The sequence below is a fragment of the Ornithorhynchus anatinus genome, chromosome 16, assembly GCF_004115215.2.
Source record: "Ornithorhynchus anatinus isolate Pmale09 chromosome 16, mOrnAna1.pri.v4, whole genome shotgun sequence".
Lineage (NCBI taxonomy): Eukaryota > Metazoa > Chordata > Mammalia > Monotremata > Ornithorhynchidae > Ornithorhynchus > Ornithorhynchus anatinus.
The window spans coordinates 2,467,720-2,538,907 of NC_041743.1; positions in this window are offsets into that span (position 1 = coordinate 2,467,720).

Genomic DNA, 71,188 nt, shown 5'->3' on the forward strand with positions numbered 1-71,188 from the left:
CCTTTTTCTCATCTCCTTCTCCCCCTCTCCTCTCTCCCTTGTCTCTCCTCTCTTCCCTTTCTCTTCCCCTCTTTCTCCCGCTCTCCCCCTTCTCCCTCTCCCCTTCTCCCATCTCTCCCCTCACTCTCCTCCTCTCTTCCCCGCTGCTCCTCTCCCCCTCTCCTCCCCTCTTCTGTCCCCAAATTCTCTCTCCCCTTCTCCCCCTCGCTTCTCTCTCCCCTTCTCCCCCTCTCTTCTCTTCCCTCTCTTCTCTCTCCCTTTCTCCTCTCTCTTCTCTCCCCTCTGTCCCCTTCTCCCCCTCTCTTCACTTCTCTCTCCCTTTCTCCCCCCCCCCGTCTTCTATCCCCTTTTCTCCCCTCTTCTGTCTCCCCTTCTCCCCACCTCTTCTCTCTCTTCCCTCTCCCTTTCTCCCCCTCTCTTCTCCTCTCTCCCCTTCTTTTCCCTCTCCCTTTCTCCTCCTCTTCTCTCTCCCTTTCTCCCCCTCTTCTCCCCTCCGTCTCCTCTCTCCTCTCTCCCGTTCTGTCTCCCTTCTTCCCCTTCTCTTCTCTCCCCTCTCTCTTCTCCCCTTCTCCCCTCTTCTTCTCTCCCCTCTCTTCTCTCTCCCCTTCCCTCTCCCTTCTCTTCCCTCCCCCCTTTCTCTCCTCTCCTCTTCCTCTCTCTCTCCTCCCCGTTTCCCCTCGCCCATCCCCTGTCCCGGGCGCGGGCCCGCAGGGCACCGCTCTGTGGGTGACTGGGCGCAAAGGGGTCCGGGCCGGGGGCCGGGAGACCTCGGGCGAGTCCCTTCTCTGGGCCTCGGTTTCCTCATCCGTACCGTGGGCGCTCGAGCCCCGCCCTCCCTCACTCTGGGACCGTGAGCCCCGGGCCGGACAGGGCTCGCGTCCAGCCTGATCGCTGGATGTCTAGCACCCGGCGAGGAAGCACTTAGCAGACACCCCAAAATAATTGTCCTGATTTTTGGTGGGGGAGGGTCCCCCATCGGAGGAGGCCGTGGGGCCGCCCTTCTCCATAGCCCAGAGAAGTTGGCCCTCCGTCCCTCCTCCCTCCTCCTCCGGCTCCCCCCACGGCCCCCCCGCTCCGGGCCGAGCGGGCCTCGGACCCCGCTCGCCCCGTGCCCGGGGAAGACTTAGCTGGTCCTCGTCGTGAGCCCCGGGGATGGGCGACGGGCAGCGATTCGAAGGAGGGGCGATGAACCCACGGAGAAGGGAAGCCCGGATGTCTCCGTGTCGGGTCTCGGCCGCCCTGGGAGAAATCCTCCCACTCCTCCAGTGAGGCAGTCGATCGTATTCACTGAGCGCTCACCGTGGGGAGGGCGCTGTACTGAGCGCTTGGGAGAGCACGGTAGAAGAATAAACAGACGCGTCCCCCGTCCACAACGAACTGACAGTCCGACTTGCCCGTCCCTCCGGAAAGCCGGGATATAAGCGAGTCCAAACCCCAAAGCCACGGGCTCCGACGATGGTTTGGGGCGTATCCGCCACGAGAGGCAGGGTGGACCGGTGGGTAGAGCCCGGGCCTGGGAGCCAGAAGACCCGGGTTCTCATCTCGGCTCCTCCCCTTCTCCGCTGTGTGACCTCGGGTGCGTCGCTCCGCTTCCCCGGGCCTCTGTTCCCTCGTCTGGAAGATGGGGTTTCAACGCCCGTCGTCCCTCCTACTTAGACGGCGAGCTCCACGCGGGATCCAAGTAGATCTTGGATCTACTCCAGCGCTTAGTACAGTGCTTGGCACCTAGTAAGCGCTTAACGGATGCCGCAGTTATACTGACCAGAGGAGGTCGTGGCAGAGGACCAAGGAAAACCGGGGAGGAGGGGGACAGCTGGGATTCGGGGTGGGGGATCCTAAGAAGAGGGGACTCACCTTGTGGACGGGGAATGTGAATACCAACTCTGTTTATAGTGTCCTCTCCCAAGCGCTTAGTACAGAGCTCTGCACGCAGGAAGTGCTCAATAAATACCCTTTAAAAAAAAATATCAAATGCTTACTCTGCCAGGCACTGTCCTAAGCACTGGGGTAGATTCAAGTTATAATAATAATAATAATGTTGGTATTTGTTAAGCGCTTACTACGTGCCGAGCACTGTTCTAAGCGCTGGGGTAGACACAGGGGAATCGGGTTGTCCCACGTGGGGCTCACAGTCTTCATCCCCATTTTACAGATGAGGGAACTGAGGCACAGAGAAGTTAAGTGACTCGCCCACAGTCACACAGCTGACAAGGGGCAGAGCTGGGATTCGAACTCATGAGCCCTGACTCCAAAGCCCGTGCTCTTTCCACTGAGCCACGCTGCTTCTCGAGGGCTTCACGTAGGGCTCACAGTCTTACTCCTCATTTTAAAGCTGAGGGAACCGAGGCCCAGAGAAGTGACTTGACCAAGGTCACCCGGCAGACACACGGAGCCGGGATTAGAACCCAGGTCCCTCTGCCTCCCAGGGCCGGGCTCTCGCCGCTAGGCCGCCGCCGCTTCTCCCGATTGATCGACGGATCGAAGCTTCCAAATTCCAAAAAGCTTCTGCTCTTTGGTGACCTTTCCTGGAACCCGGTGTCCTTTGAAAAGTTTGCCTCCTTTTGACATCTCTGCAATTTTTTCCCTCTTCTAACTGCCGCTCTCCCTCTGCAGATAAGAATCCCTCAAACCTTGCTCTGAGCTGGAATAATGAGCTCAGAAAGAAAAGATCGCTTCCATCTTTCTACATTAGAAAAAAAAAAAAGGAATAAAACGAGCCCAAGCCCAGCAGTTCAACAAATATTACTCGTGTCGTCGGCGGAAAGAAAGGGGGACGTGTGAATTTTTCTAAAAAAGGGGAAGGGGAAACACAAAAAGCGTTGTTAGCGTATCAGAAAAATTAATCTACATAGAAGAGCGTAAGAGCTTGCAATTCAGAAAGCCAAGAATTGGGACAGCCCAGCAGAGGATAATTTTGTAGCCAGTTAATTTAATTGCATAAATCATTCCTTTGTTAGCAATAAAGAGATATAATTAAAACGAGATTGCTTCTAGCTTCTATTCTCTAGAAAGTAAAGGAATTGATTTGGGATCAAGCGCCATTCAGCCAATTACATTCACCTTTTTAGAAAAGCAAAAATTATTCTGCCGTAATGGCGTTGGTGGGTTTAATTAATTCTAGATCTTCTGGAAGATCTTCAAGGGATCGTGGCTCCGGCCCTCGCCTGTCCACCGGAAGTCCGCGCCCGCGAGCCAGCTGGTTTTTAACCCACGGGTCAGAATTTATTTCCGTCCCTCTCCCCCTCTAGACCGGAAGCTCGTTGTGGGCGGAGAATTCATTCAGTCGTATTCACTCATTCAATCGTATCTGTTGAGCGCTTACTGTGTGTGCACAGCACTGTACTGAACGCTTGGAAAGTCCAGTTCGGCAACAGAGAGAGACAACCCCGACCCAGCAACGGGCTCACAGTCGGGAAGTGGGGAGACGGACAACAAAACACAGCAAGTGGGCGTTGATAGCATCATTATAGATCGAATTATAGGTCTGTATGAAGAAAATAAATAGAAAAATAAGTACTTATATACCCAAACGCTGTGGGGAGGGGGGTAGAGTGGAGGGAGGGAGAAGGGGGAAAGGGGGGCTCAGTCGGGGAAGGCCTCCTGGAGGAGGTGGGCTTGAAAGTAGGGCTTTGAAGGGGGGAAGAGAGTTCGTTTGGGGGACGTGAGGAGGGAGGGCGTTCCGGGCCAGAGGTGGGACGTGGTCCAGGGGTCGACGACGGGACAGGCGACGAGGAGGCCCAAGTGAGGAGGTGAGCGGCACCCGAGGAGCGGAGCGTGCGGGCCGGAGGAGGAGAGAAGGGAGGTGAGCGAGGAGGGGGCGAGGGGACGGACGGCTCGGAAGCCAAAAGTGAGGAGTTTTTGCTTGATACTAAATCTCCGCACGCAGTAAGCGCTCGATACGTACGATTGAATGAATGAATGAAACCCTGGGGGAGACCGCAAGGCCATGGGGGTCAGACTCGGTCCTTTCCTCACGGCCTCGAAAACCCATTTTACAGATGAGGACGCGGACGCCCGGAGAAGTGAATGCCTTTGGAGAATCCAGTGGAGTTGGAAACCACGGGCCCTGCCCTCCGGGGGCTTCCGGCCTACTGGGTGCAGAGCACCGGGCTGAGCGCCGGGGAGAGTCCAACAGAGTGAGTAGACACAGTCTCTGCCCTCCGGCAGCTTCCGGTCTCCAGGGGTTCCCCGTTCTCCCTCCTCTCCGCCGAACCATCCATCCCTTTTCCCAGCACCGGCGGGAAAGGCCCGGTGTCTCTCCCGACTCCGTCGCCCAGGACTGGGGCGCTCCAAAGACCCTCCCCCCGGCGACCATCCACGTTTGGGGGGCGAGGGGGAGACGACCCCCCGATTTATCGCTGCCGATCACCGGCGCGCCCCCGGAGCTTCGGGCTCTCCTTCTGGCGGGCGCTAATTTCTAATAAGTCTCCCGGCGGAGAGCAATTACTGGCGAGAGGGTAACCTCCGTTAATGGTGCTTATCACACTCCATCATATATCCTTTGTCGGCGGGAGCGTTTTGACAAGCCGAGGGTTAATTAAAACCGGGAAGACAATAAAATACACCTAATCAAACATTACAGGTACAGAAATCAATTAGCAGATTTATAGTACGTCCAAGGCCCCGGTAATGGGCGAAATTCAAAGAAACCGCCAACGCCATCTCTGGGAGACGATGTAATTAAATTTCTAATCGAAACTATTCTTCGACGGGGCCGTAGACGGTTCCAGAGGGTTGGGGGGAGGTTCTGGGGGGTTCCGGCGGGGAGCGGGTTGGAGATGGAGAAGACCCTCCAGGTCGCTCCACTGGGTTAGCGGAGGCTCTCTCGGCCGGGACGTAGCTTGGCCCGGTGGGTGGAGGCCGGGCCTGGGAGTCAGAAGGACCTGGGTTCTAATCCCGGCTGTGCCGCTCGTCTGCCGGGTGACCTCGGTCGAGTCGCTCCACTTCTCTGGGCCTCGGTTCCCTCATCCGCAAACTGGGGACGGGGGACCGTCACCCCCACAGGGGACGGAGATCGGGTCCAACCCGACCTGCGTGGATCCACTCGGGCGTCTAGTACAGTGGCGAGCGCTTAACGAATACCACAATTCTTCTTCTTCTACAAGCTCCACGTGAGCGATCCATCGTTCGGCGGTATTCATCGAGCGCCTACTACGTGCAGAGCACTGTACTAAGCGCTGAGGGGAGTCCAATACAAGAGCATCAGCCATATTCCCTGCCTCCAGCCAAACCCCGGGGCACGATCCGGGCTCGAATCAACCCGCACCGGCTAGGATCTGCAGCCTGAGCCCCAGGCGAGGGAGTCGGGGGGTCCCGGGGGTCCCCCGTCTTTTGTTTGGAGGGGCTACGCTGTAGAGGACGCCCCGCAGGGGGGCACTGTTCTCCTGGAAATGAAGGTCGCCCTCTTCCACCCCTTTTTTCCCATTTCTTCCCCCTTTTAAATGACATTTACCAAGCGCTTCCCATGTTCCGGGCACTGTACTAAGCGCTGGGGTTGCTGGAAGCTAATCAGCTTAGACACAGTCCCACGTGGGTCTCACTCTCCATCCCCTTAATTTTCCAGATGAGGCAACTGAGACCCAGAGAAGTGAGGTGACTTGCCCAAAGTCAAGTGGCAGGGCCGGGATTAGAACCCACGGCTTCCGACTCCCAAGCCCGGGGCTCCTGCCACTAGGCCACGCTGCTTCTTCACGGCTCAGGGTAAACGTGGCCCGATTTGTGGACTCATATCAAATAAATAGAATTCGGAGTCTAAATTGTAAGTGGACTATCAATAGATTTCCTTACCTGTCCCCTGGTGTTGGCCCCTTTGGTTTCCCTCTTCCGCCACTTCCTCCCACTCTCCAGGAGAGTTGCCCCCTCCCACCCAGGCTCTTTCCACTGGGGAGGAGGGGAGGAAGAGGAGGAGGAGGAGGAAAGAAGAGGTGGGGAGGGGGAGGAGAAGGGAAGAGGGAGAAGGAGGAGGAGAAGGGGGAGGAAGAGGTGGAGGGGGAAGAGTAGAAGGGGAGGAGGAAGAGGGTGGGGGGAGGAGGGGGGAAGAGGAAGAGGAGAAGGGTGGGAGGGGAAGGAGAAGGGGGAAGAGGAGAAGGAAGGAGGGAGAGAAGGGGGAAGAGGAGAAGAGGGATAGGGGAAGAGAGAAGAGGAGGAGGGGAAGGAGGAGAAGGTGGGAAGAGAGAAGAGGAGGAGGGGAAGGAGGAGGAGGCGAAGGAGGAGGAGGCGAAGGAGGAGGAGGGGAAGGAGGAGTCGAGGAAGAGGAGAAGGAAGAGAAGCAGGAGGGGGAGGATAAGAAAGGGGTAGAGGAAAAGGAGGAGGAGAGAAGAGGAAGAGGAGAAGGAGAGGGAGGGGAGAAGAGGAAGAGGTAGGAGGAAGAGAAGAGGAAGAGGAGGAGGAGGAGGAGGAGGAGGGGGGAAGATGAATGGGAGGAGGTGGGGGGAGGAGAGAAGGGAGGAAGAGGAGGAGGGGGGAGAAGAAGGGGGGAGAAAGAGGAAGAGGGGGATGAGGAGGGAGAGGAGAGGATGGAGAGGAAAGGAAGCCCCGAGTTGCATTGAAATGTAAATTCCTTGCCATGATTAAGCCCCCAGAGGGCAGCTTTTCCCAAGTCCTTTGTTCCTGGGAGTCAGAATGTGAAATCGGGAAGAATAAATAAGCAGGCAGAGATAGCTATTAGCCCCACAAAGAGCACTGGGGCTTCTGCTGGCAAAACGCCCTCCGACAACCTTCTCCCCTTTTATCTGGCAGACTGGGGCCCGAGGCTATTCGAAGCGGCCTACGGCGTTTAATTAATTGGGATCGGGATTGTCGCTTCTTCTTTGGGGGTGAGATCTGAGCCTCCCGTGATAACCCAGCCAAGTCCCAGATTCTGCTTTGGATTCCTCCTGAGCCCTGATTTTCTCCCATAGATGCCAATTCGCCAGACCATTATTTTCCATCTTCCCCTCTGGACTGTCAGCTCGTCGTGGGCGGGGAATGCGTCTCAGTCTATCGTTCTACCGTCCTCTCCCTAATAATAGTAGTAGGCGCTCACTATGTGCCAGGCACTGTGCTAAGCGCCGATCGTGTTGGACGCGGTCCCCGTCCCGCTCACGGTCTTCATCCCCATTTTACAGATGAGGTAAGTGAGGCAGGGAGAAGTGAAGTGGCTTGCCCCAGGTCACACAGCAGACAAGTGGCCGAGGCGGGATTAGAACCCACGACCTTCCGACTCCCAGGCCCGGGCTCCACCCACTACTCCACTGCGCAGAGTAGGAACTCAATAGATGAGATTGAATAAATGATTGAATGAAGGAGAGGTCAGTATTTCAAGGCCCTGCTCCCTCCTTCCATCTGCATTTAGGGGCCCGGTCGCCATCTTCTCTGGGGGGATTTGCTAACCCTCAGTGGCCAAAGTGAGCTAATAATAGTGATTTTTTTTAACGGTATTCTTTAAGCGCTTACCATGTGCCGGGCACCGGCGTGGATACGAGCAAATCGGGTTGGATGCGGTCCCCGTCCCACATAGGGCTCACAGTCTTAAAAAGTCCCCTTTTTCCAGACGAGGGGACGGAGGGCCAGGGAGGTGAAGTGACTCGTCCAAGGTCACCGAGAGGACGCGAGGCGGAGCCCGGATGAGAATCCAGGTCCTTCTGACTCCCAGGCTCGAGTCGTAGCCTCTAGGCCGCCCCGTTTCGGCTCCAGAGAGCCCTCGGTTAGCGTCACTCCAGAGGCTTCTGGGTAAGGTGGTCAGACCGCCCTACCTTTCCTCTGCTGCCCGGATGAGGTTAATGATGATGTTGGTATTTGCGAAGCGCTTGCTATGTGCAGAGCACTGTTCTAAGCGCTGGGGTGGATACGGGCTCGGCGGGTCGTCCCCCGTGAGGCTCCCAGTCTTCATCCCCCTTTCCCAGATGAGGTCACTGAGGCCCAGAGAAGTGAAGTGACCTGCCCACAGTCACGCGGCTGACAGGTGGCCGGGCTAGAGGCTCGGCCCAGTTCGATCAGCTCGAGAGCGGGCGTCTGTAGCTTGAAGCGGAGCGGCCTGGTGGGTAGAGCCCAGGCCTGGGAATGAGAAGGATCTGGGTTCTAATCCCGGCTCCGCCACTTGTCTGCTGTGGGACCTTGGGCGACTCACTTCACTTCTCTGAGCTCCCTCCCCTGTCAAATGGGGATGAAGATTGCCAGCCCCACGTGGGACGGGGACTGTGCCCGATCTCATTAGCCCCCCCCCCCCCCCAGCGCTTAGTGCAGTGTTCACTGTAAGCGCTTAACAAATACCATAAAAACACGAAGGAAATACAAAAAAACCCCAATGATTGATTGACTGAGGTAAAAGCTGGCCAAGTCTGGTTGGTCTGTATGACTCAGACCTCTTTAAAAAAAGATGCAGAGACACATTCACATTTTCATCCTGAAGGCGGTCTTTGATCTCTCTCCCGAGTGAGGCTAATATAGTTTCAGCCTCAACAATATTCAGGATTTTATCTTGGCCACGGCAAGGAGATTTTCTTCGGATTTTCTGGCTGCAAATCCTGACGTTATCTTTTTTTTTTTTTGGGTAGGAAACCTAAATGCCAGTTCTTAGCTAGAAAACCGCTCTCTTTTAATAATAGTTGCGGTATTTATTTTAGCCAAGCACTCTACTGGGGGCAAGAGGAGATAATAATGATGGTATTTGTTCATTCATTCCTTCAATCGTATTTATTGAGCGCTTACTATGCGCACAGCCCCGTGCTAAGCGCTTACTACGCGGCAAGCACTGCTCCACATACAGGGGTGGGTACTAATAGAACTGATCCAGTTGGACGCAGTCCCCGTCCCCCATGGGGCTCCCCATCTTCATCCCCATTTTACAGATGAGGGAACTGAGGCCCAGAGAAGCGAAGTGACTTGCCCGAGGTCACACGGCGAGCAAGTGGCGGAGCCGGGATTAGAACCCGCGTCCTTCGGACTTGCAGGCCGGGCCTTTACCGACTAGGCCGTCCTCCTTCCCAGTCAGTCAATCAATCATATTTATTGAGTGTTTACTGTGTGCAGAGCACTGTACTAAGTCTCTATCTGTTGCCGACTTGTTCATTCCAAGCGCTTAGTACAGTGCTCTGCACATAGTAAGCGCTCAATAAATACTATTGAATGAATGAATGAACACTTGGAAGAGTACACCGTAAAGGGGAAGAGTGATCGTCTAAGGAACGAGTAATTCAGCTCGGACAAGGTCCCCGTCCCATGTGAGGTTCACAGCCTAAGCCCGGGGAAGGGAACTCGTATTAAATCTCCATTTTACAGATGAGGAAACTGAGGACCAGAGAATGATAACTGTGGTGTTGGGCACTTACTAAGTACCAAGAACTGTACTAAGCGCTGGGGGTAATACAAGATGATCAGGTGGACACGTCTCAGGAATTAAGGAGGAAAGGGAGACCCGGAGAGAGAGGGGTCGGAAGAAGAAGAGTTAACGGTTAATAATAATGTTGGTATTTGTTAAGCGCTTACTGTGTGCAGAGCACCGTTCTAAGCGCTGGGGCAGATACAGGGTCATCGGGTCGTCCCACGTGGGGCTCGCGGTCTTCATCCCCGTTTGACAGATGAGGCCACTGAGGCGCAGAGAAGTGAAGTGACTTGCCCACAGTCACACAGCTGCCAAGGGACAGAGCCGGGATTCGAATCCATGATCTCCGACTCCAAGCCCGGGCTCTTGCCACTGAGCCACACTGTTAATCCAGAGTATTGAGCGCTTACCATGTGCAGAGCGCTGTCGTAAGAGCTTGGGAGAGTTTGGTACGGCAGAGTTGGTAGCCACGTTCCCTAATCACAGAGCGCTTACGGTCTAAATATATTATAAACGGCTTTTTCACTCATATTAACGTCCGTCTCCCCCTCGAGACTGTAAACTCGTGATGGCCAGGGGATATGTCCGCTAATTCTGTTGTATCGGACTCTCCCAAGCGTTTAGTACAGTGCCCTCCTCCTAATGAATGCTTAATCGATCGATTGATAGAAAGGGAAGGGGAGGAGACCCAATACGGTTATACTGTCCGCTCCTAAGCGTTCAATAACCCAGTAATAATAATGTTGGTATCTGTTAAGCGCTTACTATGTGCAGAGCACCGTTCTAAGCGCTGGGGTAGATACAGCGTCATCGGGTTTGTCCCCCGTGAGGCTCACAGTTAATCCCCATTTTACAGATGAGGGAACTGAGGCCCAGAGAAGTGAAGTGACTCGCCCACAGTCACCCAGCTGACAAGGGGCAAGGCCGGGAATCGAACCCATGACCTCTGACTCCCAAGCCCGGGCTCTTCCCACTGAGCCGCGAGTAGATGCCACTGATAGATTATTTAGGGTCTACGGTGGATTTTTCCATATTAGAACTATGGGCAGGGAAGGCATCTGTTGATTGTTGTACCGACCTCTCCCAAGCGCTTAGTACGGCGCTCTGGCACCCAGTAAGTGCTCAATAAATGCAAAAGAATAAAATCAGCTCCGAGGGGCCCCTCCCTCTCTCAGTTCCGTTAGAAAAATCGCATTTTGTCCCCATCTTTGGCATTTCTAGAGCGGGGAGGAATGTGGGGTTGGGGAGGGGAAACCTCTGCTTCTTAAACCCAAGGCAGATTTAACACCCGTCTCTCTTCGCCGCACCCCCATTTTGGAGAAGAGCAGGAGGGAGCCGAGATAACGCGGCGCGCTACGAAAGAAAGGCATTTCTCCTCTCCTTCAACCGCAGCTGCTAATAGCTAAAACAGAGGCACTTTGTGGATGTGATTTTCCGCTGCATCTCACAGAATCTCCCACCCTCACCCCCGCACGCACCCCCTCCCCTCTCTAACAACAACGGCAAAGAAAACCACCCCACCTTTCTGGTTTATTTGCATTTCTTGATTTTTTTTTTCAGTAAAGGATGCTTCCTAGATGCCGGTAAACGGGAGCCCCTTAAGATCCCGAGCGACCCTCCTCCGAAGGTTCTCTATTACCCAATTTAAACCCACAATAGCGAGATGGATAATGTAGGACCCCGCGAAGCTGTTTGTTAAAAAGCAAATTGTACCCGCTACGAAGCGCAGAGCGATCCCCCGGCCCCGGTTAACCGCTTTTAGCAAATTGATTCTGACTCACGCGTTTTGAAAATGAAAATGGAAATGCTTTTGACTGGTTTTTCTCTTTCATAAGTTTGGATTCTGAGAGGGGAGGGGAGGGATGCCCTATAGGGTCCTCTGGGGGCTTGCGGGGTGGGTGGGTCATAGGACGGAAGCGAGGGGAGTAAATAATAATAATAATAATTTGGGGCGTCTGCTAAGGGTTTACTTTGTATCAGGCACTGTACTGAACGCTGGGGTAGATGCAAGATGATCAGGTTGGACACAGTCCCTGTCCTACTGGCAATCCCCATTTTAAGCACTTAGTACAGTGCTTTGCACCCAGTAAGCCCTCGGTAAATGCGATTGAATGAAAGAATGAATTTTGCGGAAGAGGAAACCGAGGCACAGAGAAGTGAAATGATTTGCCCCAGGTGGCCCGGCGGACAAGAGGCAGAGCAAGGATTGGAACCCAGGTCCTTCTGACTCCCAGGCCCGCACTCTGTCCGCTGGGAAACGGCACAGCAGTCGTGTGGCCTGGTGGAAAGAGCTCGGGCCTGCTGTGTGACCCTGGGCAAGTCGCTTCATTTCTCTGGGCCTCAGTTCCCTCATCTGCAAAATGGGGATTCAGAAACAGTTCTCCCTCCTACTTAAATTGTGAGCCCCATGTGGGACGGGACTGCGTCCAACTTGATCATCTTGTACCCCGACTCTGCCCCTTGTCAGCTGGGTGACTGTGGGCAAGTCACTTCACTTCTCCGTGCCTCAGTTACCTCATCTGTAAAATGGGGATGAAGACTGTGAGCCTCACGTGGGACAACCTGATGACCCCGTATCTCCCCCAGCGCTTAGAACAGTGCTCTGCCCGTAGTAAGCGCTTAACAAATACCAACATTATTATTATTATCTACCCCAGGGTTTAGCACAGTGTTTGGCCCACGGTACGCACTTAACGAGCGCCAAAATGATCACAATCATTACGAGAATTAAAGAGCCGGATCTTTTGAGTCCGGTCAGCTGGTCAGCCGGCCAGCCAGGCCGCGCACCTGGGAAAGAACCCGTTTCTGGGACCCAGGAATCCTGGAATCCAGTCCTGGTCCTGAACCTTTGTGATCGCGAATCCGGAAATCGGGATTTGGGAGGGAGAGAGGGGACAAGGCCCTGTGACCAACTGACCACATTCCCACGATACCAAGTTGCCAGGAGCGGGGGGGGGGGGGGATCCGCTTCAGGTCCTGGGTTCAAAACACGCCCAAGGATAATCCTTCCCCGGGGGTCGTGTCCGCACACGGACCTCATCCTCGCTGGATGCCCCTCCAGGGCCGGGAACACCGTATCCCGCTCCGGTCGGACTCTCCCCGGTGCTCAGCGCAGCGTTCGGCGCTCAGCCCGCCCTCAGAAAACCACCCACCGGTAGCCCGGCTTGTGCGCTCAGAAACTACCGTCGATCGATGGGTCGGTTAATCGATTGCCCGGCGCGGGCGGAAGATGCCGTCGATCGAATAGCGAATCGGTTGGCGCGGTTGGAAAAATGTCATCGATGGATGGATTGCGTGATTGACGGGTGCCGTTGGAAGATAGGACGGATCGATTGATCGGGTGATTGACGGGTTCGGTCGGAAATTACCATCGATCGATGGATTATGCGATTGACCGGTGCGGTCGGAAAAAAGCGTCGATCGATCGATTAAGTGAGTGATGGTGCGGTTAGAAAATCCCACCGATGGATGAAATGGGGGAGCGCCGTGGCCTAAGTGGAAAGAGCCTGGGCCTCGGAGTCGGAGGACTTGGGTTCTCATCCTGCCTGCTGGGTGACCTTGGGCGAGTCACCTTTCATCTCTGGGCCTCGGTTTCCTCATCTGTAAAGTGGGGATTCAATACCTGTTCTCCCTCCTCCTTAGACTGTGAGCCCCTTGCGGGACAGGGACTGTGTCTGCTCTGATTGTATCTACCGCAGCACTCAGTACGGCGCTTAGCACATAGTAGGTGCTTAACAAATGCCATAATTTTATTATTATTATATTTGGTTAAGTGCTGGGGTAGAGACAGTCCCTGTCCCACACAGGGCTCGCACTCTTCATCCCCATTTGACAGATGAGGGAACTGAGGTCCGTCGGAGTGAAGTGACTCGTCCAAGGTCACCCAACGGACAAGTGACAGAGCCGGGACGAAAAGCCAGCTCCTTCTGACTCCCAGGCTCGAGTTCTAGCCACCAGGCCCAGCTCCTTCTCTATTACTATTACTACTATTAATATGAATGAAATAACTGCAAAGAGATGGTAGTACCTTATCCCTATTCTCCCAGGAAGAGGGAGAAATAATAATAATAATAATTACGGTGCTCGTTAAGGGCTTACTCCGTTCCAAGCTCTCGTCTCAGTGCTGAGGGAGATACGATTTAATCAGGTTGGACGCAGTCCCCGTCCCCCGTGGGGCCGACGCTCTCAATCCCCATTTGCCAGATGAGGTCACTGAGGCCCAGACAAGTGAAGGTGCCGAGCAGACAAGCGGCGGAGCCGGGATTAGAACCCAGATCCTTCCGACTCCCGGGCCCGGGCTGTAGACACTGAGCCACGCTGCTTCGACGCCGAAATCTTCTCCGGACCCGGCCTCTTCCGGGGGACAGGGGTGGGAGGCTGCGGAAGGCCGGGGTCAAGGGAGGACCGGGGAGCGGGGGGACGTCCAGTGGGGGCGGCGGGAGGACTGGGGAAATTAAAACCGCAATAAGGCACCAGCGGGGTGTGAGTGTCCCTCTGCAATAAGAGAAAGTGCCCCTCTGGGTCACAGGTCAGAGGTCAGGGTTCGGCCCGGGGAAATGAGGATCGTCAGGGGGTGGAGGGCCGGGAGCGGGTGGCAGGCGGCACGGCAGGCTGACGGATTAGGCCGGCCCGACGGCAGGGGCGGGGAGTCGGTCTCCGAAGCCGGGGCTCCCGGGGCCGGGGAAGGGAAGACGTTTTTTTCCCGGGAAGTTTCGGGCCCGGCCAAGTGCCGTTGGGAACGGAGGGAGAGAGTCGAGAGGGCGGGGAGTCATCTGTAAAATGGGGATTCCGATTACGGTATCTGTTAAGTCCTTACTATATACCAGGCACTGTTCTAAGCGCCGAAACCGGTAGAGGCGGGAGAGAAAGAGGGGGGAGAGAGAGAGAGGGACAGATGGGAGAGAAGGAGGGGAGAGAGAGACTGAGGCGGGAGAGAGAGAGATTGAGGCAGGAGAGAAGGAGATAGGAGAGAGGCTGAGATAGGAGAAGAGAGATGGGGGAAGACAGAGACAGAGACAGGAGAGGGGAGAGAGGAGACAGAGACGGGAGAGGAGAAAGGAGAGACTGAGACAGGAGAGAAGGAGAGTTGAGAGAGGCTAAGAAAGGAGGGGAGAGGAGAGAGACTGAGTCAAGAAGGGAAGGGAGAGGAGAAAGAGACTGAGAGGAGGGAGAGGTAAGGATACAGATACAGAGAGAGGCAGAACAAAAAGGAGGAAGAGAAAGAGGAGAGAAGGAGACAGTCTGGGAAGGCGAGAGGAAGGCTCAGAAGAGAAGGAGAGCGGGGAGAGACTGAGAAGAGGAGGAGAGGAGAGAGAGGGGAAAGGACTGGGAAGAAAAGAGGAGGAGGAAAAAACTGGGAAGAGGAGGAGAGGAGAAAGGGAGAGAGACTGGAGAGAGGAGGAGAGAGAGACGGAAGAGGAGAGGAGGAGAGAGCGGGAATGAGACTGGGAAGAGAAGAAGAGACACAGAAAGGGTGAGAGTCTGAGAAGAAGGGGGAGAGGAGAGAGGAAGGCTCAGAAGAGAAGGGGGGGAGAGACTGAGAAGAGGAGGAGAGGGGAAGGGACTGGGAAGAAAAGAGAAGAGAGGGAAAGAGACTGGGAAGAGGAGGAGAGAAGGAGAAAGGGAGACATCCTGAGAAGAGGAGGAGAGAAGGACAGAGGAAAAGAGACTGGGAAGAGGAGGAGAGAGCAAGAAAGGGAGAGGGACTGGAGAGAGGAGGAGAGAAGGACAGAGGAAAAGAGACTGGGAAGAGGAGGAGAGAGGGAAAAAGGGAGAGAGACTGGAAAGAGGAGAGAGGGAGAAAGGGAGGGAGACTGGAGAGAGGAGGAGAGAGGGAGAAAGGGAGAGAGACTGGAGAGAGGGGAGAGATTGGGAAAGAGGAGGGAAGGAGAGAGTGGGAATGAGACTGGGAAGAGGAGAAGAGACAGAGAAAGGGAGAGAGTCTGGGAAGAAGGGGAGAGGAGAGAGGAAGGCTCAGAAGAGAAGGAGAGAGGGGGAGAGACTGAGAAGAGGAGAAAGAGGGGAAGGGACTGGCAGAGAAGAGGAGAGGGAGAAAGGGAGAGAGACTGGGAAGAGGAGAGAAGGTGAGATGGCAGGACAAAAGGGAGGAAGAGAAAGAGGAGGGAGGGAGAGAGTCTGGGAAGAAGCGGGGAGAAGGAGAGAGAGGGAATGAGACCGAGAAGGGGAGAGAGACTGGGGAGAGGAGGAGAGGAGGAGAGAGACTTGGAAGAGAAGGAGAGAAACCGGAAAGAGGAGGACAACCTGGAAAGAGGAGAGATTCCCAGTAGTCCGGAAAGGTGGGTCTCTGAGAACCCCCTCCCAAGGGCTCGTCCCCAAAGCAATCAAGGGAAGAGGCAGAGGGGAGGCCGGAGGTGAGGCCGGGCACCGTGACCCCCCGCCGCTTTGGCTAATAACTCCAGAGAGTGCCAGCCCCTTCCCCTCAGAGCCCTCCCGTCTGGCTGCGGCCCGGCCTGTCAGGCCTCGGTATTTATGGCGACTTCCTTCCCGCTCCCCGGAGACGTGACCGGGTCTCCCCCGGCCCCCGTCGACCGACCCCGCTCATAACTTCCCCCCGCCGGCCCCCGGCTCCGGCTCTCCGGATTCTAATAACGGGGCCACAAAGGCTTATTTTAAGGAAGAGGGAGAGAACAGATTTCCCCGGAGGGAAGATTTAAGTAATACCCACCATTTCGGACCATATGGTGAATTCCATCGAAAATAAATTGCCTTTCATAAGCATTTCAGTACGTTGACAAGGTGCTAATTTCTCTGGACACCATTCCTCGAGGAGACTCCGGCAGACAAATGATTTAAGGGAGGTGGGCTTCCCTCTCCTCGAGGTTCTGACGAGTCCCTTTTTTTCCGACACAGGATCGGCCCGTTTATCGTGTCCGTTTATTGTTCCGTTGGACTCTCCCGAGCGCTCAGTACAGTGCTCTGCACGCGGTGAGCGCTCCATAAAGACGACCGAATGAGGGGATGAACTCGAGAGGGGGCGTCATGGCCTGCGTTCATGTCAGCTACTTCTTCCTGTGGCCTTTTCCTTCCCGCTTTGAGGAATAATAATAATGATAATAATAATGTTGGTATTCGTTAAGCGCTTGCTATGTGCCGAGCACTGTTCTAAGCGCTGGGGTAGACAGAGGGGAATCAGGTTGTCCCACGCGGGGCTCGCAGTCCTAATCCCCATTTTACAGATGAGGGACCTGAGGCACCGAGAGGTTAAGTGACTTCCCCAAAGTCACCCAGCTGACAAGTGGCCGAGCCGGGATTCGAACCCGTGACCTCGGACTCCAAAGCCCGGGCTCTTTCCACTGAGCCACGCTGCTTCTCAAACTGATCTAGGCCCACACATGCCACGCACACAAACACACGCTCGAGGAAGAGCACGGAGTGGATAGAGCCTGGGCCTGGGAATCAGGAGGTCCTGGGTTCTAACGCTTTGGCCAGTGCTTGGCACACGGTAAGCGCTTAACAAGTACCCTAATTGTCATTACTTCTCTGTGCCTCAGTTACCTCATTTGTAAAAAATGGGGATTAAGAGTGTGTCCAGCCTGATTAACTTGTATCCACCCCAGTGCTTAGAACGACGCTCGGCCCACAGGAAGCACTCAACAAGTACTATTAAAAATGTCGGTATTTGTTAAGCGCTTACTACGTGCAGAGCACTGTCCTAAGCGCTGGGGTAGACACGGGGAGTCAGGTTGTCCCACGTGGGGCTCACAGTCTTAATCCCCATTTTACAGATGAGGGGACTGAGGCCCAGAGAAGTGAAGTGACTTGCCCACAGTCACCCAGCTGACAAGTGGCACAGCTGAGATTCGAACTCACGACCTCTGACTCCAGAGCCCGCGCTCTTTTTCCACGGAGCCATGCTGCTTATTATTATTATGATTATCATCCCCACCGTCGAGGAGTTTCCGAGCTAGTGGGGAGGCGGATATTAAAAGAAATTAGAGGAAGCGGTAGCGTAAGACGATTTATTCAGAAGCTCTCTGGGGGCTGAGGTATCACTTGGGGGCCGAAGTGACTTTCCCTTCGGGAAAGGGAGGGGAGAAGGGAATGGGGAAAAGAGAGGTTAATCGGGGAGGGCTTCCCGGAGGAGATGTAAGCTCGTTATGAGCGGCGAACCCGCCTGCTAATTCTGTCCTACCGCCCCGTCCCAAACGTTCAGCCCGGTGCTCCGCGCACAGAAAGCTCTCGACGGATGCCCCTCATCGATTTATCGCTCCCATTTGCACCCGCCCTCTCCAGCATTCGTTCATCCATTCGGTCGTATTTACGGAGCGCTTCCTGGGGGCGGAGCACTGTCCTAAGCGCTTGGGAGAGGACGACGCGGCAATAAACGGACGCATTCCCCGACCACAAAGAGCTGACAGCCCAGAGCGTTTTGTGCGGGCCCAAGCGGTCAATCAGTAAGCGCTATTTAATAGTAATAGTGGTGGTATTTGTTAAGCGCTTACTAGGTGCCGAGCACTGTTCTAAGCGCTGGGGTAGACACAGGGGAATCGGGTCGTCCCACGTGGGGCTCACGGTCTTCATCCCCATTTTCCAGATGAGGTCACTGAGGCACGGAGAAGTGAAGTGACTTGCCCACGGTCACCCAGCCGACAAGTGGCCGAGCCGGGATTCGAACCCGTGACCTCGGACTCCAAAGCCCGGGCTCTTTCCACTGAGCCACGCTGCTTCTCACTGATGGGGCGCTTAGACTGTCTCCCCACTCTGCTGTATTGTCCTCTCCCAAGTGCTTAGTTCAGGGCTCTGCACATAGTAAGCGCTCAAGAGATACCACCGATCGAGCGCTTGATCGATACGATGTCAGTTATTATTATTATAACGATGACGAGATGCCAGTTCTCCCCACCCCACCCCAGGGAGGTCTCTGATCTTCTCTCTGCCACCCCGTCTCTCTTGGTGTCTCTGCCTGTCTCTGCCTTTCTCTCCCTTTCTCACTCCATCATCGTATCGACCGAGCGCCTAGTGAGTGCAGAGCACTGTTCTAAGCGCTTGGGAGAGGAGCCTGTAAGGAGTTTTCAGACGCTTTCCCTGTCCACGACGAGGCTACAGGTCTCTCATTCTTATTATTCGCCTATTCATTCATTCAATCCTACTTACTGAGCGCTTCCCGGGGGCAGAGCACTGTCCTAAGCGCTTGGAAAGTACAACTGAGCAGTAAAGAGGGACAATCCCTGCCCACGCCGGGCTTAAGTCTGGAAGGGGGGAGACGGGCATCAAAACAAGTCAACGGGCGTCAATATAAATAAATAGAATTATAGATCTATACACATCAAAGCAAGTAAACAGGCATCGCTATGAATAGATAGAATTATAGATCAATAATTAGACTTATAGATATATACACATCAAAACAAGTAAATAGGCATCGATATAAATAGAGAGAATTATAGATACGCACATATATACACAAATGCTGCGGGGCAGGAGAGGGGATAGAGCAAAGGGAGCGAGTCAGGGCTATGCGGACTGAGCGCTTCACAGATACGATTGTTATCATTATATTAGAATAATAATAATAATAGGGTTTACTGTGGGCTAAACACTGAGGTAGATTCAATACAATTACAGTTCGATACCCTTGAGCAACACCTTGGCCGGGGTTCTAATCTTGGCTCCGTGTAACCTTGGGCACGTGGTTTAGTGGCAAGAACCCAGGCTTAGGAGTCAGAGGTCGTGGGTTCCGATCCCGACCCCGCCACTGGTCTGCGGTGTGACTTCGGGCACGTCACTTCACTTCTCTGGATCTCACTTAGCTCATCCGAAAAACGGGGATTAAGACCGTGAGCCCCACGTGGGACAACCTGATGACCTCGTTTCCACCCCAGCGCTTACAGTAGTGCTCGGCACATAGGAAGCGCTTAATAAATGTCATCGCCGTTATCGTTATTATTTCACTTCACTGGGCCTCGGCTATCTCATCTGTAAAATGGGGATTAAGACTGTGAGCCCCATGTGGGACAGGAACTCAGTCCAACCTGATTATCTTGTATCTACCCCAGTGCTTAGTACACAGGAAGTACACAGGAAGTGCTCAACAAATACCATTTTTTAAAAAAATCGGACGCAGTCCCCGTCCCGCATCCTATTTATTGAGCGCTTACTGACCGTGGGAGAGGACGATACGACAGAGTTGATAGACACATTTCCTCCCTACAACAAGTTTCCAGTCTAGAAGACTGTGGAGAAGCAGCGTGGTTCAACGGAAAGAGGCCGGGCTTGGGGGTCAGAGGCCGTGGGTTCTAATTCCGGCCCTGCCTCTTATCTGCTGCGTGACCTTGGGCAAGTCGCTTCGCTTCTCGGCGCCTCAGCGACCTCATCTGTGAAACGGGGATGAAGACCGGGAGCCCCACGTGGGACGACCTGATGACCTTGGATCTCCCCCAGCGCTCAGAACGGTGCTCGGCACCCAGTAAGCGCTTAACGGATACCATTACCGAGGGGAGAGGGAGACCGGAGATCGAAAGTCCGTTTTACAGACGAGTCCCAAAGCAGAGAGGAGCGAAGTGCCTTGCCCGGAGTCACCCGGCGGGCACGTGGCGGAGCCGGGACGAGAACCCAAGTCCTCCTGACTTCCAGTCCGGCGCTCTTTCCCCTCTCTCGGCCTCTCTCGACGTCTCGCGCTCCGGGCACCGTCTCTGTTTCCGACATTTCCTCTCCGGGCCTCCGCTCCTGCCTTTCCGGCTCCGCCGGACGTTGTCTCCGGCACCGTCTCTGCCTCACGCCACCCCGCCTCCGCCTCTCCCACTGCCCCCCGCCGCTCTGACGCTATCTCTCTGTCTCCCTGACACTATCTCTTTCCTCTCTGACACCGTCTCTCTGTCCCCGACCCGGTTCCCCCCCCCCGCCCCCCGCCGAGACCGACGCCCGGCCTCCCCCGACAGCATCCCCTCACGTCCTCCGGGCCGAGAAGGCCCCGAAACCCGCCCCGGGCCCCGGGTCCGGCCCGCCCGGTCACCCCCGCCGTCCCCCTCCGGGTCGGGCAGCCTCCGGGGGGCGGGGGGCGGCGGGAGGGGGAGAAACCAGAAAAGCGGGGCACCGGAGATAAAAGGATATAATGAAAATGTAAAGGCAAAACTTTATACCAGCCCTCGCCTGACAGAGGGAAGATTGATATCCCACGATGCTTTGTCTTGATGAGACAATGAAAAATAACCACCACAGCAGCTGTGTCAATATCAGACTTGGTAATGCACCACTAGCAGTGAGTTTTATTTAATCCCCTTTGCTTTAAGATGATAGCGGTTGTTACTTTTCTGAGCCTGTCTGTCAGCGCCCGGCCCGGCAATATCCCTCCGTAGCTTCGCGACCGGGTTTCATTTATTTTAAAATACCATTTCACACACTGCTGACTTTTAACAGTGTTTTGTGTGAGTTTGTGAGATTGAATAGTGACAGAAACAACACTTTTTATGAGAATACAGAATATTAAAAACAGGCCCGATATATACAGATGGCAGTTTTCACTACAGCTTGTTTCTTTCTTTCCCCTCGGTTCTGTTTCGGGTCTTTCCCACTGAATGCATTTGTACTGACACCATAAATGTCACTTTCGCTGACTGCCTCTTGGCATTTTATTTAAATGGAATCCGGCTCCTCCGGGCCGCCGGGCGGAATTTCCCATGCTCCCTTGCGGAAAGCCGCATCCTCCTCTTCCCTGGGACGGAGCGCCGGGGGTTCGGAGGAGGGGGTCGGCGGGAGGTGGGGCGGGAAGAGGATGGAGGGATTGGGGGGGGGGGGCTCTCCTTGGATTCCTGGCCCCCTCTGGGAAAGAGGAGCTTAGTACGGGGCCCGGCACATAGTAAGCGCTCAACAGATATCATAATCACTATTATTATTACGAGCACGCTTGGGAACCGGAAGGCCCGAAGCTCTCTGGGGACCGGGATGGCGGAAAAGCAGCGAGGCTCGGTGGCTAGAGCCCGGCCCCGCGTGTCGGAAGGACCCGGGTTCCAGTCCCGGCCCCGCCTCTTGCCTGCTGGGTGGCCTTGGGAGTCAGTGCTTGGGAGCCAGAGGTCATGGGTTCCAATCCCGGCTCTGCCACTTGGCGGCTGTGTGACTGTGGGCAGGTCACTTCACTTCTCTGGGTCTCAGTTCCCTCATCTGTAAAATGGGGATGAAGACTGTGAGCCTCACGTGGGACCACCCGATGACCCCGTATCTCCCCCAGCGCTTAGAACAGTGCTCTGCACATAGTAAGCGCTTAACAAATACCGACATTATCATTATTATTATTATTACTTCTCTGGGCCTCAGTTCCTTCAGATGTAAAATGGGGATTAAGACCGTGAGCCCCGTGTGGGCCAGGGACTGTGTCCAACCCGATTACCTTGTATCTACCCCAGTGCGTAGTACAGCGCCTGGCACCCAGTAAGCACTCATTAAATACCACAACCTTCATCATCACCGACATTATCTACCAACTCCGTTGTACTGTCCTCTCCCAGTCAGTCAGTGGTATTTACTGAGCGCTTGGGAGAGGTCGATACAGAGAATAAGCAGACACGTTCCCTGCCCGTAATGAGTCGGCAGAGTGCTCAGTACAGGGCTCTGCACACAGTAGACTGAAAGGTCCTCCATTCATTCCAACATATTTATTGAACCCTTATTGTGTGCGGAGCACTGGATTAATAGCTTGGGAGAGTACATACGACGATAGACGCATTCCCTGACCACAGTGAGCTTACATTCCCTGTGGGCGGGGATCATTTCTACCAATTTAATTGTGTTGTCCTCTACCGAGTGTTTAGTACAGTGCTCTGCGCACAGTAGACTGGAACCTCCTCGAGGACAGAGATTGCGTCTCTATTGTACTCTGCCCCGTACCTAGTACAGGGCTCTGCGTACCGTAGACGATAATAATAATAATAATAAATAATTATGGTGTTTGTTAAGCGCTTACTTTGTGCCCAGCACTGTTCTAAGCACTGGGGTAGATACAAGGGAATCGGGTCCCTGCCCCACGTGGGGCTCACGTTCTCAATCCCCACTTTACAACTGAGGTAACCGAGGCCCGGAGAAGTTAAGCGACTTGCCCGAGGTCACACCGCAGACGAATGGCGGAGTCAGGATTAGAACTCATGACTTTCCGAGTCCCAAGCCCGCGCTCTTGCCATTACGCCACACCGTCCGTGCCTACCAACTGTCGTGCTCTCCGGAACGGTCGGTCCAGTGCGGGGCACAGAGTAGACTCCTCGAGGGCGGGGGTCCCGTCTACCGAATCTAATGTGCTCTCCCGACTGCTCAGGACAGTGCTCGGCTTAGAGAAAGTGCTCTTGTCCTACTCCCGCCCCGGGTGTTCTTGAGGGCGGCAGAAAACCAGACATTTATTTATTCCGTAGCCCTCACCTGGCTTCAAGGGCATCTTTATACACAGAACTCAAGGCGCAATTTGGATTTTAACATCAAACTCCCTGAATTATTTCTCAGCCACCTGCCCCCGGGGAGACCGGAGAGACTATATTTCATCCGGCTCTCCTAGCGGAAAGCTGACGGACGAAGACCCAAAACAAGTCATAACGATGGCATTTGGTTAAGCGCTTACTCCGCGTCGAGCACTGATCTAAGCGTTGGGATAGATCCGGGTTAATCAGATTGCCCGCAGTCCCCGGCCCGCGTGGGGCTCACAGGCCGAATCCCCCTTTTCCGGATGAGGCGACCGAGGCCCAGGTCAGTGGAAGTGACTGGCCCAAGTTCACACAGCAGGCAAGTGGCGGAGCCGGGATGAGAACCCAGATCCTTCTGGCTCCCAGACCTGAGCTCTACCCACTAGGCCACACTCCTTCTTCCCCTTACCCCCCCTGATAATAATAATAATAATGGTGGTATTTGTTAAACGCTTACTATGTGCCAAGCACCGTTCTAAGCGCTGGGGGGATACAGGGTGATCAGGTTGTCCCACGTGGGGCTCACAGTTTTAATCCCCATTTTCCAGATGGGGTATCTGAGGCCCGGAGAAGTTAAGTTACTTGCCCACAGTCACCCAGCTAGCAAGCGGCAGAGCCGGCATTCGAACCCATGACCTCTGACTCATCCCCCATCCCCCGTTTTCCATTCCGACATTCAGATGAAGCTTCACCCTCTGACTAATACTGGATGTGGGAAGCAACTCTGAAGGAAAATTCTAAAGGAAAAGCTACGTGCCCCCATCTTTCCCTCAGGAAGGTCCTGAAGAAGTTCTTCCGGAGAAGCAGCGTGACCTAGTGGCTGGAGCCCGGGCCCGAGAGTCAGGAGGACCCGGGTTCTAATCCCGACTCCGCCACTCGTCTGCTGTGTGACCTTGGGCAAGTTACTTCGCTTCTCTGGGCCTCAGTTCCCTCATCTGGAAAATGGGGATGAAGACCGGGAGCCCCATGTGGGACAGGGATTGTGTCCAACCCAATTTGCTTGCGTTGACCCTAGCATTTAGTACAGTGCCAAGTGCTTAACAAATGCCATAATGATAATAATTATCATCAATAAATACGATTAACGAAGGAAGGAAGGAAGGAAGGAATACTAGGGCCCGGAGTCAATGCGGGACCATCAGATCTGACCCCACAACCCAAGGCCGGAGGGGCGAAAGGGAGCAGAGACCCCCATCCCCTTTTTACGCAGGAAGACCCCGAGGCCCAGAGAGGTGAGGTGACTTACCCTAGGTCACCCGGCAGCGGGACCGGGACCCGGGTGACCTGATTCCCACGCTCTTCTCCTGCTATCTCGGGAACAACGGGAAGACGCGGGACCCGGGGTGAGAGGGTGGGACTCCCCCTTCCCGGACCGGGGTAGGGGGCGGCGGGCTAGGTAAGCTGTCGGGAGAAGGCAAAAAAATCCCCCCTGCGACGGTGTCTCCTCCCTCCCTTCCCTCTCTCCCCTCGCTGACATATCAGTGATGTTTATTAAGAGATGACAAGTCTATCAGGGTTCATAAGCGGCCTTTCACAAGGAGATCTTTCCTTACGACAGAGAACATCATCAATCTTGTCCCCGCTCTGCTCTTCTGAGCAGCTGAGAGTGAACACAGCTCCTTTCCCCTTCCCCCCATCCCCTCCCTCTCCTCCTTCCAGACACATCCCCCCCTTCCACCCCTCACCACCCCCACCCCCAATCCCCCCTCCAGGGCAGGCGTAGAGCGCTGCGGGAGACGGCTGAAGATGAGATGCATTTCCATAAAGGGCTTCTGGTAGACAGAATGAACTGAAGACATGGAAAATCTCTCTCACTCCCTCTTCCTCTCTTTCTCTCTTTCCTCGAGGACGTGGAAAATCTCGCCCTCTTCCTCTCTCTCCCTCTCCTCTTTATCCCCACTCTCTCCCTCTTCCTTTTTCTTTCTCTTTTTCTCTCTCCCTCTTTCCCTCACCTCCACTTGCCTCGCTCTCCCTCTTCATCTCTTTCTCTCTCTCTTTCCCACTCTCCTTCTCTCTCCTCTCTCCTCCTCCCTCTCTCTCCCCTTTCCTTTTTTCTCCCTTCCTCTCTCCTCTTCATTCCCCACCTTTCTCTCTTTCTTTCTCTTTATATTCCCACTCTCTCCCTCTTCCTCTCCCTCTTTTTGTCCCTCCCTCTCTCTCCATCTCTCCCTCACCTTCTCCTCGCTCTCCCTCACCCTCTCTCTCCTCTCCCTCCTCTCTCTTACTTCCTCTCTCTCCCCCTTCCTATTTTCTCCTTTCGTCTCTCCTCTTTATTTCCCATCTTTCTCTCTTTCTTCCTCTTTATCCCCACTCTCTCCCTCTTCCTCTCTCTCTCTTTTTGTCTCTCCCTCTCTCTCCATCTCTCCCTCACCCTCTCTCTCCTCTCCCCCCCCCCCACTTCCTCTCTCTCCCCCTTCCTTTTTTCTCCTTTCCTCTCTCCTCTTTATTCCCCACCTTTTTCCCTCTTCCTCTCTCTCCCCACTCTCTCCCTCTTCCTCTCTCTTTCTCTTTTTGTCTCTCCCTCTCTCTCCATCTCTCCCTCACCTTCTCTCTCCTTGCTCTCCCTTATCTTCTCGCTTTCTCTCTCTCCTTCTCCATCCTTTCTCCTACTTCCTCTCTCTCCCCCTTCCATTTCTCCTTTCCTCTCTCTCTCTCTTTATCCCCTCCCCTTCCTCTTGTGCTCTAGCTTCTTCCTCTCTCCCTCTTCCTCTTCATTTCTCTTTCTATCTCTCCCTCCCCACCTCCTCTTCCTTTCTTTTCTCCTTCTTTCTCTCTTCCTCTCTTTCCTCCTTCCTCTCTCTTTCTCCCTCTCCTTCTACCTCCTCCTTCCTCTCTTTCCCCCGTCCTCTGTCTTTTTCTCTCTCCCGCTCCTCCTACCTCCTCTCTCCCTCTTCCTCTCTTTTTCTCTCTCTCTTCCTCCTGCTTCTTTATCCCCCCTCTTTCTCTCTCTCTTCCTCTTTATCGCCTCTCTCTCTCTCTCTCTCTCTCTCTCATATGGGTCTCTTCTCAGCCCTAACAAGCTCTGGAGGATCTATACTTCACACCCAGACAGGAGAGGAGATAGACTTGAGAATCTCCCAAGGCAGTTCCCAGGGAGCAGATAACAGAACATATGCTAAATATCCAGCGCATAAATAAATAAAAGTGCACATTTGTGTTTTCTATTTGCGGGCTTCAGCCGCTATCCTCAGCAAGACGAACCAGAGCCTGGCTCTTGGGAGTCTACATTTTTAAGGGATGTTGGTGTTTACCTGTATAAATATGTATAGGCGTATGTGCGCATGGAAATAGGTAACTAGGTGGGTCTACAGTCATTCATTCAATTGCATTTATTGAGCGCTTATTGGGTGCAAAGCACTGTACTAAGCACTTAGGAGAATACAGTAGAACAATAAGCAGACACATGGCTTAGTGGAAAGAGCAAGGACTTGGGAGTCAGAGGTCTTGGGATCGAATCCCGGCTCTGCCACTTGTCAGCGGTGCGACCTTGGGTAAGTCACTTCACCTCTCTGGGCCTCAGTGACCTCATCTGTAGAATGGGGATTGAGACTCGGAACCCCATGGGGGACAGGGTCTGAGTCCAAACCGATTTGCTTGTGTCCACCTCAGCGCTCATTGTGGGGAGGGAATGTGTCTGTATATTGTTCTATTGTCCTCTCCCAAGTGCTCAGTACAGTGCTCAGTACACAGTAAGCGCTCAGTAAATATGACTGAACGAGCGAGTGAATGTCTGTGTATGTGGACTAGGGTTGAAGCCTCTCGTGGAGATTTATGACTTGTCATAGTAAGCCTCATAGAAGACAACTTGAAAAATGCACCCCGTCCTTAATGTGACGGTTCCATTCCAGTTCCACGGTGCTTAGGTGACGCTCCTGGTCTCGATGCCCATTTTGCAGATGAGGCACAGAGGAAGTGAAGTGACTTACCCAAGGTCACACAGCAGACAAGTGGTAGAGCCGGAATTAGAACCCACATCCTCTGACTCCCAGGCCCGGGCTCTTGCCACTAAGCCGTGCTACCTAACAGAGACACATTCGCACAACGAGGAAAATTTCCAGGTTCAGAGGAGCCCCGTTGCCCAATTGAGGCAGGGTCTGGGCATCGTAAGAACCGGGATTCTATTCCCGGTTCCTCCCCTTGACTTCTGAGTGACCCTGGGCAAGTCACTGAACCTCTGTGGGCCTCAGTTTCCTCCTCTCCCTCCCTCCGAGACCGGCGTAGTGGATAGAGCCCGGGCCTGGGAGTCAGAAGGTCATGGATTTTAATCCCGGCTCCTCCACTTGTCTGCTGGGTGACCCTGGACAAGTCACTTCACTTCTCTGGGCCTCAGTTCCCTCTTCTGAAAAATGGGGATTGAGACAGTGAGCCCCACACGGGGCAGGGACCTGTGTCAACCTGATTAATCTGTATCCACCCCAGCGCTTAATATGGTGCCTGGCACACACTAAGCCCTCAACAAATACCACAGTGATGATGATTATTATTATTCGGGGAATAATCCAGTCCGATTTTCTCATTTCGACTCCGGTGCCGGGCACTCAGTGTTATTTTTCAGCCCTTCAAACTTGAGCCTCGAGGTTGAAAAGCTAGGGTGTCGGGGAGCCCGGAAAGGGGCACGAAGGCCGAAGCCCTCTTGCCTGGGCAGTCGCTCTCGGCGGCAACCGATCGATATTTGGTTGGCGATAAGTCAACGGGACGGATATCACGCGCCCTTTGAGCGTGTGATCGCCAAACCTCGTACTTTCGGCGGAGAGCTGGGTCCATGTGAATTCGCTAGATGCTCGTCTATGTCATTTTCCTTTAATTGCAATTTTGCAACTTCAACAGGACCGGAGCCATTAGAATCTCCCTCCCCTCCACGCCCCCCTCCCAATCAATACGCAATATATTATCGGTCTAGACGACCAAAGTCTACTTTGTATAAAATATCAGCAGGCTGCATTTTCATTATGTAAATGGAACCCCGCTGGAGGATTAATTGATTATTCGGTTACGAGGGGTAGGTCTCGGATGAGAGGGGATCTTATCGAGGGATTCCAGGGCCCGGAACGTTAAAATCGGCAAGAAAAACCCATCCTAACTTGGGCCGCGTTTGAGAAGCGGCGTGGTCTAGTGGAAAGAGCCCGGGCCTGGCAGTCAGAGGATCTGGGTTCTAATTCTGGCTCCGCCACTTATCTGCGGTGTGACCTTGGGCGAGTCGCTTCATTGTTCTATGCCTCGGTTCCCTCAGCTGTAAAATGGGGATTAAATGCCTGTTCTCCCTCCTACCTGTACTGTGAGACCCATGCGGGACAGGGACCGCGTCCAACCTGATTATCTCGTATCTCCCCCGGGGGTTAACATATTGTTTTCCCCATAATAAACAGCAAATATCACAATTATTATTGTTTCGCTTCCATAGTCAGGGCAAAAACCTATGAAATGCAGATAATTATAATATTCGCAATAGAATTTGTTCAGCGCTTACTGTGAGCCAAGCACTGTAGTAAACGCTGGGGCAGTTACGGAACAATCAAGTGGGATGGGGCTCACGGTCTAGAAGAGACAGAGAACAGGTAGAGAGAGAAAATCTAGAGGGCCAGGTTGAATTGTAAGAGAGTTTCTTGGGTCCATAATTGGGGACCAGTCTTCAAAGCAAACCCAAGGACTTCTCCCCTCAGACTCCAGACGCCCCGAATGAAGATATCGAGTCTCATCGCAGCTCACTGAAAAAGTCAGAGAAGGCAGACAAGCCTAGAGGAAAGAGCGTGGGCCTGGGTTCAACTCCCAGCTCAGCCCCTGGCAGGCTGTGTGACCTTGGGTGAGCCACGTAACCTCTCTGGGCTTCCAGTTTCCCATCGGAGAAATGGGGAGAAGAAAACCAGCCTCAGGGGCGGGTGTCCGGCTCCCACGAGCCTCGGTCTTCCAGCCGTAATCTCGTCCATCCTTTGGGGCTAGCGGTGGCGTCGATTAAGTCATTTCTTTGCCGTGGTTACTTTGATCTGGTGCATCTCCCGGGCGCTTAGTACAACGTTCCGCACTGGGTAAAGACCGTTCCTCTTCGTGGTTCTGTGTTACTGTCACATAGGTGGATTTTTTGAACGACTCTGTGGCCTGTGTTTATTTGAGTCTGGGGGTGCAATGTGGATCCAGTCTCCCCTTGTGGACGCTAAGCGCTTCCAGGGTGGGGCTCGGCCTTGGGTGTTTCACACAGTGCCAAGGGCGGGGCTAACGGGACTGAGGGGGTGGCCTAGTGGCTAGAACCCGGGCCTGGGAGTCAGAAGGGTCTGAGCCCTAATCCCACCTCCTCCACTTGTCTGTTGTGTGACCTTGAGCCAGTCACTTCGCTTCTCTGGGCCTCGGTTCCCTCGTCTGTAAAACGGGGATGAAGCCTGAGAGCCCCATGTGGGACGGGGACTGTGTCCAACCCGATAAGTTTTATCTACCCCAGCGCTCAATGCAGTGCCTGGCACATAGTAAACGCTAAACAAGTACCATGAAAATAATAAAGGGCCTGACATAATTGCTGTGGACTGCAGAATAACGCCGTCCTTGACAGCATTCTCTTCTGGGAACCCCTGTTCTGGAAGGATTCGGAGCGTCGAATATGGGTCCTAGCGATCACTCTTCCCCGTCCACACCTTTGGGCCCAAGTGCTCGCCTGGTGTTCTGCCAGTGCTCTCCCAGTATTCCTCCTGAAAGCCACTCTTACAGGGCTCTCCGGGGCTGAGCGCTGAAAGATGTGCGACTTCTTCCCTCTGCGAGGGGTCGTCTCTCTGTGTGAAGCCGTCTCTGAGTCTCTGAACCCACTGGCTGTCTCTGTGGGCTCCGGGAGACCGTCTCTGGGCCTCCCCCATCCACTCACGCTTCCTTGGGGCTCTGACGAATGCCCTTTCTCCTCTCCCCGCCCCTCGCCCGGCCTTCCGACGCCTCTCGGGACCCTTCCCGGTCCCGTCTTTGGTTTCTGTTTTTAATCCCATTAATCCTCCTCTGGGCCCCTGGATACCGGAAGACGTTGGAGGACGATTAATGAATCTCTCCCATTGGCTCTGCCCATCCTTCTCCCCGTCCTCATTTCCTGCCACATCTCCTCCGGCCCGTCAAGCCTCCCCCCGGCCCCTCAATCTTCCTCGCCAAACCCCTTTCCGGAGCCCTTCTGTGGGAACCACGGAGAAAACTTTGTCTTTTACGGTATTCGTTAAGCGTTTGCTCTGCGCCGGGCACTGTACTAAGCCCTGGGGTGGATCATCAGTCCGTGTCCCACATGAGGCTGACGCTCTTAATCCCCATTTTACAGATGAGGGACCCGAGGGACAGAGATGTGAAGTGACTGGACCAAGGTCACCCAGCAGACAAGTGGGCCTTCCAATTAGGCTTTGAAGTAGGGGAGAGCAATTATCCGTCTGATATGTAGAGGGAGGACGTTTCAGGCCAGCGGGCCAGAGGTCGGCGACGGTGTCTGTTTTATTGATGTAATGCACCTCTCCCAAACCTTTAGTTCGGTGCTCTGCACTCGGTAAGTGCTCAAAAAAATGATTGAACAAATGAATTAATAAATCCCAGTTTGCTCCCGATGACCTTTTCCAGAGGGTTTAGTTTTTTTTCCTTATGGCTCGGGTCCTCGACTTCGTCCCCCAACCATAAAATAATCTGTCTCCCCCTCCTCAAAAACTCCCTTTCGCTCTTCCCCCCCAGCGTGGCTCAGTGGAAAGAGCCTGGGCGTCGGAGTCAGAGTTCATGGGTTCGACTCCCGGCTCTGCCATTTGTCAGCTGTGTGACCGTTGGCGAGTCACTTCGCTTCTCTGTGCCTCAGTGACCTCATCTGTAAAATGGGGATTAACTGGGAGCCCCACGTGGGACAACCTGATGACCCTGTATCTCCCCCAGCGCTTAGAACAGTGCTCTGCACATAGTAGGCGCTTACAAATACCAACATTATTATTATTACCAGCCCCAAAGCACAAATGTCCCTAACTGTCATTTTATTTATTTGCACTGATGTCTGTCTCCCCGCCCCTAGACTCCCACACGTCTGCTGCGTGACCCTGGTCAAGTCACTTCACTTCTCTGGGCCTCAGTTCCCTCATCTGTAAAAGGGGATTAAGAGCGTGAGCCCCCGGTGGGACAGGGACTGTGTCCAACGTGATTAGCTTGTATCTACCCCAGCGCTTAGAACAGTGCTTGGCACGCAGTAAGCACTTAACAAGTACCATTAATTTGGAGAAGCAGCATGGCTTAGTGGAAAGAGCCCAGGCTCTGGAGTTGGAGGACGCGGGTCCTAATCCCGGCTCCGCCACTTAATAATAATAATGATGATGGTACTTGTTAAGTGCTTATTACGTGCAAAACACTGTTCTAAGCGCTGGGGGGATACAAGGTGATCAGGTTGTCCCACGTGGGCTCACAATCTTCATCCGCATTTTCCAGATGAGGTCACTGAGGCCCAGAGAAGTGAAATGACTTGCCCAAAGTCACCCAGCTGACAAGTGGCGGAGCCGGGATTAGAACCCACGACCTCTGCCTCCCAAGCCCGGCCTCCTTCCGCCCAGCCACGCTGCTTCACTTGCCTGCTCTGTGACCTTGGGCAGGCCCCTTCACTTCTCCGTGCCTCAGTTCCCTCAGCTGTAAAATGGGGATGAAAACCGGGAACCCCAACCTGATGACCTTGTACCTCCCCCAGCGCTTAGAACAGTGCCTGGCACATAGTAAGCGCTTAACAAATACCAGCATCATTATTATCGCTAGAGCTCGTCGTGGGCGGGGAATCTCACCCTTCATTGCCGCCTCATAAATAATGAATCTTTAGGGTATTGGCTGAGCGCTTACTGGGGGCCAAGCTTTCCCTAGCGCTTAGTCCAGTGCTCTGCACAGAGTAAGCGTTCAGTACATACGACTGAAGGAATGAGCGGATCCTGCAGGCCAGAAACTCCAGGGAAAGGGGGATGTGAAAATCAGGGATTGAAGGGAGAAGCAAGGGATGGCAGTTGGAGAAGGAGCGCGGCTCAGTGGAAAGAGCCCGGGCTTGGGAGTCAGAGGTCATGGGTTCTAATCCCGGCTCCGCCACTTGTCAGCTGTGTGACTGTGGGCAAGTCACTTAACTTCTCGGTGCCTCAGTTCCCTCATCTGTAAAATGGGGATTAAGACTGTGAGCCTCATGTGGGACCACCTAATTACCTTGTATCTATCCCAGCGCTTAGAACAGTGCTCGGCACATAGTAAGCGCTTAACAAATACCGGCATTATTATTCTCGGTGCCTCAGTTCCCTCATATGAAAATGGGGATTAAGACTGTGAGCCTCATGTGGGTCAACCTAATTACCTTGTATCTATCCCAGCGCTTACGTGGCTCAGTGGAAAGAGCACGGGCTTTGGAGTCAGGGCTCACGAGTTCGAATCCCAGCTCTGCCACTTGTCGGCTGTGTGACCGTGGGCGAGTCACTTCACTTCTCCGGGCCTCAGTTCCCTCATCTGTAAAATGGGGATGAAGACTGTGAGCCCCACGTGGGACAACCTGATTCCCCTAGGTCTACCCCAGCGCTTAGAACAGTGCTCGGCACATAGTAAGCGCTTAACAAATACCAACATTATTAAATACCGACATTATTATTGTCGGTGCCTCAGCGACCTCATCCGTAAAATGGGGATGAAGACGGTGAGCCTCACGTGGGACAACCTGATGACCCTGTATCTCCCCCAGCGCTTAGAACAATGCTCTGCACATAGTAAGCGCTTAACAAATATCAACATCATCGTCATTATTATTATTATTATTAACTCTGATTCTGCGGGGTGGCGAGGAGATGACTCGATTCCGCCACGAGGGGGCAGCAGTCCCCTGCGCCACAACGCTCCCCTCCACCGCTATTACGCTGGTCCAAAGCAATCAGCCGTATTTATTGAGCGCTCACTGTGTGCAGAGCACTGTACTGAGCGCTTGGGAGAGTCCAACAGAACAATAAACCCACACATTCCCCGCCCACAACGAGCTGGCAGTCTAGAGGGGGAGAGAGACACGAAGAGAAAGAAAGAAATGACGCATGCCGAGATGTGTCGGGTTGTACTTGCTGTATCGTAGTTTCCCAAGCGCTTAGTACAGGGTTCTGTACACGGCAAACGCTCAGTGGATGCGATGGAATGAAGAATGATGCTGTGGTGGGGGGGGATGAATAAAGGGAGTAAGGCAGGGCGACGCGGAAGGGAGTCGGAGAAGGAGGATGGAGGGCTTAGTCGGGGAAGGCCTCTTGGAGGAGATGGGGCCTTCAAGAAGGCTTTGAAGGTGGGGAGAATCACCGTCCAGGGGAGATAACCCGGGCCTGGCAGTCCGGGGACCTGGGTTCCAATCCCGGCTCTGCCTCTCGCCCTCTGCGTGATCTCGGGCAGGCCATTTCACTTCCCCGAGCCTCGGTTTCCTCACCCGTGGGGATCCCGTACCCGTTCTTCCTCCCCCTTAGCCGGGGAGCCCCACGCTGTCAGGAACTCTGTCCGACCCGATTTGCCTCCGTCTAACCCCAGCGCTTAGTACAGCGCCTGGCACGTGGTAAACGCTTAACAAATACCATTAATAATAATAAAAAAAAGGGGTGGGAGGGTTTCAGGTTTTTGAAGGATGGGTTTGCGCCGGCCGGCAGGAAACGATTAGCCATCCATCCGTCTCTTCCTGGGTGAACTGGAGTCAGGCTTCGCTTTAAAAATAGAGCCGGGGAGAGAGGGAGGACACGTAATGTATTCTTCAAATGTTTAGATGTCAGCAAAACCCTGAACGCCATTCGCTAGATTAATCCACCCGCTGACGGAAAAGGATGGATTTCCAGCTATAACTGAGATTGGGAAAAATTGATTTCCATGTTCCTCGCCGCGGAATAATGCGAAATCTACCGCATTGGCGGTGCTTCCCAGACGGGATCCAGGATGCCGGGGCGTCGGTGGATGGGAAAGTCGCCTTGGACCCTGCTCCCCGAGCCGGGGCCCGGGGTCAGGCGGGAAGGAGGCCCGAGGGGAAGATTTCGTTCTAGAAAGGCCCCGGGTTCTTCCGTCTCCTCAGATGAACGATTTCTTTTGGAGAGATTTGGGTTTCTTCCCCCGGCTGTCTCTCCGCGAGGCCGTCTTCCTCTCTGCGGGGCTGTCTCTGGGCCACTGGCTGTCTCTGCGGGGCCGTATCGCTGCCTCTCCATGTGGAGTTGTCTCTGGGTGACTGTCTCTGGGCTATTGGATGTCTCCGTGGGGCCGCCGCTCTCCGCGAGGCTGGCTCTGTCTCTGGGCCGTTGGCTGTCTCTGGGCCACTGGTTCTCTCTGCGGGGATGTCTCTGTGTCACATGTTATTCCTATGGAGAGGTCTCTCCGTGAGGCTATCTCTGTGGGGCTGTCTCTCTGAGTAAAGCTGTCTCCGTTGTTATCTCTGAGCCACTGGCTGTCCCTGTGGGGGTATCTCTCTCTGTGAGGTTGTCTCTTTGGGGCGGTCTCTCTGTGTGAACTTGTCTCCGGGTGACTGTCTCTGGGCTGTTGGATGTCTCTATGGGGCAACCCCTCTCTGTGAAAGCTGTCTCTGCGGGGCTGTCTCTCTCTGCGAGGCTTTCTCTGGGCCGGTGACCATCTCCGCGGGGCTGCCTCTCTGGGTGAGATTGTCTCCATGTGATGTCTCCGAACCATTGGCTGCCTCTGGGGTCGTCTCTCTCTGTGAGGCTGTCTCTGAGCCATTGGCTGTCTCTGTGAGGCTACCTCTCTCTCGTTCTCTGTGAGGCTGTCTCTGGGCCATTGGCTGTCTCTGTGGGGCTGCCTCTCTCTCTCTCTCTCTCTCTTTCTCTCTCTCTGTGAGGCCGTCTCTGGGACGCTGGATGTCTCTGTGGGGCTGTCTCTCTCTGCGAGGCTGTCTCTGTGGGGCTCATACTGGCCCACTGGATGTCTCTACGAGGCTGTCTCTGAGGCATTGGTGTCTCTGTGGGACTATCTCTGGCCCATTGGATGCCTCTATGGGGCTGTCTCTGAGCCACTGGCTGTCTCTGTGGGATTGTCTCTGGCCCATTGGATGTCTCTACGAGGCTGTCTCTGAACCATTGGCTGTCTCTGTGGGACTCTCTCTGGCCCATCGGCTGTCTTTATGAGGCTGTCTCTGAGCCACTGGCTGTCTCTGTGAGACTATCTCTGGCCCACTGGATGTCTCTATGAAGCTGTCTCTGAGCCACTGGCTGGCTCTGGGGACCATCTCTGGCCCATCGGCTGTCTCTATGAGGCTGTCTCTCAGCCACTGACTGTCTCTGCGGGGCTATCTCTGGCCCATTGGCTGTCTCTGTGAGACTGTCTCTGAGTCCCTGGTTGTCTCTGTGGGGCTGTCTCTCTCTCTGTGCGAGGCTCTCTGTCAATAAATACTATTGATCGATTGATTTTTCTTCTGCCGTCCTCTTAGCGTCTCTCTCCAGCTCCCCCGTTAGCTGTTGGGGCCAGTGAGGCGAGTTATTTCCGTCCGACTCCTCAAAAAAGATCAAGGGGTGGGGAGGGGCAGTAATAATAATTATGCTAGTTGTTAAGCGCTTACTATGTGCCAGGCACTGTTCTAAGTGCTGGGCTAGATTCACGCTAATCAGGTTGGACACACCCTGATTAAATCCTCTTAAACCCCATTTTGCAGATGAAGGAACTGAGGTGCAGAGGTGACTTGCCCAAGGTCCCACAGCAGACAAGCGCGAGCTTGTTGCGAGCAGGCAGTGTCGCTGTTTATTGTTGTATTGCACTCTTCCCAAGCGCTGAGTTCAAGTGCTCGGCACACGGTAAGCGCTTCCTAAATATCACCGAATGGATGAATGAAACGGCGGAGCCGGGATTCGAACCCAGGTCCTCGGGCTCCCAAGCCCGTGCTCCTGCCGCTAATTCCATCGGTCACGATCCCCGATCCCTCTGTGGCCCGACGGACTAAAGTGGGATCGTCTCCCTGTTTTCCAGGGGAGGAAACTGAGGCCCGGAGTGGTGCAGGGACCGTCCGAGGTCTCACAGCAAACCAGGGATAGAGGCAGGGTGAGAACTCAGGTCTCCAGTCTCCCGGTCCCGGGCTCCTTCCACCTGACTCCTCTGTATCAACTGATCCAGCAGGGGTATTTATTGAACGCTTACTATGTGCCGAGCACTGTACTGAGCGCTCCAGTACAACAGAGTTGAGAGGCCCAGAACCTCCCCACAAATAGCTGAAGGGGGGAGACGGACGAGAATATCAATTAGGGATGGAAGAGGAGGGGCCCTGGGAGAGTGAAAGGGTCTATTGATCGATTGATTAGTTGATGATTGATAATAATAATAATAATGATGTTGGTATTTGTTAAGCGCTTACTATGTGCAGAACACTGTTCTAAGCGCTGGGGAAGATACAGGGTAATCAGGTGGTCCCACGTGAGGCTCACAGTCTCAATCCCCATTTTCCAGACGAGGGAACTGAGGTCCAGAGAAACGGTGTGACTTGCCCAAGGTCACTCAGCAGAGAAGCGGCGGGGCCGGGATTAGAACGCGTGACCTTCTGACTCCCGGCCCGGGCTCTATCTACTACGCCACGCCGCTTCTCATGCCCGTGGACGTCAGAGGCCGGGTCTACCCCGATATTCCCGCACCCCGAGGGGCCAGCGTGGAAATTTGTCAACTTTCATTCGTTCAATAGTACTTATCGAGCGCTTACTACGTGCAGAGCACTGGACTAAGCGCTTGGAATGGACAGTTCGGCAACAGATGGAGACGATCCCCGCCCAGTGACGGGCTCACAGTCTAGAGAAGCAGCGTGGCTCAGTGAAGTGGAAGCCGGGGCTTGAGAGCCAGTCATGGGTTCGAATCCCGGCTCTGCCACTTTGTCAGCTGTGTGACTGTGGGCAGGTCACTTCACTTCTCTGGGCCTCAGTGACCTCATCTGGAAAATGGGGATGAAGACCGTGAGCCTCACGTGGGACCACCTGACGAGCCCGTACCTCCCCCAGCGCTTAGGACGGTGCTCTGCGCATAGTAAGCGCTTAACGAATACCAACGGCATCATCATTACCGGTCGAACTTGCCAGCGTCACGCCGAGGGCTGGGCTCGGTTTCTCCGTCAGCGGGCCCAGATTCAACCGGACGCGTCCGCTCCCCGGCGGGGGACCGTGAATTTCCCATCCCTCTGAACGGTTTCATCCTGGAAGAGACCAAAACGTTTCCCCCAACTTTCCAAGAACCGTTAAGCGGGGGCAGCGGAAAGTCACGGTGCCATTTCTCCGCTGCACGGAATTGGTCTTTTCGCAAGACCGCTTGCCCTCTCTCTCTCCCGGGGCAGCGGGGACGCGAGGCAGAGGGCCTGATGGAAACAGACAGGCCCCGTCACCGTACCCATTTGTCGGCCCTGAAAGAATTCGAGATGACACGACCCGTCTCTGGAGACGATTAGAGAGCGCGGGCACGCGCTCCGCTTCCTTCCTTCGCCCCGGCTTCCCCGGACGGACGTTGCAGCGGGGGTTGAGACTCTGCCGGGGAAGCGGCGCGGCCCAGTGGAGAGAGCCCGGGCCTGGGCGTCAGAAGGACCTGGGTTCTAATCCCGGCTCCGCCGCTTGACTGCAGCGTGACCTTGGGCGAGTCGCTTGGCTTCCCTGGGCCTCGGTGACCTCACCTGGGAAACGGGGAATGAGACCGTGAGCCCCCGTGTGGGACGGGGACGGTGTCCAGCGCGATGCGCTTGTATCCATCCCGACGCTTAGTACGGCGCCTAGCGCGCGGTAGGCGCTTAAGCACACACCGCGAGGATTATTATTATTATTATTATTACCTTTAGTTCAGCGCCTGGCACGCAGTGAGCGCCTAACAGGTACGGCGATTATTAGGTCATGGGTTCGAATCCCGGCTCTGCCACTTGGCAGCTGTGTGACTGTGGGCGAGTCACTTCACTTCTCTGGGCCTCAGTGTCCTCATCTGCAAAACGGGGACTGAGACCGTGAGCCTCACGTGGAACAACCCGATGAGCCCGTATCTCCCCCAGCGCTTAGAACAGTGCTCGGCACATAGTAAGCGCTTAACAGACACCAACATTGTTATTATCATTCTTATGAGCTGCTGGTTGGCCCTGGGCAAACCGCTTAGCGTCTCTGTGCCTCAGTTTCCTCCTCTGTAAAATGGGTGCTCGATCCCTGTTCTCCCTCCTCGCTGAGGCTGAGGGACAGGGACGTGTCTTACCTGATGATCTCCTCCAACGCTTAGTACAGTCCTGGGGCACGGAGTCAGCGCTTAACAAATACCACAGTCATTAGTATTAGGGTTTCCCCAATCAGTGGTATTTATTGAACGCTTACTGTGTGCAGAGCACTGTACTAAGCGCTTGGGAGGAGAGACCACGACGGAGTTGGCAGACCTGCCCACCACGAGCTGACGATCTGAAGGAGGAGGATGAACATGAATAGAAAGAAATCATTTTTAGTTGTATAAACAAGTGCTGTAGGCCTGAAGGGAGACTGTTCAAGTTCCGGGATGAGAAAGAGAAAGTTTTCCGGTGGGCTTTATAACCCACTTAGAAGAGGGAGTGGGGGGTCGTCGGTCAATCAATTCTGTTGTATAAAGCTCTCCCAAGCGCTTAGCACAGTGCTCTGCACACAGTAAACGCTCAGTGAGCACGATTGCTTAACAAAGCAGCGGTGGCGTAGCGGATAGAGCCCGGGCCTGGGAGTCACGAGGTCACGGGTTCTAATGCCGGCTCTGCCACTCGTCTGCTGGGAGACCTTGGGCGAGTCATTTCACTTCTCCGGGCCTCATCGGGAAAATGGGGATTGAGACCGTGAGCCCCACGTGGGACGGGGACTGGGTCCAACCTGATTGGCTTGTCGGTGCCAGGTACGTAGAAAGCGCTTAACAAATGCTGCAATTATTATGATTTTTATTGTTAAATGCCATAAAAAAAAATAATTGCACCTTGGGGCAATTACTGTGCCTTGGTTCGCTGAAAACAGAAAAAAAGATCATCAGGTTGTACACACCGTTCCTACACAGGCCTCCCAAACTGAGGGGGAGAGAGAAAAGGTTTCCAATCCCCATTTTGCAGATGAGGAAGCCCAGAGACGTGAAGTGACTTGCCCGAGGTCACCCAGCAGGCAAGTGGCAGAGCCGGGGTTTATAATAATAATTATGGCATTTGTGAAGTGCTTACTATACGCCAGACAATGTACTAAGCACTGAGGTGGGTACAGACGGGTCGGTCCCTGTACCATGTGGGGCTCAGAGCCTCAATCCCCATTTTCCAGATGAGGCCACTGAGGCACAGCGAAGCTAATAATAATAACGATGACGATATTCGTGAAGCGCCTACTACGTTCTAAGCGCCGGGGTAGATACGAGGTCATCAGGTCGTCCCACGTGGGGCTCACCGTCTCCGTCCCCATTTGACAGATGAGGTCGCCGAGGCACAGAGAGGTTAAGCGACTTGTCCGACGCCGCACGGCAGAGAAGCGGCGGAGCCGGCATTCGAACCCCGGTCCCCTGGCTCCCGGGGCTCTTCCCAGCAGTGGGCCCGGTGTCGGAACGGGCGAATTCCACCGAATAGATTTCCCTTGGCATTCGAAGAGAACTGGATACACCTATTCAGTTGCACATTCAATTACGTGGATGTGTCACTTCAATTCTATAGGCAATGATGTATTCCATTCCACCCTGATATATTCACGCGATTACCCGGGGCATCCTCCCGGTTCCCGGGATTTAGAAATCACTTCTGTCTACCGCTCTCCCCTCCCGAGCCCGGCAGCTCCCCGGTGCCAAATCCCCGACGAGCCTCCACTCTCTTGCACCTCCCGGGGCTGGGAGTCGGAAGACCTGGGTTCTGATTCGGCCTCTCAGGCTGGGTGGCCTTGGGCAGATCACTTGGATTTTTCTTTACGGCCTTTGTTAATCCGTCTTCACGGAGAGCTTACTATGTTAAGCGCTTAGTATAGTGGTCGGCACACGGTCGAATGAATGACTGCGCAGAACGCTAAGGGAAGCATTTATTATGTGCCAGGCGCCGTATTAAGCGCCGGGGTAGAGAGAAGCCAATCAGGTTGGACACAGTCCGTGTCCCACAAGGGGCTCACGGTCTTCTTCCCCGTTTTACAGATGAGGTGATTGAGTCACAGAGAAGTGAAGAGACTTGCCCGAGGTCACCCGGCCGACAAGCGGAGGAGCCGGGATCGAAACTTTCCAAGCGCTTAGTACAGCGCTCTGCACACGGTCAGCGCTCACTAAACGCGACCGAACGAATGAAACCCACGTCCTTGGGACTCCCAGCCCCGGGCTCTACCCACTAGGCTCCCATCCCTCTCTGGACTGTAAGCTCACTGTGGGCAGGCAATGCGTCCTTTTATGGTTACGGTGTAGACTCCCAAACGCTTCCCTGGCTGCGCTAGGCGCCCAATAGATACGATCGGCTGACTGGCCGGGAATTCCGGAACCTTGACCGAAACTTTGGAGAACCGGTTCCCGGGCCCGGTGACCGCGGGATCGACCTGGGATCCGATTTTGGTCGCCACCAGACGCGTGTAACCAACGCTCACCAACTCCCGTTGCAGCTGCATCTTTAAATTTAATAGACCCTGTTAAGGTAAGATCATTAAGTACCCAATTGAATGTTAAACGCATATATTCAAGGTTTAACAACTGTGAGGCAGATGCGGGATGGATGACTGGATGGGGAAAAAGGCGTTAAGTAAGTGGTTAATATCGCCGGGGTATTTCATAATCGCGGTCGACGGTCTTTCGGACCTGCCCCTGGTGTCCTGGGACGGGGAGCGGGGTCTAACGGGTGGCGCTTACTGTTGGAACCGAACGGGTATCGGCGAGGATGCCACAGAGCAGACGTCTAATTAGCGGGAGAAATGACAAGAAACCAACCTCCCCCCCCCCCCCCCCAAACAAAACAAAACAAGTGTCTTCGATGACAGGTGCAGCCTATAACAAGGCTGATGAAGGATTCTGCAATTAAAGATTCTGCGATGAAGATTAATGGAGTATTATCATGAATTAATGTTTGGCAGGCCTATCGCCGAAGAGGCCTGTGGCTTGAGAGCGTCACTCCTGCCCTCAATTTTTCTCCTTGCCTCCGGACTTCCCCTCTCTCTCTCCACAGAGACTCTGCTGTTTTCTTCCAGATTCGACTTCTCTTCCTCTCTCTCTCCCCCATCTCCCTCCCTCTCGCTCTCTTACTTGTCTCTTTTCTTTCTCTTTCTCTCTTTCCCCTCTCTGGTCTCCTCTCTATCCTTTATTTTCCTTCTCTCTACTCTCTCTTTCTCCCTTTTTCCTCACTCTTCTCTCTGTTTTCTCTGTCTTTTCCTCTTCTCTCCTTTTCTCTTTTTTATTTCTCTTTCTTCCTTTCCCTCTCTTCCTCGCCTCTCTTTTTCTCTCTCTTCATTTTTCTTTCTTTCTCTTTTCTCTCTTACCCTCTTCTCTCTTTTTTCTTTCTCTGTTTTCCCTCTCTCATCCTCTTCTCTCTCTTTCTCTTTCTTTTCTCTTACCCTCTTCTCTCTCTCTCCCCTCTCTCTTTTATTTCTTTTGCTCTCTCCTCTCTCTCTCTCCTCTCTCTTTTTTCTTTCTTTCTCTATTTTCCCACTCTCTTGCCCTTTTCTCCTCTCTTTGTTCTTTCTCTCTTTTCCCTTTCATTCCCTCTTCTCTCTTTCTCATCTTTTTCCTTTCTCTCCTCTCTCTTGTTCTCTTCCCTCCCTCTTGTTCTCCTACCTCTTTCTCTTTTTTCTTTCTCTCTATTGCTCCCTTCTCTCTTTTTCCCTCTTCCCCCTTCTCAGTTTCATGCTCCCTTCTCCTTTCTTTATTCGCCCCCCTCAGGCCCACAGCACTTATATCCATATCTCTCGTTTATTTATTTGTTCTTTCTTTTCTCTCTCATTCCCTCTTCTTTCTTTCTCATTTCTCTTTTCCCTTTCTCTCCTCTCTCCCTTGTTCTCTTCTCTCATTCTCTTTTTCTTTCTATTGCTCCCTTCTCTCTTTTTCCCTCTTCCCCCTTTTCAGTTTCGTGCTCCCTTCTTTCTGCGTCCCCTTTGCACTTGAATTTACACTCTTTATTCTCCCCTCCCTCAGGCCCACAGCACTTATGTCCGTATCTGTCATTTATTTATTTATATTAATGTCTCTCTCTCCTCTAAACTGTAAGCTCCTTGGGGACAGGGACTGGGTCTACCAACTCTGTTATATTTTATTCTCCCAAGCATTCAGTCCCCAGTGTTCTCTTCCAAGCTCTCAATTCAGTGCTCAGCACACGGTAGCCGGGAAGCTCCTGGAGGGAAGGGATTCTATCTCCTCTTTTGCAGCCTTTCAAGTGCTCAGCACAGTCACTTTGCTTTTCTGTACCTCAGTTCCCTCATCTGTAAAATGGGGATTAAGACGGTGAGCTCCGTGTGGGACAGAGAGTGTGTCCAAGATGATTCTCTTACACCTACCCCAGCGCTTTGAACAGCGCCCGAAAATAGGGATTAAAACTGTGAGTCCCCTGGGGCACAGAGACTGTGTCCGACCCGATTACCTCGTATCCACTCCAGCGCTTAGAACAGTACCTGGCACATAGTAAGTGCTTATCAAATATTATTATGATTATTATTATAGTCTTCTGCACAGAGCAAGTAGAAACCTTTTAGCTTTGTTGAGCTAGAAGCAGATAGAAGCCAGGAAGCCTCTCCACCCTGGAGTCTGGGCGGGCCAAAGACTTTGACCCCATTTTCTCCACCAGTCTCTTAAACCCGATGGAGCTGAAGAAATATCTCCCGTCTTTAGAAACGAACGCACTTCACCAGGAGGAGCAGAGTCTTTTCCAGTGGGAGTTCTGAGTCTTTTAATTGTGAAATTAGATTTTTACGATGTTTCTTTACCGTACTGTATGAGCACCCTGAGATTTTCGCCGGCGAGGTGCAGTTTATTAACTGGAATGCAGAGTAAATAAATACCTTGCACTCAGTCGATGAAATAAATAGCCAAAGGAGCACGAATTCGCGTTCGTTTCTTTGTCCGATTCCAGTTCCTTATCGATCTTCCCTTTGGTCTATAAGTCAGGCTTCCAAGTATTATTATTATTGTTTTTATTATGTTTGTTAAGCGCTTCTTATGTGTCAGGCAGGGTTGTAAGTGCTGGAGTAGACAGAGATTGGACACGATCCCGCTCCCACAGGGTGATCATAGTCTAATTAAGGAAGCAGTGTGGTCTAATGGATAGAGCCTGGACTTGGGAGTCAGAAGGACCTGGGTGCTAATCCCGGCTCTGCCACCTGTCTGCCGTGGGACCTTGGACAAGTCACTTCACTTTTCTGCACTCCAGTGTTCTCATCCATAAAATGGGAATTAAGATCGTGAGCCCCATGTGGGAGGGGGACTGTGTCCAACCTGATTAGCTTGTATCTCCCCTAGCGCTTGAAACGGTCCTTGACGCAGAGTGAACGCCAAGGTGGATACAAGTTAATCAGTCCCTGACCCACGCGGAGTTGACAGTCTCAATTCCCATTTTACACAGGAGGGAGCTGAGGCCCAGAGAAGTGAAGTGACTTCCCCAAGGTCACACAGCAGACAAGGGGCAGAGCCGGGATGAGAACCCAGGTCCTTCTGACTCCCAGGGCGGGGCTGTAGCCACATGGCCACACTGCCTCCCTTCGCTATTTGTCACTGGGCCACCCCCTCAGGGAGACCCCACAGGCGCGGAATTTCGTCGAGCTAATTTCGCCGAGCGCTTTTTAGCCTGCTTCGGGGGGACGGAATTGCCAGGAAACCTATTAGGTAATTGAAATAGGGAAAGATCTTTTGGGTGTGAGAGCAAGGAAAGCCTGCTCCGAGTCCCCCCGAAGGCAGGGGAGATGACATTGAGGGGACGCGTTGTTTATGAGAATCCCCAGCAACAGAAAGTCCATTTACTGGAAGGCTTAGTGGAGAGAACCCTGGGCGGAGAGTCGTCCAGGCTCTGCCCCGACGTGTTGTGAGACCTTGGGCGAGTCACCGAGCTGGTCTGGGTCCCTCTTTGTCCTTTAGACTGTCAGCTCGTTGTGGGCGGGGAATGCAGCCGTTCTATTGTGTCGTCCTCTCCCAAGCGCTTAGTGCAGTGATCTGCGCACAGCCAGTGCTCAGTAAGTACCACATATTGATGGACTGATAGTTACCACCACTCTCCTTCCCACTTGGATGTAGAGAAGCAGCGCGGCTCAGTGGATAGAGCCCGGGCCCGGGAGTCAGAGGGCCCTGGATTCTAATCCCCGTTCTGCCACGTGTCTGCTGGGTGACCTCGGGCAGGTCACTTAACTTCTCTGGGCCTCTGTTACCTCGTCTGTCAAGCGGGGACTAAGATGTTGAGCCTCAGATGGGGCGTGGACTGAGCCCCAACGGATTAACTTGTGTCTACCCCAGCGCTTAGAACAGAGCTGGTACATAGTAAGCGCTTAACAGATGCCATATATGGTGGGATCTGAGGACAGGAAAATATCCTTCACCCATCATTCTATTTATTTAAATTTATTTATTTATTTATTCATTTATTTATTCTATTTATTCTTGATTCTATCTATTTGCTAATGTTTTAATGAGATGCTCATCCCCTTGACGCTGTTTAGTGCCATTGTTCTTGTCTGTCCGTCTCCCCCGATTAGACTGTAAGCCCATCAGAGGGCAGGGACTGTCTCTACCTGTTACCGATTTGTCCATTCCAAGCGCTTAGTGCAGTGCTCTGCACAGAGTAAGCGCTCAATAAATACTATTGAATGAATGAGTCATTTTGGGGGCTCCCACTTCTTCTCTGGGCAGAGGGAAAGAAGTGCTCCTTTTGAGCAGGGAATGTGTCTTTTAATTGTTACACTGTACTAAGCACCTGGGAAGTAAGTGCTCAATAAATACATCTGGAGGAATGAATGAAGTGAGAAATCAATGGTCCCGGTGAGAAAGAATCGCCTAGGAAGGGAGGAAAATGAAAGCAGCCAGGAATGAGAGGAAAATGTGTGTGTGTGTGTGTGTGAGGTCAGAGGGTGAGGCTGAAGCAATGAATTCCAGGTGTCTAAAGATTTCTGGGGGTCATTCCGGGGTCCACCAGGATTCTGGGAATCGGGCGGGGTAGGGTCAAACTCTTGGAATCCGCCGCAGTGGCCTTTTGGAAGCGGCATGACGTAATGGATAGAGCCCAGGCCTGGGAGTCACAAGGTCACCGGTTCTAATCCCGGCTCCACCACTTATCAGCTGTGTGACTTCGGACAAGTCGCTTAACTTCTCTGTGCCTCAGTGACCTCATCTGTAAAATGGGGATGGAGACTGTGAGCCTCACGTGGGACAACCTGATTACCTCGTATCTACCCCAGTGCCTAGAACAGTGCTTGGCACATAGTGAGCGCTTAACAAGCACCATTATTATTATTGTCTGCTGCGTGGCCTTGGCGAGTCACTTAACTTCTCTGTGCCTCAGTTACCTCATCTGTAAAATGGGAGCCCCGTGTGGGACAGGGACGGTGTCCAACCTGGTTTGCTTGAATCCACGCAGAGTTTAGTAAGCCGCTTGGCGCATAGTAAGCGCTAAACAAATACCACAGTTGTTACTATTTTGCTCTTAGTTAGGGTACTTGTTAAGCACTTAAGTGCTGTTAAACATCGTTCTAAGCACGGGGGTAGATCCAAGGTCATCAGGTTGTCCCACTTGGGGCTCACAGTCTTTAATCCCCATTTTCCAGGTGAGGGAACTGAAGCACAGGGAAGCGAGGTGACTTGCCCAGAGTCACACAGCTGATAAGTGGCGGAGCCGGGATTAGAACCCCCGACCTCTGTCTCCCAAGTCCGGCCTCATTCATTCATTCGGTCACATTTATTAAGCGCTGACTGTGTGCAGAGCACTGTACTAAGTGCTTGGAAAGTACGATTCAGCTATAAAGAGAGACAATCCCTGCCCGCACTGGGCTTACGGTCTAGAAGGGGGCTCTTGCACTAGGTCAAGCTTCTCCATCTCCTCCTCCTCCTTCTTAATACCATAATAATAATAATTATTATTATTTCCCCTCCTCCTCCTCTTCTTTCTCCATCCTCCTTCTTTCTCCTTTCTCCATCCTCCGCCACCTCCTCCTCCTCCTCCTCCGCCTTTCTCCATCCTTGTCCCCCTCCCCCTCCCTTCTTCTCCTCCTTCTTCTTTCTCCTCCTCTTCTTCTTTCTCCATCCTTCTGTCCTCCTTTTTTCTCCATCCTCCTTCCTTCTCCTCCTCCTCCTCCACCTTCTCTTCCTCCTCCTCTTCTTTCTTCACCCTCCTCCTCCTCCTCCTCTTCTTTCTTCATCCTCCTCCTTTTTTTCCCACCCTCCTCTTCTTTCTCCTCCTCCTCCTTTCTCCATCCTCCTCCTCCTCTTCTTTCTTCATCCTCCTCCTTTTTGTCCCACCCTCCTCTTCTTTCTCCTCCTCCTCCTCCTTTCTCCATCCTCCTCCTCCTCTTTATTTTTCTCCTCCCCCTCCTCCCCCTCCTCCTCTCCGTCCTCCCCCAGCTCTCCCCCAGTCCCAGCAGCGGAGCCCGGGGTCACCAGCCGTTGGCAGGGTAAGATGAGGGATCGTCTGGAGGGTCCCGGAGGTCACCCGTAGGCGTCGTGAGCCCGGCTAGGGCCGAACCATTTCCTCGGTGATTTTTATCTTTCGTCTGTTCACACGTCACACCACCTGGATATAATGCAGAGAAATCGCAGCAGACCCTTCCCCCTACCCTTGGTCCCCCCCATCCTCCGCCATCCTCCTCTGGGGGAGGGGGAAAGGAAAAATAAAGGCCTTAACCCTTTCCCTGCCTTCGCAATAAAGAGCGGGAAGTGCGAGAGCGGGAGGCGGTTTGGGCCAGAAGGCTGGGACAATTACGAGCTGACGGCTTTGTCGAAGCCACGGGGGGATTGGCTTTATGGAGATTGTAAATAACGTAACAAGTTGCCCCTTTTACTGCCTCAGACGCGAACAAGTGGCCACTTTATCCTTCTCCGTCTGACCCTTCGTCCGGGTTCTGATTTACCGCCCGGCCTCACCTTTGAGTTAAACATTTTGGGGGGTGGCGGTGGGAGCGATGAAGGAGAATGGGAACGTGATCCGACGGTCGGAATCTCTTTTTTTGGGTCTCCCTCGGGGCCCTGAGCGATTTCTCGGGCCTATCGATAGTATTGACGGAGCACCTAGTTTGGACGGAGCTCCGTACCGGTCGGTTGCCGTCCGCAGAGTGCTCTACTGATTGCTGACCGCGTGCGGGGTGCTGTACTGAACACCCGGGGAAGGCCGATAGATGTGGTAGACACGATCCCTGCTTCCGGGATCGTGAAGAAGCAGCGGCATGGCTTAGTGGGAAGAGCATGGGCTAGAGAGTCAGAGCTCGTGGGTTCTAACCCCGGCTCCCCCCCTTATCTGCTGTGTGACCTCGGGCAAGTCAGTTAGCTTCTCTGTGCCTCAGTGACCTCGTCTGTAAAAGGGGGATTAAGACTATGAGCCCCAGGTGGCTCCCAAGACCGCGCTCTCTCCACTAAGCCCCGAGCGAGCGTGACTTAAGTAATGACTCTGATGGCCCTTCTCCGCCCAACAGGCCCCTTCCTCCCCTACCTGGCTTTTAGGCTCATTTAGATGGGGCGAGCTCGGAAAGAGCCTCGCTAGCCCGGGCCCCGGATGCTCATAACGGCTTTCAGCAGCCCCCACCTCGGTGGATTGGGTGTTATTTATGTCAAACAGCTCCTTTGGCTGAATTATTGGGAGCAGAGACCGAACAGCTGGATATGCTAATGCGTGAATAAAGCATGTCTCCCTTAATTGTATGGATGGGGATTTATACGGCCATCCAGCCCGCACAGCTGTAAAATGAGGTGTCAGAGCAGAGGGCGGTGGGCGAGGTTGGGTGAGACGTACCACCCCCCCCCCCCCCACCGGGGGCCTCCCCGAAAGACCCTCCAGGCTCCTGTGTGTGACCTTGGGTAAGTCACTTCACTTCCCCGGCCCTCCTCACCTCATCTGTAAAATGGGGATGGACGCCGGGAGCCCCGCGTGGTACAGGGACGGGGTCCCATCCGATTTGCTTGTATCCATCCCAGCGCTTAGCAGAGTGGCTGGCACGTAGTAAGCGCTCAACAAAGACCAGAATTATTATTATCCTCCCCCACGCCCTTGGACTAACCAGGGATTTTTCCACATCAGCCTCGAGACTCTTCTCTGACTCTTCTTCGCATCCTTTCATCCTCTTCACTTCTCTTGCCTTCGTTACCTCATCTGTAAAATAGGGATTGAGATCCCGAGCCCCATGCGGGACAGGGGCTGTGTCCAACTCGATTTGTTTGTATCCACCCCGGCGCTTAGTACAATTATTATTATTATTAAAGTTTATCAGGCTGGACGCAGTCCCTGTCCCACATGGGGCTCACCCTCTTAATCCTTATTTTTTACAGATGAGGTTACAGAGAAGAGGTGAAGTGATTCACCCGAGGTTACACAGCAGACACGAGGCCAGGATTAGAACCCAGATCCTTCTGACTCCCAGGCCCGGGCTCTAGCCACTAAGCTCCTCCTATCCACCCCCCGCCCTCCCCGAGGGGGCAAAAGGCGACCTCTCAGCCGTGCTGACCTTCCCCCTGGGGTCAACAAGAGCGGGAAATAGCTCTAAATAGCGAGTCTCCTTGCTGTCAAGCTCGAGGAGTGTGTCCGCCACGTGACCCGGACATCCAGCCCAGCCCAAACGGACAGCGGGCCCTCAGCTGCTCCGCTCCGGCTGTGGCGGCCGGGACTGACCGTCCCTGACCGACTGCCCGAGGCGCGATGGTAACGTGTGGGATGACAGGAAGGCCCCGGGGCCAGGCGTGACGGGTTCGAAATGAGGCCGGAGCAGAGAGAACCAGACCGGAATGCATTTTGGAGGGGAGGCGAAGAGGTTGCGGAGCGGCCCAGCGGAAGAAGGCCGGGCCTGGGAGCCTGAGGCCCTGGGTTCTAATCCCAGCTCCGCTGGGAGACCCGGGGCGAGTCGCTCCTCTGGGCCTCAGTTGCCTCCTCTGTAAAATGGGGATTCCAAAATCTGCTCTCCCTCCTACTTAATAATAATAACAATAATAATTATGGTATTTGTTAGGCGTTTAGACTTAGACTTTCGATCAGACCGTAAGCCCGTCAATGGGCAAGGATTGTCTCTATCTGTTGCCAAATTGTCCATTCCAAGCGCTTAATACGGTGCTCTGCACATAGTAAGCGCTCAATAAATACTATTGAATGTTTACTAGGTGGTAGGCACTGTACTAAGCACTGGGGTGGATACAAACAAGTAAGGCTGGGCACAGTCACAGTCTTAATCCCCATTTTACAGATGAGGGAACTGAGGCACAGAGAAGTGAAGTGACTTTGTTCTTTCATTCAGTCGTATTTATTGAGAGCTTACTGGGTGCAGAGCACTGTTCTGAGCTCTTGGGAGAGGACAGCACAACCATAAAAAGACACAGTCCCTGTCCACAGCGAGCTGACAGTCTAGCCAAGGTCACAAAGGGGACGCGTGGCGGAGCCGGGATTAGAACCCAGGTCCTTCTGACTCCTAAGCCCGCGCTCCCGCTGCTAGGCCGTGTTTCTTGTCTGTTATATCGTTGTATTGTGCTCTCTCAGGCACTTAGTACAGTGCTTGGCACAGAGTGAGTGCTCAATAGATACGACTGACTGACTGTGATTTGCTTGTGTCCATCCCGGCGCTTAGTATAGTGACTGGCATGTAGTAATCACTTGAAAAATACCATATATAGGAGTAGTCCCACCAGCAAGTAGAAGCAGCCTGGCGTAGTGGGTAGAGCCCGGGCCTGGGAGTCAGAAGGTCATGGGTTCTAATCCCGGCTCCGCCCCTTGTCTGCTGGGTGACCTTGGTCAAATCGCTTCACTTCTCTGGGCCTCAGTGACCTCGTCTGGAAAATGGGGATTGAGACTGCGAGCCCCCCGTGGGACGGGGACTGCGTCCCACTCTATTTGCTTCTATCCACTTCAGCTCTTAGTACAGTGGCTGGCAAAGAGCGAGCGCTCAACAAATATCATCGTTATTATTATTAGTGATGACCACAGCATCAGCAGGTAATAGTCGTAGTATAAAAATCAATCTTCCTCCTCCTCCTCTTTCTTCTCCTCTTCCTCCTTCTCCTCCGGCCGCCACCAACCCGGCCGGATAGCTCGAGGGGTAGCGTCCCGGGCCGGAAGGAGCCAACCACTTCGACCGTCAGCCCTGTCGGACATCAGGTCGGAGGCTTCCGATCCAGTTGGGAAAACCGAGAAGCTGCCCTGGGCTCTCCATCCTCGGACTCTCCACCCCCGATCTCTCCGTCCTTTGATCTCTCCATCCTTGGTCTCTCCCTCTTTGTCTCTCCGCCTTCGGTCTCTCCGTCCTCCGTCTCTCCATCCTCGGTCTCTCCGTCCTCGGTCTCTCCACCCTTGGCTAGATCTCCCTCTCCTGCCGCCTTCTCCCCCACTCTCCCGGAAGCAGATGACGTTCCCTGGAGGACATAGCCATGAAAACATCTGCCCGTTTCACTGAACATCTGAGAAATATCTCTGAAAACCGAGAGGGGCTGGTTTTTTTTTGGGGGGGGGGGGCTTTGTTTAGTTTTTCTCCAGTTTTACCTTTTTTTCTTTTTCAATGGTATTTGTGAAGCGCTTAAAAGTGGAAGGCACTGTACTAAACGCTGAGGTAGATATAAGCTAATCAGTTTGGAGACATATGGGGCTCACAGTCTCAACTCCCATTTTACAGGTGAGGGAACTGAGGCGTAGAACAGCCAAGTGACTTGGTCGAGGTTACACAGCAGACAAATGGCGGGGTCGGGATTAGAACTCAGGTTCTATCTGTCAGGTTCTAATCCCCTTGCCTCCTCGCAAACACTCTTCAATCCCAGCAGTCGAATGGCTCGACTCGGAACTGGGGGGACTGGGAGACTGGAGACCCTCAGGGTTCGAGACGGGTCTGAACTGCTTAGAAATTGTTTTCACGTCATACGGATCCTTCAATCTCTTCCTCCTCCTCCTTCCTCCACCTCTCACCCCCCAACTCTTATTTTTTTAATGGTATTTGTTAAGCACTTACTATGTGCCAGGCTCTCTATTTAGCGCTGGGGCAGATAATAGGTAATCAGGTTGGACACAGTCCCTGTCCCACATGGGGTTCATTTTATGGGGTGCATTTTACAGACGAGGTCACTGAGGCCCAGGGGAGTGAAGTAACTTGCCCTAGGTCGCACAGCAGACAAGTGGAGGAGTCGGGATTCGAAGCCAGGTCCTTCTGACTCCCAGGACTGTGCTTGAGCCAACAGTCTGCTTCCCTCCTCCTCCTTTTCCTTTCTCCATTCTCTTCCCTCCTCCGCCTCCTCCTTCTCCTCCTCTATTCTCCTCCCACTCCCCTGTTCTCCTCCTCCTCTTCGTCTCCCTCATTCTCCTCCTCCTCTTTTATTCTCTTCCCACTCCCCTGTTCTCCTCCTTCACCTCCTCCTCCTCCTCTTCGTCTCCCTCATTCTCCTCCTCCTCTTTTATTCTCTCCCCCCTCCCCTGTTCTCCTCCTCCTCCTCCTCCTCCTCCTCCTCCTCCTCCTCTCCCTCTCCCTCAGCCTAAGTAGGAGGGAGACCCGGGCCCGGAAAATCCCCTTCTACGGATGAGGAAACCGAAGCCCAGAGAAGCCAAATGACTTGTCCAAGGTCACCCAGCAGATTAGTACCAGAGCCGGGATTAGGACCCAGCTTCTCCGAGGACAGACGATGATGGCGGACGACCCTGAAAACAGCGAGCACCGGACACCCGCAGAACGAGTCCGGATCCCAAGCACCGCACTTATCCAGCCGGAGAGTCTTTTCTGGGGCGGGGAGGGCCTTAATGGATTTAGATGAGCCGGGGCGATCTGGATCCCAGATTGACACCATAAATATTCCAACTCTGAACTCGGCGGCTCCCCAAGGCTGCTGACTTTTGTATGACCTAGCTGGAAACTTTAAATCAGCCCGGCTCCTTGACTTTCCAGGGAATGAAAAGCTTTAAGCCCGCGAGATAGCATCTCCCCAGTATTTTATTGCCCTCTGAGTCCTCTGTACGGGAGGATTGGAAGGGGGGCTTACGCTTGGGGGGCGAGGGGGGGGCCAGGAAGGGAGAGGGGGTCCGGTCCTCCAGCCTCGTCTCCGCGGAGGGAAGGACGTCCGATCCTAGAGATGGAGGGGTCTTGGGTTCGAGGGGCCCAACCGGCCCCGAGGGTGGATTCTCAGTGGATTGACAGTGGCTCGTCTCCTCCATCCTCTGCTTGAAGACTTAGGTCTTCTCTTTCCTTATAAAAATAATAATAATGATGGCATTATCCGGGGGGAGGCGGGAGGCCGGGACGTCAACGAGGAGGCCGATACAGTGGTCAGGGAGGATGGGATGAGCGATTGAATTAAAATGGTAGCTGTCTGGATGGAGAGGAGAGGGTGGATTTTAGCCAACCGACAGGATTTAGTGTATGTGTGTGGGGGGGGGACAGGATTGTGTCTGTTGTTACACTGTCTTCTCCCAAGCGCTTAGGACAGTCCTTCGCACACAGTAAGGGCTCAATAAATACGATTGAATGAATGAATGAATGAATGCGTGAGGGGGTCTGTAAATGCTCGGGTGATTCTACATGAGCGTGAGGGTCTGCGAGTGTGCCAAGGTGGGCACGTGTGGGTTTATCGGGGCGTGGGTGTCACCGAGAGATTGCGTGAGCGGGTCAGGCCCGAGTGATTGCGCGAGGGTGTGTGTAAGTCTCTGTGGGACCAGTGGCCCCCGAAAGCGGTCACCCTGGGCACGGAGAGAGCCCCCCGGGCGGGGACTTGGGAGGAGTGACATGCCACTCTGTTCGCAGCCTGGGGAAATTTGCGCCCAGAATAACTGCTGGTGTTGTTGGCAGTGCCGGGCTCGTTTAGTGACCATCTGGGGTGTGCGGGTGCATGTGTTTGTGTGTGTGTGTGTGTGTGCGCGTGCGAGAGTGTGGGTGTACGTGTGTGTGGGGGTGTGTGTGCCCACACGACGGGCTCCTCCCCCTCCTCCTCCCCACAATCTGGCAGGCAGATGCTCCCCCTCTTTCCCCCGCCCCCGGCCTCCGCGCCCTCTCCGAGGCGGCCCGGGCACGCTGCAGCTCCCAGGCCGCTTCCGGGCAAGGGGGCAGACCGGGGAGGCCTCTGCCCGGCTTCGAGCCGGACGGGTGGGCGACCGGTCCCGGCCTCGCCCCGAATGCCTTTCGGTTCCGTGCGGTCACCGTCGATGCCCGGACTCCCTCCGCCGTCGAGTGCCACGGCCCCGAAGCGGTGCTCGGGTCAGCGGTGCCCAAGGAGGCGAGAGAGGGGTTGGAGGTCGGCAGCTCTAAGAGTTCTGGGAACTTCATTTATTCAAGAGTATTGATTGAGCACTTACTGTATGCAGAGCACTCTACTAAGCACTTGGGAGAGGACCACACATCAATAAACAGACACCTTCCCTGCCCTCAAGGAGCTGACGGTCTAGAGGAAGAGACAGACGTGAATAGAAATAAATAATTGACGGATGTGGACACAAATGGTGTGGGGTTGGGACGGGGGGGGGGATGAATGAAGGGAGCGAGTCAGGGCGACGCAGAAGGGAGTGGGGGAAGAGGAAAGGGGGGTTTAGTCAGGGAAGGCCTCTTGGAGGAGATGGGCCTTCGATAAGGCTCTGAAAGCGGGGAGAGTCATGCGTCTGTGGGATTTGAGGAGGGAGGGTCTTTCGGGCCAGAAGCAGGACGTGGGCGAGGGGTCGGCGGCGAGACGGGCGAGGTGGAGGCTCAGTGAGAAGTCTGGCACCAGAGGAGCGAAATGTGCGGGCTGGATGGGAGTAGGACAGTAGTGAGGTGAGGTTGGAGGGGGAAAGGTGAATGTGTCACGGCTGTGTCCCTGTAGACACCCTCCCTGCAGCCCGGGAGGTACACTGTGGGCCGGGGGGCGAGGGCAGGGGTCCAGAATCCACCAGGGCCAGGGGACCACCCCATGCAAGGGACCAGAGACAGAGACAGGGCTTCAACGGGCTCCTCTCAGTCCACCCTCCTCTCATTCCGCCCATCTCCAGATGGCCGGACGACCGAATTCATTTAAAAAAGAATTCAATCCGGACAGAGAAAATCGTCCCGCATCGGGACTCCTGGCCGAGCGGGCCGAGGGGAGACCGCACGGGGAAGCCTCCAGAAACGGTGGCGTCTAGTTACGGCAGATCGACCCCTCCAGCCCCGGTATTTCGGAGAGGGAAGCGCGTAGCCGGGACCTGAGGATTTCTGGAAGCGTGGGGAGGTGGGAGATGGGGGAAGGGTCCGGCTCCGGGCACCAGGGATTGAGGGACACGGAAACTAACGGCGTTTGCGGAAAGAGCCAAGAGCCACGGAGAGATGGGAAGGTCCCTGGTGGACAGCTGATGGGAACAGGCTCAGTTAATTCATTATGGCTTTTGTTAAGCGCTTACTCTGTGCCAAACACTCTATTCGACGCTAGGGGAGAAGCGAGTCGATTAGGTCCCACAAGGCGCTCACAGTGTAAGCAGCGAGGCCTAGTGGATCCAGCTTGGGCCTGGGAGTTAGAAAGATCTGGGTGCTAATTCCAGCTCTGCCACTTGTCTGCTGTGTGACCTTGGGCAAGTCACTTAACTTCTCCGTGCCTCAGTTCCCTCGTCTGTAAAATGGGGATCGAGACTGTGAGCCCCCCCTTGGGACAGGGACTGTGTCCCATCCGATTTGCATGTATCCACCCCAGCTCTTAGTACAGTGTCTTAGTGTCTGGCACATAGTAAGCTCTTAACAGATATCGTCGTTATCATTTTTATTATTGTTCTCTGAGCCTCAGTTTCCTCCTCTGCAAAATGGGGATTAAATCCCTGTTCTCCCCTTAGACCGTGAGCCCCAAGTGAGACGGGGACTGTGTCTGACCTTTTTTTTTTAAAATGGTATTTGTTAAGTGCTTACTACGTGCCAGGCACTGTTCTAAGCGCTAGGGTAGATACCAGGTCCCACGTGGGGCTCACAGTCTTAATTGCCATTTTACAGATGAGGTCCCTGAGGCCAGAGAAGCGAAGCGCATGGTTTAGTGGAAAGAACACCACCCTGGGAGTCAGAGGACCTGGGTTCTAATCCCGGCTCCACCACGTGTCCGCTGGGTGACCTTGGGCAAGTCACTTCACTTCTCCGGGTCTCAGTTCCCTCACCTGTAAAATGGGGATTAAGACTCTCTCTCCAGTTTAATCTAAGCTTTAAGCACTCCACTCTGGGAGCCAAACCAGACGCTTCGGATGACAGTCAGATGCTCCTCTTTGGAATGACCAAATCAAGGAATAACGGATACAAATTCTCATCTCCCCATTTTAATATTATATATGAAGTTCAGTCTAAAGACCAAGATTAATTGAATATGTAAAACAATAGATACTTCAAATTAATACAAGACATTGTAATACAAATGACTTTTATTCAGATTTGAATACTGCACACAAAGGCTATAAGTAAATTAGGTTTATTGATCTATATTCATAGAATTATTTAAATTCACCCTCTGGTGCTGAGAGCCAGGTTTTCTGATGCTTGCCGTTAATGCATTTTTCATTAGAGGCAAAGTGCTGGGAAATCCAAATTTCATTTGGCTCCAAAAGATTAATTTCCTCCTGACAGCCGTAGCCAGATAAAGGAATGGGAGTTTGAAAAGTGACCTATAGGACAGTTCTCAGAAATAAGAATTAAAAGAACGGGAAAACAAGGGAAAGTGGCTTCTCTCCTTAATGGTTAGGGTTTGAAATCCTTTGATGAGGACTGGCAAAATATGAGGGGAGAGAGAAAAAAGGAGGGCGAGAGAAGAGAGAAGGAGAAAGAGCACGGGAGAGAGGAAGAGAGAGGGTTGGGGGGAGAGAAAGAGCTGAAAGAGAAAGAGAAGAAAGAGTGAATGAGAAGGGGAGAGAGGGAATTGGGGGGAGAGAGAGAAACAGGAGAGAAAGATTGAGAAAGAAAGGGAGAGGGAGAGGAAAGCCCTACTTTCAAGCTCACCTCCTCCAGGAGGCCTTCCCAAACTGAGTCCCCCTTTTCCTCTGCTCCTCCTCCCCTCCGCTTCACCCCTCTCCCTCCCTCTCCTCTGCCCCCCTTCCCTCCCCACAGCACTTGTGTATATACATGTACATATTTATTATTCTATTTATTTTATTAATGATGTGTATATATCTATACTTCTATTTATTTTGATGCGACTGATGCCTGTCTACTTGTTTTTGTTTTGTTGTCCATCTCCCTCCTTCTAGACTGTGAGCCTGTTGTTGGGTATGGATTGTCTCTGTTGTCGAACTGCACTCTCCAAGCGCTTAATACCGAGTAAGCGCTCGACAGATACGATTGAGGGAATGAAAGGAAAGGGGAAAGCGTGAGAATGAGGAATGGGAAAGCGTGAGTGAGAGGAAGTGAGAGAGAATGACGAGAAAAAGAGAGAGGGGGAAAGAGAAAGTGAGAGACAGTATGAAAGAAAGAGGGAGAAAGAGGAGAGAGTGGGAAAAAGAAGTAGGGAGAAGCAGAAGGAGAGTGAAAGAGAAAAAGAGGAGCAGAGAGAGGGAGGGAAATAGAAGAGAGAGAAAGTGGGAGAAAGCAATAGAGAGAAGCAGAGGGAGGGTGAGAGAGCAGAAGAGAGGAGAAACAGGGGGAGGGAGGGAGAAAGGAGAGAGAAAGAGGGAGGGAAATAGAAGAGAAAGAAAGTGGGAGAAAGAAATAGAGAGAAGCAGAGGGAGGGTGAGAGAGCAGAAGAGAGGAGAAACGGGGGAGGGAGGGAGAAAGGAGAGAGAAAGAGCGAGGGAAATAGAGAGAAAAAGTGGGAGAAACAGAGAGAAGGAGGGACAAAGGAGAGAGAGGGAGGGAGAGAGAAAAAGAGAGAAAGTGGGAGAAATAGAGAGAAGCAGAGGGAGGGTGAGAGAGGAAAAGAGAGAAAGAGAAACAGAGAGAGGGAGAAAGAAAGCAGAGAAGCAGTCTACACACTTCTGTCCAGCTCCTTAACTCTGTTGCTTTCCTATCTGCAATTTATTTCAAGCGTCTGTCTCTCCCTCTAGATTTTCAGCTCCCTGAGGAAAGAAATCACATCTACCAACTCTACTGTCCTCTCCCGAGTGCTTAGTACAGTGCTCTGCACATAGTAAATGCTCCATTAATGCCACTGATCGAGACTGAGTGATTGAGAGAATGAGAGTTTTATCTTTCGGGAGACTACCTCGGGCAGCCAAATCTTGATACCTGGGGGTGTTCTGGGCCAGTGCCATCCTGGAGTTGGCCAGGCCGTGGGCAGGGGTCAATGCCCTCTCCCTGGGTCATGGAAAAGGTGGAACCTAGTGGCTAGAGCCCGGGCCTGGGAGTCAGAAAGACCTGGGTTCTAATCCTGACTCCGCCACTCATCTGCTGTGTGACCTTGGGCCAGTCACTTTATTTCTCTGGGCCTCAGTGACCTCTTCCAAATGGGGATAAGATTTGAGAGCCCCAGGTGGGACAGGGACTGTGTCCAACCTGATGAGCTTGTATCTACCCCAGTGCTTATTACAGTGCCTGGCACAGAGAAGGAACTTTACAAATACGATTTTAAAAAAGAGGCCCTCAGCAGACCGCAGTAACAGTGGTGATGCTATTATTGATTATTATAATTATTATCGTATTTGTTAAGCGCTTACTATGTGACAAGCACTGTTCTAAGCCCTGGGGCGGATACAAGGTCATCAGGTTGGGCACGGTCCCTGTCCCACATGGGGCTCACAGTCTAAGTAGGAGGGGGAATAATAATAATAATCATTCACCCCCAATTTACAGATGAGGCAACTGAGGCACAGAGAAGTGAAGTGGCTAGCCCAAAGTCACACAGCAGACCAGTGACGGAGCCGGGATTAGAACCCACTACCTCTGACTCCCAAGCCCGGCTTCTTGCCGCTGAGCCGCGCTGCTTCTCCGAAGAGAGGGAGAGACGGAGAAAGGGGAGATGGAGAGAAAGAGAGGGAGAGACAAAGAAAGAAGAGAAAATAGAGGGGGAGAGAGAGAAACAGAGCTGAGAGGTGAGAGAGAAGAGAGGAGAGGAGATGGAGGAGCCAGAGCCAGAAAGAGACAGAGAGAAAGATGAGAGGATGAGGGAGAGGGAGGACAAGTCAGCTTTCCATTTTCCACTGCTTGAACTATTTCTCTCGCTGATGGTGTTTCCTCCAGAGAGAGATGGCTGCATGAAGGAGTCTATAAGCTCTTAAAGGACTCTGTGAGGAGAGGCACTCAATAAATGTAAGGTATTTCAGACGGGTGCACTGTGGGGGATTTCCCCCCAATTTCTGCACTTCTTGACAGATGATCCAATTTTTCTGTCGGTATTATTTTGGGCGGGGTGTGGGGGGGGGGGATGTTTGACAACAGAAGCCATCTGTATGTATCCTTGCCGATTCCTTTATGAGCGGTGCAACACGCGAGCATAAATCACATTAATGCCCTCAGCCAACAGCCTTAGTATCCCTGAATATTCATAACTAAACTTCTCGGAGCGTTTTCTCAAGGAAAAAGAAAACCCCAAGCAAAACTCCAAGGCAGCGGGAAAGCCGAACACGAAGACGGTCGCTTGAACTAGAAAATGGCACGGGTGAGTCATCTGCGGCTCTCTCTCGTTCTCAAGATTTCGACTTCCTTCTCAGCCCAGAAACCTTTAGGTTGGAAGATTAGAATTTTTTTTTAACACTTAGGTGCTAAGCACTGCACTACGCACTGAGGTACGTACAAGACTATCAGGTTAGGCACAGTCCGTGCCCCACGTGGGACTCACAGTCTCAATCCCCATTTTACAGTTGAGGTAACTGAGGTGCAAGGGAATATTAATAATAATAATTGTGGCATTTGTTAAACGCTTACTATGTGCCAGGAAATGTACTGAGTGCTGGGGTGGGTCCAAGCAAATCGATTTGGACACCGTCCCTGTCCCACGTGGGGCTCAGAGTCTCAATCCCCATTTTACGGATGAGGTAACTGAGGCACAGAGAAGTGCCCAAGATCAGTCAGTCGGTCAGTTACTGTGTGCAGAGCACTGTACTAAGCATTTGGGAGAGTACAATATAACAATATTAGAGAATATTAGAGAAGCAGCGTGGCTTAGTGGAAAGAGCCTGGGCTTGGGAGTCAGAGGTCATGAGTTCGAATCCCAGCTCTGCCACTTGTCAGCTGGGTGACTGTGGGCAAGTCACTTCACTTCTCTGGGCCTCAGTTACCTCATCTCTAAAATGGGGATTAACTGTGAGCCTCACGTGGGACAACCCGATTACCCTGTATCTCCCCCAGCGCTTAGAACGGTGCTCTGCACATAGTAAGCGCTTAACAAATACCAACCTTATTAACAATATAACCTTCCCATTCCCCGCTTACAACGAGCTTACGGTCTAGAGGGATAATAATAGCGATGGTATGTGTTAAGCGCTTACTATGTGCCAGACACTGTACTGAGCACCGGGATGGATACTAGCAAATCCAGATGAACCCATTTCCTGTCTCCTGTGGGGCTCACGGTCTTAACCCCCATTTTCCAGATGAGGTAACCGAGGCCCGGAAGAGCCAAGTGAGTTGCCCGGGGACAACCAGCAGACAAGTGACGGAGCCGGGGTTAGAACCCGTGACCGTGTGAATCCCAGGCCACGAGGCGCTGAGCCACTAGGCCGTGCTGCTCCTCACCCTCTGAATTCTCCTGTTTCACTTTCCAATGCAAAGTGGCTCTGCCCTTGGAGACCTTCGAGGAAGAATGTCCAGAAAGTTCCACATCCTCCCACATTCGTGAGCAAGTCCAAATTCCAGCCAGGCTGAAGTCCGGGCACTGCCCGACCAAGGCTTCCTCTGGGAAGCGAAAAATCCACCCCGCCTCATCCGGGCTAAGCTTCCGGGAGCAAGGCACTCGAGTTCTCCGGGCCTCAGTTACTTCAGCTGGAAAATGGGGATTAAGACTGCGAGCCCCGTGGCGGGGGGACACGGACTGTGTCCAACCTTGTATCTACTCCAGCGCTCAGTACAGTGCCTGGCACGTAGTAAGAGCTTAACAAATACCGGAAAGAAGAACGAGGACTTCGGGAGCTGGAAGATAAAGCCGACATCCCAAGTGTGTGGCCCACAATTCTTCTGAGACACGGGGAGAGATTCTCCATCCCCTCTAGATTAGAGGCAGTGTGGTCTATCGGTTAGAGCGAGGACCTGGATTCTTATTCCGGCTGTGCCATTTCTCTGCTGGGTGACCTTGGGCAAGTCACTTCTCATTTCTCTGTGCCTCAGTCATCTGTAATAATAATAATGTTGGTATTTGTTAAGCGCTTACTATGTGCAGAGCACTGTTCTAAGCGCTGGGGGAGACACAGGGGAATCAGGTTGTCCCACGTGAGGCTCACAGTTAATCCCCATTTTCCAGATGAGGGAACTGAGGCCCAGAGAAGTGAAGTGACTTGCCCACAGTCACATAGCTGACAGATAGAGGTGGGATTCGAACCCGTGACCTCTGACTCCCGAGCCCGGGCTCTTTCCACGGAGCCACACTGCTTCTCTAAGACGATAATTGAGGTATTCATTAAGCGTTTACTATGTGCTAAGCACGGGGTAGATACAAGATAATCAAGATAATGTGTTGAGCACTGTTCTAAGCGCTAGGGTAGATACAGGGTAAGAAGTTGTCCCACTTGGGGCTCCCAGTCTTCGTCCCCGTTTTACAGATGAGGTAACTGAGGCACCAAGAATAATAATGTAATAATGTTGGTATTTGTTAAGCGCTTACTATGTGCCGAGCACTGTTCTAAGCGCTGGGGTAGACACAGGGGAATCGGGTTGTCCCACGTGGGGCTCACGGTCTTCAGCCCCATTTTACAGATGAGGTAACTGAGGCACCGAGAAGTGAAGTGACTCGCCCAAGGTCACACAGCAGACAAGTGGCAGAGCTGGGATTCGAACTCATGACCTCAGCTGGGATTCGAACTCAAGAAGTGAGGTGACTCGCCCAAAGTCACCCAGCTGACAGGTGGCGGAGCCGGGATTAGAATCCACGACCTCTGACTCTTAAGCCTGGGCTCTTTCCACTGAGCCACGCTGCTTCACGAGACTAAGACTGTGACTGTGAGCCCCACGAGGGACACCCTGATGACCTCGTACCTCCCCCAGCTCTTAGAACCATGCTTGGCCCGGAGCAAGTGCTTAACAAATACCATCATCATCATTATTATTATTATTAGAGAAGCAGCGTGGCTCCGTGGACGTTGGGCAAGTCACTTCACTTCCCTGAGCTTCAGTTCCCTCATCTGTAAAATGGGGATGAAGACGGTGAGCCTCACGTGGGACAACCCGATGACCCCGTATCTCCCCCGGCGCTTAGAACGGTGCTCGGCACCTAGTAAGCGCTTAACAAATACCAGCATTATTATTACTTATTCTCACTAGGCCATCCGGGCTGGCCGCGTTATCGTTAGTAACATAGGAGATTGCCGAGCTCTTAGGATCCGAGAAAGACGAATGGACAGGATGGCGGGGGGGGGTCGGTCGTCGGAGGGGGGGTCAGCCCTCATCCCAGGAATTTCCCTCTTGACCTTTGACCCTGGAAAACCTCATTTTTCATCGGGCAAAAGTCGCCTTGCCCAGGTGGGGAGGAAGGTGGCGGTTCCCTTTCGGACCACTGGAGGGCGCCCTCATTTTTCCACTAATGAGAGGAAAAACTTCGAGGACTCAAACGCCGAGAAACCCAAGACGCTGCTTTAAGGCTGGGGAATTTTCATTTATTTTTTCCCCTTTTAGGGTATTTGGTAAACCCTCGCTATGTGCCAAGCACTGTACTGAGCACTGGGGTAGACCCAAGCTAACCAGGATGGACCCAGGCCCTGTCCCTGATGCGGCTCTCCACTCTTCATTCCCATTTTACGGATGAGCTGACCGAGGCAAAGAGAAGGTATTTTTCTACGGTATTTGTTAAGCGCTTTCGGGGTGCCAGAACCCGTTTGTTTCACAGGCAGTCCATGGTATTCACAGGAGTCTTCTCCAACCCCGCTTTTCAAAGGAATCGACGGTCTTTCAGTGCTGTTTTTTCACTGTCCAGCTTTTGGATCCGTGCGTTGTCCCTGGAAACACCCTAGAATTGACAATTTGTATTTTGGGGGCAGTTACATCAGCACCTTTTGTGATTTTTTCCAGGCTCTTCGTAGCCAATCCCTTCTGACCGCCGACCTCTAGACCACGTCCAGCCTCTGGCCCGGAACGCGCTCCCTCCCCAAATCCCTCAGACCATCCCTCTCCCCTCCTTCAAAGCCTTATTGAAGGCCCATCTCCTCCGAGAGGCCTTCCCAGACTAAGCCCCACCTTTCCTCATCTCCCACTCCCTTCTGCGTCACCCTGGCTCGCTCCCTTTGCTCTTCCCTCGTCCCAGCCCCACACCACTTCCATGCATATCTGTCATTTCATTTATTTTTATTGATGTCTGTCTCCACCCGTCTAGACTGTAAGCACATTGTAGGCAGGGAATGTGTCTGTTTATTCTTGTATTGCACTTTCCCAAGCGCTTAGTACAGCGCTCTGCACAGGGTAAGTGCTCAATAAATGCGATTGAAGGAATGAATCTTCCTAACGCTAATCTTGGGCATATTTCTTGACTACTGTGTCCTTTATTATTGATTATCGATCCCTGAAGAAAAACGGTCAACTATCTTAGTCTTCTCCCCATCCACAGAGTCGCTATGAATAGGAAACGACTCGATGGCGTTTGATAATAATAATTTTATGGGCCAGGCACTGTACTAAGCGCTGAGGAAGATAAAAATCAGGTTGGACACAGTCCCTGTGTTGGACAGGGATGAGGGAACCGAGGCCCAGAGAAGCGGAAGTGACTTATCAAAGTTCAAATGGCGGATAAGTGGCGGAGCTGGGTTTAGAACCCAGATCCTCTGACTCCCATAATGATAATAATATTAATAACAATTAAAATAGTGCCAAAAGGAAGTTCTCTTTTCCAGAAAGTCTGCTGCTCCTGGCTGACAGGAAGCCAGGGAAAAGATTGAGTCGGGGACAGGGGGTTCTTACTTTTGGGGGCGTTGGGAGGGGTCCTGTCGGAAGCCAATCCAGTGAGGTGGGATTAGGAAATCTGTTGACTCCTGGCCCCCTCCTCTCTTTTCCGTCTCTCCCTTCTCCCTGCCCAATAATAAGGCCTGTGCCAGTGTGGCTGATAAGGCTTTTATAATGTAAAGGAGACAGACAGAGCTGAGTAAAGTGGATTTGTTCCCCTCTCTAATGAAAAGTTGGCCGGGCCTGTTTTTATCAAACTAATGACGCTGTCGCCCCACTCCCTGACTGAGTGTGAAACTCACAATGAGAAAGACAGGCTTCCTCCTTCTTCCTCTCCTTCTCTCTTTCTCTCTCTTAGGCTCTGGCTCCATCTCTCTCTCCTTCTCTCTCGCAGCTCTTGCTGCATCTCTGCCTTTCTCTCTCTCCCCACTCCTGCTCTGTCTTTCCCTTTTTTTTTCTCTCTCTCCTCCTGTTCTGTCTCTCCTTTCCTCCCCCTCTTTCTCTCTTAAGCTCTCTCTAGGCTCTCTCTCTCTCTCCCCCTCTCAGTTCTCATTCTATCTCTCCCTTCCTCTCTCTTTCTATTCCTGCACTAGTTCTCCTTTCCTCTCTTTCTCCTCCTGCTCTGTCTCCCCTTTCCTCAAACACTCTCTGTCTCTCTTTCCTATCTCTCTCAGGCTCTCTCTTTCAAGCCCTCTTTCCCCTTTCTCTCCCTCTCATTTCTCATTCTCTCTCTCCCTTCCTCTCTCTTTCTACTCTTGCTCTATCTCTCCCTTCCTCTCTTTCTCCTTCTCTGTCTCCCCTTTCCTCAAACACTCTCTGTCTCTCCACCTCTTTCAAGCTCTCTCCCCCTACCCCCTGCGAATCTCTCTCCCCCTTCTCTGTCTCCCCTTTCCTCACGCTCTCCTCGGTCTCTTAGCCTCTGTCTCTTTCCCTCTCTCTCTGGCTCTCCCTCTCTCTCTGCCTCTCCCCTTCTCTTTGTCTCTCTTTCTCCCTGACCATCTCTTCCTCTTTCTTCCTCTCTTTGTCTCTTCCCCTGTCTCTCTCCCTCTCTTCCTGAGTCTCCCTTTCCCTCTGTCTCCCTCCCCGACTATCTCTCCCCCTGCTCTGTCTCCTCTTTCCTCACTCTCTCCCCCGTCTTAGCCTCTGTCTCCCTGTCTCTTTCCAGTTCTCTCTCTCAAGCTCTCTCTGTATCTCTCTTTTAGGCTCTCCCCCGCCCTTTTTCTCTCCCTTCCTCCCTGACTCTTTCTCCCTCTCCCTTTCTCTCTTCCTCTGTCTCCCCCCCCTCTCCCCGACTCTCTCTCCTTGTCCCTCTCCCTCTCCCACCCTCCCCTGGCCCGTCTGCAGGATTCGCTCTTGCCGTGCTCCCTCAGCGGAGGACTTCATCTGAAAGCTGGAAGAAGGCTGCGATCAATCCATCCTCCTTTCAGCTCTCTCCATGGGAAGCAGCATGGCGTAGTGGCTAGAGCCCGGGCCTGGGAGGCAGAAGGTCAAGGGTTCCAATCCCAGCTCCGCCACTTGTCTGCCGTGTGGCCTTGGACAAGACGCTGCACTTCTCTGGGCCTCAGTTACCTCACCTGTAAAATGGGAATGAAGACTGTGAGCCCTATGTGGGGCAGGGACTGTGTCCAACCCCATTTGCTTGTATCCACCCCAGCGCTTGGGACAGTGCCTGGCACAGAGTAAGTGCTTAATAAATACCATTATTATTATTAGCTCAATGAGATGTGTGTCCAATAATAATGATAATAATAATAACGATAATAATGATATTTGTTATACTCCCGAGTGGTGGGTGGGAGAGAGGGCAGATCACAAAGGTGGCCCGTTCCATCCTCCGAGCTCTCCACTCCCCTTGGGGGGCTCTTTCTTTTCCCGAAATCGGGGCCAGTTGGAAGGGTCACCCTCCCTCCCCTCCCCTAGTCATAACCCCAGCACTGCTCCTTGTTGATTCTAACCTAAAAACAATAATAATAATAATTATGGTGTTTATTAAGTGCTTACTCTGTGCCAGGCACTGTTCTAAGCGCTGGGGTGGATACAAGTTAATCAGGTTGGACACAGTCCCCGTCCCACGTGGGGCTCACAGTCTTAATCCCCATTTTACGGATGAGGGAAATGAGGCGCAGAGAAGTGAAGTGACTTGCCCAGGGTCACACCCAGCAGACAAGTGGAGGAGCCGGGATGAGAACCCAGGTCCTTGGGACTCCCAGGCCCTGGCTCTAGCCATCAGGCCGCACTGCTTCTCTGGTCAAACACCGGCCTACGTCAGCCGTCCGCCTCAGCACGGCAGCGTGGCTCAGTGGAAAGAGCCTGGGCTTCGGAGTCAGAGGTCATGGGTTCGACTCCCGGCTCTGCCACATGTCAGCTGTGTGACTGTGGGCGAGTCACTTCACTTCTCTGTGCCTCAGTTACCTCATCTGTAAAAGGGGGATTAACTGTGAGCCTCACGTGGGACAACCTGATTAACCTGTATTTACCCCAGGGCTTAGAACAGCGCTCTGCACATAGTAAGCGCTTAACAAATACCAACATTATTATTATAACCTTCGCTTTGGCCGCCGGAAGGTCTCGGGGTGGGCAGAAGTCGGGCCGGGCATTTCGGTCAGCATCTGGCCCCGAGGAAGGTCCGAGAAGGTCTCCTCATCCCGGGGCGGCTGACGAGAGCAGCCGAAGGAATCGGACCCTCTCAGCTTGCGCCTCGGAGTCCGAGCCAAGCTACGGACCTGGTTGGATGAGCGGATTTTGGCTTCGGACCAGACTCCCGCTGAATCCGTCAATCCACGGAGAAGCAGCGCGGCCTAGTGGGTAGAGCCCGGGGCCTGGGCGTCGGAAAGACCTGGGTTCCAATCCCGATTCCGCCCCTGGAATGCTGCGGGTGACTCCGATCAAGCCACTTTGCTATTCGGGGCCTCAGTTCCCTCATCTGGAAAATAAGGATTGAGACCGTGGGTCCCGCGAGGGACGGGGACTGTGTCCAATCTAATTAATTTGGTTCTACCCAGCGCTTAGTACTGTGACTGGCATATAATAAGCGTTTAACAAATACCGCAAAAAGACAAAAATGTCCGTTCCCTGCCCTCGAGGAGCTGCCCGTCGGAGGAGTCGTCAGCAGGCAGGATCTATCTCTCTTCCCTCGGGCTAGAGCCAGGAGTGATACCAGCCAACAGGCAGCCTCAGTGTGTGCTTAAAAAACCAATCCCAATAAAACAGGCTGTTTTCAATTAACTATGAAAATGCAGGATTTATTGACTCACGGCCAATTTAACATAAGAAAAACACAAGGAAATAAAAAGACATCCGGCACAAGAGATGTTGCATGTCGCCACTGCAAGGACACACACACACACTCACATGCAACACACACGCGCACAGACACACCAAGACACACATGCTGAGACACACACAAGCACACACACCAACACAATAGCATGGCCTAGTGGATAGAGCCCGGGCCTGGGAGTCAGAAAGACGTGGGTTCTAATCCCGGCTCCGTCACGTGTCTGCTGGGTGACCTTGGGCAAGTCGCTTCACTTCTCTGGGCCTCGGTTGCCTCATCTGTCAAATGGGGATGAAGACCCTGAGCCCCATGTGGGACGGGGACTGGTTCCAACCCGATTTGATTGCAACCACCCAAGCGCTTGGTACAGTGCCTGGCACATGGTAAGCACTTAACAAATGACACAATTATTAAATATCATTAAAAAAAAAGGCACTCATGTAGGCACACAGGCACACACAGATAAACAAAAATAACACACAGACACACACAAATAACACACATACAGAAGCACGCAGACACACACAGACATTCACCCAGGCACACACACACATAACACAGATGAACACATAACACGCACAGGCACAAAAACACACACAGAGTCATGAGACACACACAGGCGCCCATAACATACATAGGCAGAGACACACACACAACACACACATGCACACGTAATACACACGGGCACACATCCAGAAGCCCACACAAACTCACACACAGGCACGCGCCCATAACACACACAAAACACACACTGACTTATCCACATACACAGGCCTCCCCTCATAACTCGAAAGTCAGAGTTAGCAACCTAATAAAGAGAAAGCCGGGGTAGACAGCGCTCTTTAGAAATAATACTCAAATAAATTCCGCGGGAGAGATTATTTAGGGGGGAAACAAGGGAGACTGCCCAGAACTTTCTATTCCTGAATCATGCAGACAGATCTTTACAAACAAATTCCCTTTTGAGATTCAAAAAACTGCCCTCGCTGCAAAAGCCTGTGAAAGCAAACACGATAAAACACCGGGGACAGTTGGGGTCGAGAGCGTTTTCACAAATATATTGAGGGAGAAAGGAAGACGAGAGGGAAAACGACGGACTTGTAAATCACCCAAGGGGTGATAATCGTGATAGCTTGAAAATGGCCGAGATACACTCCAGGTTTCTCCACACCCGGACCACTCTGGGCGTATTTATTTTTATGGCATTGGTTTGGGTTCTTTTCTTAATGGTATTTGTTAGACGCTTACTATATGCCGGGCACTGTTCTAAGTGCTGGGATAGATCCAAGATAATCAGGTTGGACACATTCCTGTCCCACTTGGGGTTCACAGCCCCATTTTACAGATGAGGGAACTGAGGCAAAGAGAAGGAGCAGGGAGAACAGAGATTGAATCCTCATTTTACAGTCGGGGCCCCTGAGGCCCAGAGAAGTTAAGAGACTTGCCCCAGGCCACCCGGCAAGAAGTTACCTTGCAACCCAGATCCTCTAATTCCCAGGCCCCTGCTCTTTCCACTAGGCCATGTTGCTTGGAATGAGAAATAAAAAGCAATTTCAGGAGAGACGGGGAGACCAAATTAAAGGATTCCCTCATTTATTCTTGGTATGTATTAATTAATGTTGGTATTTGTTAAGCGCTTACTATGTGCAGAGTACCGTTCTAAGCGCCGGGGGAGAGGCAGGGTCATCGGGTTGTCCCACGTGGGGCTCACAGCTAATCCCCATTTTACAGATGAGGTAACTGAGGCACAGTGAAGTGAAGTGACTTGCCTACAGTCACCCGGCTGACAAGTGGCAGAGCCGGCATTCGAACCCATGACCTCTGACTCCCAAGCCCGGGCTCCTTCCACTGAGCCACGCTGCTTCATTGAGTGCTTCCTGTGTGCACAGCACTCTACTAAGCACTTGGGAGAGGGCAGTGCTTCCGAGTTGGTAGACACATTCTCAGCTCACAAGGAGCTTAGGGTCTAGAGGGGACTGGGTGGTATTTGTTAGGTTTTCTGGGGGCAGAAGAGTGTACTGAGTGCCCTGTGTGCTGAGCACTGTGATAGGCACCTATTACTAGTAATAAATGTGGTATTTGTTAGGCGCTTACTATGTGCCAGGAACTGTACTAAGCGCTGGCATAGGTACAAGGTCATGGAGTTGGACACAGTCCGTGTCCCACATAGGCCTCACAGTTTTCATCCCCATTTTCCAGAAGAGGTAACTGAGGCACAGAAAAGTGAAGTGACTTGTCCCAGTTCCCACAGCAGGCAAGTGGGAGAGTCGGGACTAGAACCCAGGTCCTTCTGACACCCAGGTCCGGGCTCTAACCACTAAACCACGCTACTTCTCTCTGTGAGGGTCCAGGGAGAGGATTCTGGATCTGGGAAATGAAAGACCTGGGTTCTAATCCTGGCTCTGCCAGTTCGGACTGTGCCAGCAGGGGTGAAGTATTCTGACCGAAGAGTATTATCACTATTATCATCATCAAAAACAACGTTAATAATCAGCGGCATTTAATGAGCAGTTACGTTACCTTGAGCAGAGCGCTGTGCTAAGCACTTGGAAGAACGTGATAGGCTTAGTCGACATGGTCCCTGCCCTCAAAGTTTACAATCTACTAGGCAAAGAACACTGTACTGAACACTTGGGAGAGTCCAATTCACTCGTCAGAAGATACTATCCCTGCCCTCAAGAAGCGCACAGTCGATCCTTATTCATTCGATTGTATTTCATTCAATCCTATTTATTGAGCGCTTACCGTGGGCAGAACACTGTACTAAGCGCTTGGGAGATTCCAATTCAATAGTCAGAAGATACTATCCCTGCCCTCAAGAAGCGCACAGTCGATCCTTATTCATTCTATTGTATTTCATTCAATCCTATTTATTGAGCGCTTCCCGGGTGCAGAACACTGGACTAAGCGCTTGGGAGATTCCAATTCAATAGTCAGAAGATCCTATCCCTGCCCTCAAGAAGCGCACAGTCGATCCTTATTCATTTGACTGTATTTCATTCGATCCCATTTATTGAGCGCTTCCCGGGTGCAGAACACTGGACTAAGCGCTTGGGAGAGGACGATACGATAAACCGACACGTTCCCTGCCCACAACGGGCTGACGGTCTACGTTATTGAGGTGGGTTTAGATAGCATCCGCTACTGCATTCTTTCCCAATTCTCCTCCAGACATTTTGATTTTCCTGCTCTCCGGCTCTGAATTTGCTTCCCAACCTTCCCGGGAGCTCGGGGTGAAGGCGCCGTAGACGTCCAAAAGACCCTTGCGGGACCCTCTCCAGTTCTAGATGGGCCATGTGAAATTCCCAGCAGGAGGCCCAGGGACCTAATAAACCACGCTGAAAATGTCTCCGTGCGACTCATATTCTGTGAAAGACCCCCGAGGCCAACCTCGATACGTATCTCGGAATAAGCCGGGGGGGGGGGTGGCGCGAAGCTGTAATAGACGTGATAAAATTCCCACCCGCATCCCGTGGCTAAGTCTTCTCCTTCTCCTTTCCGCCTGTCCTTCCTCGTATCCGGGGGACCATGACTCGCCCCCGCTTCGCAGCCCTATTGCAGGCCCATCTCTAATCCGGGTTCTAAGCCCCGCTCCACCCCTTGTCTGCTGTGTGACCTTGGACAAGCCACTTGACTTCTCTGTGCCTCAGTGACCTCATCTGGAAAATGGGCATGATGACCGTGAGCCCCGTTTGGGGCAACCTGATTACCTTGTATCTATCGCAGCGCTCAGAACGGTGCTTGGGACATAGTAAGCGCTGAACAAATACCATCATTAATCTGCGAGCCCGTCGTCGGGTGGGGATTGTCTCTATTTGCGGCCGAATTGTACTTTCCAAGCCGTTAGTACAGTGCTTTGCACCCAGTTCAGTGCTCAATTAATGCGATTGAATGTGCCTCAGTAGGACTCTCCCTGAACTATTTAGGCATGAAGAGTTGCCCCGGAGAGAGGGAGAGGGGAGGAGATTGGGGTATTTGTTTATCGTTGTACTTTCCCCAGCGCTTAGTACAGTGCTCTGTACACAGTAAGCGCTCCATAAATAAGGTATTTCCTTCTCGTGTAATAGGGGACTTGCTCCTCATTCAGAGAAGCAACGTGGCTTAGCGGAAAGAGCCCGGGCTTGGGAGTCAGGGGTCGTGGGTTCTAATTCCGGCTCTGCCTCTTGTCAGCGGTGTGACTTTGGGCAAGTCACTTCACTTCTCTGGACCTCAGTGACCTCATCTGGAAAATGGGGATGAAGACAGTGAGCCCCACGTGGGACAACCCGATGACCCTGTATCTCTCCCAGAGCTTGGCACTTGGTAAGCATTTAACGAATACCATCGTCATTATTATTATTATTACTATTATTATTCTTCAGGCAGTCAGTCGATGTTTACTGTGTGCAGAAGCGCTTGGGAGAGACAATAGAACAACAACCAGATACATTTCCTGCGTACAGTGAGCTTCCAGTCTAGGCAGGGAGGAGAAACTGACTCATTTAGGCCAAAAACAATTATAACAATTAGGGTGTTCCTTAAGCGCTTGCTACGGGTCAAGCATTCATTCATTTATTCATTCAGTTGTATTTATTGAGCGTTTACTGTGTGCAGAACACTGTACTAAGCGCTTAGAAAGTACAGTTCGGCAACAGATCGAGACAATCCCTGCCCAACAACGGGTTCACAGTCTAGAGGCATCATCATCATCATCATCAGCGGTATTTATTGAGTGCTTACCACGTGCAGCTCACTGTACTAAGCGCTTGGGAGAGTAATAATAGCAATGACAATTATGGCATTTGTCAAGCGCTTACTCTGTGCCAAGCATTGTTCTAAGCACCAGCACTGTTAGCGGAATTGGTTCGCTGCCCACAGTTATCGATGCCTGTCTACTGGTTTTGTTTTGTCTGTCTCCCCCTTCCAGACTGCGAGGCCCTTGTTGGGTAGGGATTGTCGCTCTCTGTTGCTCAATCGTAATTTCCAAGCGCTTAGTACAGTGCTCTGCACACATAAGCGCTCGATACGTACGATTGAATGAATGAATAACGAGCTTACCGTCTAGAGGTGCTGTTCTAAGCGCTGGGGTGGAAGCAAGTTAATCGGGTCACGTGCAGTCCCTGTCCCATTTGGCTTCCTTTTTGTTTGTTTTAGGGTACCCGTTAAGCGCTTACTATGTGTCAAGGACTGTTCTAAGCGCTGAGGCAGACACGGGTTGATCGGGTGGGACACATTCCTTGTCCCCCAGGGAGCTCACAGTCTAAGTAGGAGAGAGAATGAGGTATTGAATTCCCTT